Here is a 72,089-nt window from a genome sequence, read left to right as displayed (position 1 = left end):
TTTTTTCTCAAAATAAAACATTTTTTTTTTTTAAGTTTTTTTATTTATAATAAACACGTACATAATCGTGCTCTTCGTATTCTGCAGTACCTGGATCCCGAAAGATCCCTCCAGGATGCCAAACAAATATTTCAAATTTTCAAATAACCAATTCAGTTGTTCGTTCATTAATTTATTTATTCATTCAATACTAACTCATTCGAATAAATTAATGCATTCGGACGTACATTCGAATGAATTTAGGAATCGAGCGCATTTGATTATTTTTATTCGAATTATATTACATAATTACATCTCTGGAAAAAAAAACCTCCGTTTTATTTCCAGTATCTGCTGTGTCAGCTACCATTTTTAATATCTTTAAAAAAAAGTTTTAAAAGTTTCATTTTTTAGATTTGGTAGTTAGATACACTCAAATCTATGGAATAATTAGTAACCTCTTCAACTGGCCCAGTAAAACTCAAAATTATATTTTCTCTTTCTCAATACGGCCAACAATTTGCACCCTTTTGATGGATAGAAATATTTGCTGAACAACATCCAGGGGTGTAAAAGTTACTTTCCATCAATTGGTTTTATTGATTTTCATCATCACCATCATCATTTTCCGTTTCGCACCTAATTTATTTATTTATAAAGGAAATCATAGTCTTTTTATAAAACAAGGTACAAAAGAACAATTTAAAAAAGTAAGACCAATTTCAGATTTCACACTTATTAATTATGAATGCAGGAGGAGAGGGGAAAAATAATTGAATTCTAAAAAAGTTAAAATATTAATATTAAATAAAAAGTACATAAAAGGGAGAAGACATTGTCTAGTTCCAACTCTACTTTCCTCCCCCTCTCTCCTTCCATGAACATTTATATTTCTTTGTTAAAATTCACAACCAACAATAATTTATTAGATGCAGGTAGTAGATGTACATATGAATAAGTACAAATTAAGAGTTAAAATCAAAAGTTACAATTAAAATCAAAAGTAAAAGTTAAAATTAAAATCATAATTAAAATTAAAGTTAAAAGTTTAAATTATAAGTTCAAATTATAAGTTGAAATGAAGAATTAAAAGTCAAGCAGGAGATAAATTTAAAATGTCTTTAACAGATCTGATAAAATTATGGTATTTACAATGTTATATGTCGATGTCACTAAAACTGTCATAATGGGTAATCTGTATTCTTCGAAGAGTGCTATTTTTCAAATAATTAGTCATTGAGTTAGGAATATCGAAGAGTACAGATTGACGAGTTCTACAGACAGGGACTCGATATGAAATGAATGGTGCATAAGGCACTGCATTAGTACACCAATCACAGTGTATCTTGATCATTTTTGTAACATGAAGGTAAGATGATCAGTCTTACGCTTCAGGTACCAGTCCAGGGACTATGAAATATTATAGTATTAAAACACCCTTTTATTAAATATTTTATTCACAGGCAAACGCACTGACCATTACACCACAAAGCCGACGTTATGGGTAATTGGCCTCGAGAGGGGAGACTACACTTAAGGAGAAATGGAGTCAATGTTTAAAATCTCAAGTCTACAAAAACGTATAAATTACATTGACTCCATATTTATGTTTTTTTTTTTTTTAATTAAAAAATTTATTTATAAACCCTTACGGATTATTACATTCATTTAACTAAAATAATATAAACATTTTTCATTCATACTCTGTTGTTCAAAATAATATTTTTCACATCTTTTGAAAAGTTTGTCTGAGTCTTTTGTTTAGTTTTGTCTGGTAGTTTATTGTATAATTTCAGTCCCTGGTTCATTAGTCTTGATTGTCTTGTTTTTGAAAGTTGTATATGGTATTTGTCTGATATTGTCATATTATGTCCATGTTGACTACAATTTTTTACAAGTTTTAGTTCTTCGTCTACAATTACATTAGTGGCTAATTTATGGATAAATCTCAATGATCCTAGTTGAAAGAGTTCAGTTATGTTTAATTGCTTAGTTTCTTTAAAAAGTTCTCTAGTTGTAGTTAGATAGGAAAGGTCATATACTAACTTTAATATTCTATTTTATTGTTTTTGTAGTCTGTTTATGTCATTTTGATATCCTGTATAATTTACTGTATGGCTTAATTAATGTACCATCGTTACTGGAACAAGTGGCATTCAATGTTCCAATCCGCCGGTTGCGAAATAATAATGTGCTGTTCCTCGATCAACACAACACAAACTATGGCTTGCATGCACCAATGTGCCGACTGTGTTGTATTGTAAACTCGAGACAAGATCTAGAGTTTTTTGGTGTAAGTCTTTATAAATTTAAAAAATCACTCAGATAGACCTGATCTTGTCTTGAGGTAGTAATTTTTTTTTGTCCTAGCTTTAATTTTATTCACTTGTATTTTATTTTATTGGTGTCTGTATTAAGTATAGAATTGTGTATTTACCATCGTTAGAATGGACTGCATAAGCCCATCAAATAAATAAATATATTGTATGTAAATGGACCATTATTTTATTTCCCTCGTTTATCTTTGCTTCATAGTTTTATGTTCTTTCTGTTCAGTTCAGGTACCAGTCCTTTTTTGAAAAGAGAAAACGGAAGTGTCAGAATTTAAAGATTTTATGACCTATAGTCAACTGGTCAAAGTGGCCATTCGCCATTCTGCCTATTTATTTATATACTTACAGGAAGTTAACTATACATTTTTTTACTCTATGGGACTAAAAGTCCTGTGTTTCAGCATCTACATTTTCACATGGTTCAGCCAAATAAATCACACCCCCACGATAAGGACTTCAGCTCTTTAACCTCACAAAAATCAACAGATAAAAGAATTGTGGAAATGTGGATGTTTAAACATTGGGAGAAAGGTGAATGTTACACAGTGAGAAAAATGGCCAAATAAACCCGCCAATGACAGACCACAAGCCCCGTAAATGCTTAGGCTTCTATAATTCCTTCTCAAAAATGTTATTCATCTACGTTGCAACAGATTATGATCTGAAAAACTTTTTGGGGAAAATCTAGCCTGCCTACAAATATTTGGACATACTCAAAACATTGCTGACTAATAGTTCTTCAAATATTAATACTGGGTTGATTTTTTCTGCATTCCTCTATCGTTTAGTTATCGTTTTGGTTTTTAGAAAGATAAAAAGGTATGATTAGATTATTTTTTTAATAATTATTATTAAAAATAAAATAATATTCAAATATTTGTAGTTTATGCTATGATTATGCAAGAAAGGAAACAACAATCAAAACAAATGAAAATGTATACTTTTTTTAAAAAGTTTTAATATTTAATTTAGTACCGACGCCGAACTGGTGAGTTAGTATTTATTATTTAAAATATCATTATTTATATCAAGAGATTATTATTTGTTTTCTAAACGAATTCAAACTGTATTTATTAAATACATTTACAATTTAGTTTGAAAATATATAGGATATGTATTTAACAAACATGTTAGATTTTTCTTAGAATTTTGACACGGAACCTAACTTTAAGTTATCTTCCATTATCTTTGTGTTTATTTTACGCAATTTTTTTTTACGCCGTCGTCTTTTGGAAAGGAACCCCGGCGCAAAACGACGTTAACCTGTACTGTAATATATGTGTTAAGTGTAATTCCATACTAAATATAAAGTTTTTTATCCAGCCAACGAAGTATACGAAAAATAAGTATTCCTTTATGGCTTATTGCATACTTAATATTTTTTCATTTAGTATTTACATTTTTTTGATTATTTTTTCTTTTTGTACTTACCGAGGGGAAAAAATTGGTTTAATTTCGAAGAATTGTAAAACAAAATATTTCACAAAGAACAACTAACATAGGGAGGTACTAAAAGAATACTTTTCTGAACTTTACAACATTTTAACTGTTTTTAATTTTCTCTGAACAATTTTTATGTTTCTTCCAATTGAATATAATTTCAGATATTACTTTTTCAGCAACGGGAGATTTTATTAATAACTATTATACTGAATTTTATTCCATAAAAACTACACAGCAACAATTCAACGGAATTATGTGAGAGTTTTCTTGGTATAAAACTGTTTTTTCAAAGTAAATTTGTACCCATTGGAAAATTTATAATATTTTGTGTTTAATTAAATGTAAAAACTTTGTTACTATACGCACGTAAGCATTATTCTCTACCATCCGTTACAAATACAAGAGTTACTAGATACTCCACCCTGATGCTGCAAAAAAATAAATACAATCTTCGGTCAAAGAGGATTGGCCTACTACTCGGTCAAAGTGTACAATCAACTTCCATTATCCATAAGGACAATAAGTCAGTTTATACAATATAAAATTATTATTAAAAAATGGATAGTGGAAGTGGGTTGCGCACGGATCGATGAGTGCATCAAGTCAATAAGGTAAAATGTATACACTGTTTATGATTTTTTTTAAATTGGTCTATATAAATTGGTTATGTTTTTAATGAATATTTTTGTTTTTTATTGTTTATCATGTTAATTATAATTAGGTTTTTTGGATTAATTACGTTTTACGAGTGGATCAAGTCAAAGAGGTAAAATGTGCATACTGTTTATGAAATTTGTTCTATTGGTCTATATAAATTGGTTATTTTTTTTATGATTATTTTAGTTTTTTATTGTTTATTATGTTTATGATAATTAGGTTAATTACGTTTTTTTTTGTTATTATTATGTTGACTTTGTTGAATAGCTAATCTTAGGCATGTTTCACATTTTCTAAAATGTTTTCCTCGACACGGGACACCCCAGTGAAAGAACATTATTCTGTATTAAAAAAAGAATACATACAATGTAAAAGTATAAATAAATAAATAAAAATAAATTGTAAATAGTTTTAATTTTGCGAGTAATTTTATATTCATAAATGATTCATAATTTTAAAATATGTTTAGTAATAATACTGGAATGTTTAATGAAATAGTGTTTTCATAGTTTATTATATTTACGTAATTTTTTGTACAAAATATTAAATGTCTTGCCCAAAGCTTTTATGACTCATTAGTTTTAGAGTTCCAGGAGCGTAGAGCCGAGACAAATATTTATTTAAAATTTCTAAATGTTGTACTTCTTATCACTTCACTAGAAAAATTAAGACCATTATTTACAAAACTCTCCTCAGACCGGTCATTGCATATGGTGCCAAATACTGGGTTATGACCAAAAGAGATGAAAATATGCTATTAGTATTCGAAAGAAAAATATTAAGGAATATATTTGGTGCTGCCAACCAAAACGGAGAGTAGAGAAGACGGTTCAATCATGAATTAGAGGCACTGTATAGCGAACCTAACATTGCACAATTCATCAATATGAGAAGATTACAATGGTTGGGCCATGTGCACATAATGAATGATAATCGTACCTCAAAAAATATTATTTATACCACTCCGGAAGGCAGACGAAGCAGAGGCAGACCAAAATTAAGATGGCTGGATAATGTGGAAAGTGACATTAGAGCGATTGGCCTGACGAATTGGAAAAGAGCCACGGGGAGCAAGAACGAATGAAGACGAATTGTGGAGGAGGCCGGAGCCCACAACGGGCTGTAGCGCCACTGATGATGATAATTTACTTCTTATCAAAACTATTTTGTAATTAAAACTTGCAGTATGTGTAATCGTCATTTTAATTTGAGTGCATAAGACACCTAGTTATCCGTTACATTAATATAATGTGTAATTGTGCCACCAACATTAGTGTTCTGTATTTAAGTGTACATTTATTTTCAAATTATTATTTACAAAATTAAGTTGTGTCATTACTTATTTTCAGTAGTTTATCAGGATGTAAGGTGCGTTCAAATGTTTAATATTAATGTGTTGGTGCCTCTCAGTTAACCAATTAACCACATAAATTTCGTTTATGTTTGTAGACACACTAGAATATTTTTAATTAATATAAAGTAACTAAACATTTAAATGCAATATGGATATTAAAAAACCGCAATGACGGAATTTTTGTTATATAAACCATTTTCTCAGAATAAAGGAAATTCGGTGGTTTTTTCGATATTATTTATTTGTTAGTAGACTATCAAACTGAATTTTTTTTTTTTAAATATGTGTCAAATAAACATAGCTATGAATTTTCAAAAGTTTTGAAATTTTGAAAATACTCTGCCCATAACGTCATGGGTTGTCGGTAAGTTGTGCTGACATTTGAAAGTCCCCGTAGCTGTCAAAATACACTAAACGTTGAATAAGATGCCTTCCCGAAAATTGGAAATTTATCACAACACGTAACAACGCTATAATTGATTGGTTGATTCACAGAACACTGTGAAATTTAGTTCTTTTTAAAATTAAGTTTTTTTCTTTATATTTAAAGCATTAACTTTTGATAAATCCACCTGGTCCATGTAAAAGTATAGAAATTGAAAAAATAAAATTTTCAAGCGTTGCCAAGTATGTAGGTGAAATAATTCAATTAGATGAACCTCACCTGCATTAACAAAGGTTTCAGCTATTTAACGTCACAAACATCAACAGATGAAAGAATTGAAGGAATATAGATGTTTGACAATGGGCAGAATAGTGAATGTTGCACAGTGTGTAAAGTGGCCAATGACAGGTCATAAACCCTGTTGAAGCCAAGACTTCTATATTATCTTCTCTTAAATGTTCTTCATCTCTATTTTAATATGTTAATGTTAACAGCTCCCCAGGGAGTTGAATCCAGTCCTTGTCTACAAATATTTGGACAAACTTAAAATATTGTTGATTAATCCACCTGGTCCATGTAGAAGTATAGAAATTGAAAATAATAAAATTTACAAGCGTTGCCTAGTATGTAGGTGAAATAATTCAATTAGATGAACCTCACCTGCATTAACAAAGGTTTCAGCTATTTAACGTCACAAACATCAACAGATGAAAGAATTGAAGGAATATAGATGTTTGAAAATGGGCAGAATAGTGATTGTTACACAGTGCGTAAAGTGGCCACTTAAACCAGCCAATGACAGGTCATAAGCCCTGTAGATGCCTAGACTTCTATATTATCTTCTCTTAAATGTTCTTCATTTCTGCTGTAATATGTTAACATTAACTTTTAGTCAAACATTTAAACTAATGTTTGTAAATATTAGTATATAACCACTTACCGACTTTTCTAGTCTACCGGTTTCGAGACGTACCCGTCTCTTCGTCAAGACACCACTACACCAACATGAAAATACTAAAATACATCTCCACTTTCATCATCACCGTAGTATATAATATACAGTATTTCCAAAAATACATAAATACATTAAAGAAACACACGAGATGTTTAAATAATTATAAATTTTCAAAGTTTGCTAATCATCTTATAACTTCAAATCGCGATTTTGATAAGAAAAAGGAGTAAAAATTTTACATTTAAGTAATAAGAAAAGACTTTAATGAAATAATATGAAAATTTTTCACAATAAAACAGCCTTCAAAAATATCATTCCCTTAGTAAATAATCAAATACGTTTTCAGTATAGCCCTCTTTTTGAATTAAAAATGAACTAATCGAGTAACCCCACCTCTGCCCCGTCATCTCAACTCCCTTCCAATTCTTCAATAATTTTTTTTTTTGACTAAGCTTAGTGTATGTTTAGACATGGTGCTGTTCACATCATGTGATTTATGTATTTTTGGAAATACCATATATATACTACGGTGATCGTGAAAAAGTAGGTGTATTTTAGTATTTGCATGTTGGTGTAGTGAGTGTCCCGATGAAGAGACGGGTTCGTCTCGAAACTGGTAGACTAAAAAAAGTCGGTAAGAGGTTATATACAAATATTTACTAACATTAGTTCATTTTCATTAAAACCGTTTTTATTAATTTTTAAATACATTTTAGAGAAACTTCGCCTTAATACAAAATGTTTTATTTATTACTGCGCGTACGTAAACATTTTTTATTTCAAATTTCCCGTAACACTGAACAATCTCATTGTAATCTGTGACGTATGAGCTGACGCTGATGGATATCGTACCTCAATTTTACGGTTATATTATTATTAACAAAGTTTTTAATGTCTTTTACCAAGTTTTTAAAAAAAAAAAATATATATATTTTCCGTGTTTTTTAACATGTTACCTTTTTCTAAAAATCTTGTTTTTTGTATTGATAATTGTTTTTACATTTTGACTCACTTCAAATGCGGTAAATAACCCTTAATAGTTTAGTCAAAGTAAATTTGTGTAAATGTATAGTAAAATGTATATTGTCGGACTCGTGGTGTAATGGTCAGCGCATTCGCCTACAATGAAAGAGGTTTCAGGTTCGATTCCCGACATAGTGGATTTGAAATATTTATTTAAAAGGCTGTTTTCACACTTGAATATTTCTAAGTAATATAAGTCCCTGGACTGGTACCTGAAGCATAAGACTGATCATCTTACCTTAATGAAAAAAAATATACACATATTAAGATACGCTCTATATAGAAAGGGAATGATAAAAAAAATAAAAAAAATATAGTAAATTTTAAAGTGTCCTCGGCACGAGTAGGAGGTAGTGGGGTCACATTGTTTTTATAATTAATTTTTTTTTATAAAGTGAAAAAAAATAAAAATATATTATAATAAATAATACGATGTTCATAAAATTAACGAATTTATATAACGCTGACTGTGATAAAAGTGCTTGTTGGTTTTTATCGCAATAAGCATGATTTATCGATATATTTTTTCCGAATTTTAAAATGCCATTTCGTTGTTTTGCCTAATATCCATAAATTGACCATTTGGTGTATAAATCACGAAAAATAATTTGAATTGACAATCGTACGTAGCGTATAAGCGATAATTTTTATAATGGAATTAATTGCAAGAGAGGAAAAACATTTTTGAGAAGGGGATATGGAGATCTGGGCATTAACAGGGATTAAGACCTGTCTTTGGCTGGTTTAAGTGGCCACTTTAAACACCGTGTAACATTCAACATTCTGCCTGTTTATTTATACTTTTACATTGTTTGGATTATTTTTTTCATGCAGAATAATGTTCCCACTAGGGTGTTCCGTGTCGAAGAAAACATTTTACAAAATGTAAAACATGCCTAAGATTATTAACTCTAGTTTTAAAAGAACGTGATGTTTTTCCTACATAAAATGACTTGCAGTCATGGCACATCAACTTGTAAATGCCTGATCGATCTAATTTATCAGTTCTTTGTTTAGTGTTTTTTAGTATACTTCCTATATTATTGGTTGTGTAAAATGCTGGTTTTATGTCATCCGGTAAATCTTTTAATTTTTTTTTTTAATAATTGTTAATGTATAAAGAAACTAGTTGGTTGTCAAATTATAAAAAATATAAGCGGTTCATGAAAACAGAGTGATTTTATTTTATTTTAAAATACAAAAGATTTAACTTAAAATGTTCAAATTCAATGCTAGAATACATTTAAATAGAGTATTTTCAAAGATATGTCATGTTTATTTCTTTAAAAATCGCGTATTTACACTTATTTACAACTTGTGCCCTTTTCCCTTCATTATTTTCTCTCCATACTACAATCGATTTGGCACGAAGTGCACTTAGGCTTAAATTTACAAATACATTTTAGCTTTGCTATTGCTCAAATTAAAGTTAAATTTACACGAAAAACTATTTTTTTCTATATTTCTACATATCCTTTCTTTCTCAAGCTCACCTTCAACTATGTTGGAGGCTCGAAGGACATTGGTACTGTCTCCTAAGGGTTCTGGCCTTTGTTGTCTTACTGATATTACTACTACTACTACTACTACTACTACTACTACTACTAAACCCGTCATCGCTCTAATTTTTTTGCCTCCTCTTTCACAGTAGTAGCCGCTCGATTGTGGAATAATCTACCCACTAATGTTAGAGACGCCCCTTCTTTATTTACATTTAAGTCAAGATTGAAATGTCACTATCTAAATATTTAAATTGTTCCTTTATCCTTCTTCTTTCCTTCCCATCCCCTCTCCTCTCTTCATAGTAAAGTGTTATTTTTTTTTTTTATAGATTTATTTTTGTTAATCTTTGCTTTTAATTTTTGTATAAAATTGTAAGATTCAATATGTCCATATATTTATAATTTTCTCAAACTGAACGGTTTGGGTAGGTAGGAAGAAATTGCCTTAAGGCAATATGCCCGCCCTTATATGTATATTTATTGTATATGTATATAAAGTGTCAATAAATAAATAAATACTACTATCACGCCATTTCCCGTAAGTGTAGGCAGAGAGAATGAACCGCCACACTCGTCTATCCTGGCATACATTTCTAGCTTCTTCTTCATTCATACACCTTGTCATACACGCCCTTCGGTTCTGCCTGCTTTTGACATGACCAAACTTAAGATTTTGGTTTATCTGATCATGCCACGTCTTTTTTGGTCATCTTCGTCCCACGTCACCATTTGTTCTCACTATATATATACCTGTTTTACCACTTTTTTCTCATCCAATCGTTCTACCATGACCAAACGGCCTCAGACACCCTTTCTTAATTTTATCAATTATACCTGACTTAGATTTACAATCTCGCATAATCTATAATTTGTAACCCTGTCATACATTGATTTCCCACACATTCGTCTAAGAGATCGCATTTCAACCACGTTCACTCGGCTTTCATCCTTCCTCTGCTAATCCTGATATACTACGGTTTGACTACGACATCGACCAGAGATAAAATTAGTGCCCTTTTACAATATCATAGATTAATATCATTTCATATCACTACGGGAGCAAGTTGACTTGTGCCCATATATCATGTTACAAATTTGATCGAAATACTTTTAAGAAGGCACGACTCGAGTCAGGTCTATTTACTTTGATACTATTTTACAAATATCGACTTAAGCCTAAAAGCAAAATCGCTATTTTATCGTTATAATGAGGATTTTTTTTACTTTTCTTTATTTTACTTGAGTCTGTAAATGGAGTATCAAAAAATTATATTAATAACTCAATTCGACAAAAAACCCGACTTATGCCCCTTTTTCGTGTCAGCACAGATTTGTCGTGTGTTTTGAACTGCTGGTAATAAAAATTACATTTATTATTTGTTTAATATAATTTAAAAAAACTAAACTTAGAACTTAAAGGTACAATAAATCGAAGTCCTATTTATACGTACCGGCATTTATTATAAATAGTACATTGAGTTAAAACTAATGTTTTTACGATTTTATGTTTTTTTCGTAAGTGCTACATTTTACTTGTAGTGTACTATTACAGGAATATCTCACAAAAGAAATACTTTAAAAAATATATATTTTTATTTTTATAAAAAGAAAATCAACAGGCTTATGGAAGCCCTAACAGATTGGCATTAACTCTTAAAAGACTATGGTAAATAATCCCTTTGCGCGCGGTGATGTAACATCGTGTTACCACTAGTGAAAGACGGAATATTCTGAAGTTCAGACATTTGAAAAAAATGAAAAACATGGAAACATACTGTTTAATAATTCATTTTCCATAACTTATGCGAATAAACATATAATTAAGCCCCGTTATAGCAAATAAATTAAAAATCACAAAAACGCCGCTCATGTTACGCGCGTGCGCCCCCTATCATTGTCATTAACCAACTGAAGGCTAAATCTGTTTTAAACGACACCCGCCGCACAACAGCGTCTTTGTCTTTCCTGTTATGACTTATATCTTCGTGCTCTCTCTTGTATAAGGTATATGTATAGATGTGTTGCTAAATTAGCGGACATTCATTCTTCGCGTAGCAAGGATAAATATTTTTTGAATTAAATTTAGCATAGTTATAGAAATTTTACTTTCCAAGTCGGGTGTGAAAATGTCCATTTGAAGATTACAAAAAATACGAATTCATCACTCAAAAAAATAAGAGAGATATATCAAGTCTTGTGTCCTATGTCGACTTGTGTGACATCACAGTTCAATTCACGTTACACAAATTCAATCCGCGTTATATGAATATTATAATTAGGAGACCATATTAGATAATTAAACTCAAACAAGCTTCGAACAAACGATTTAAACAAAGTAATTGAAATTTTTGGGCTTTCGAATGGCTTAGATATTCGCAAAATCATAATAGTTCATTATGAAAGTATTTGTTCCAACTCTAAATATTTACGATTTTAAAAATTTATGTTGCACCAATTCAATCCTTGTTATATTATAATTAAGAGACCATATTAGAGAATTAAATTCAAACAAGTTACGAACAAATAATTTATGTAAAGTAATTGCAATTTTTGGGCTTCTAAATGGCTTAGATATTCGCAAAATATATCCACAGGTTTTGGACGCTTTCTTGGAAATGCGATCGATGTGATGGCATAATTTAAGTTTGTTGTCCAAAAGTATTCTAAGATCTCGAATTGTCTCGACGTTCATTGAAATTGTGTTGTCGATTGAATAATTGAAAACGGTTTCATTTATTTTTCTTGTAAATTACATCCATTTATTTAAATTTAAAAATTACTCGTTTTTATGGCACTTATTGTATAAAAGTTAAAGAAGAATCTCAATGTATTGTTGTTTTATTATGTTAATATAATTAGATTTTTGTTATTTATTATAAATACTTCAGTATTAAAATCTCATTTCAAGCACAAGAGCCTGTTTTTTCAATGAAGAGGCACAACATTCAAAAAATGTACTGATATAATTGAATAGAAATAAATGTACTAACATGTGTAATAATCTATATTTTTTTTATGAATTTTTTTTTTCACATAAGCATTCTTCTAAACATTTTTTTTAATTCCCGCCAAACTGCAAAAGCAGTTTTTTTGCAGGGATTTATCTCTTGAAACATTTTGTTAACACAATATATGAAGTTTACATAAAAATAAATAAAAAATCTTAAATATATCATAAAAATAAAAGTTTAATAAACAATAAACAAACACTTTTTTTAAACTGTTTTAAATTGTTTGGTTTCCCCATTTTTTTTTACACACTAAACTTAGAATGTAAGAAAAAGATTTTTAAATCCAATTTTACTTTGTTTTTATTTATATAACTCTTATTTATTTCGTACGGGAGTCTCTTTACTATTGCGAGGGAGTATATACGCCCTTAAAATTACTATTTTATTAAATGAATAAAAGCATTATTGATGTGGGTGAGATTTATCTAGCTGAATTATTTCACCTAATTAGCAACGCCTGAAAATATATTAATTTGTGTTGTGGCGGGCAACACCAACAGCAGTGAGTTTGGCAAGTCCGAACTCTACTTTGGCCCGCAACGCGTAGTCCGCTGCAACATCAGACCGGACGAGGCTACTAAACACCGTACATCGAAAGTACTCGACACATTTCACCTTGAGAGTTCGTGTTGCCTTGCCACTCGCTTTTGTAAATTCTTCCTGTACGAAAAAGAAGGATATAGCCCGGAAGGATATAACTACTTAATGAATAATTTTAATTGTAATCCATATTTCTCATTTAACCTCAAATCAACCCACGTGCACTCATCTTATACAAAATATAACTTACTTAAAGTAAATTATAATATATTTATTTTAAATAACCTTAGTGACGGCAACGTGTCGTTGTTGAAACAAGTCGGTTGTGTAAACAGTAGTTTACAATATTTTTTATTTTCAAAAATATTGTATAAATATTTGATAAACATTTTCTTTTCAATAAATCTTACAATTTACAAAATAAAAACTACTCTTATAAATACTCAGCACTTAACATTCGTTGTTCTGCCTAGTTGTGCACGTAATCTCACCAAATTCATTTTTAATGGCGTACTTTTAAAAATAATACGATACGCCAAGAATGATTCTATTGCCGAGTTTCTCCGGTGCCTACTCGGCCGCCATTTTAAATAAATAATTATGTTTGTCAACAGTCGCAAGATGGCGGAGTTGGCGTCGGCGTCGTTTGTCTTGATTTGCTAGTAACGGGTGGTTGTTCATTTATATCAGTTTATAGCCAATGTTTTTCCTATCTATCAAAAACAGTAAGCATGCTAAGATTAGCGTATTTACGCCATTTGCGGTTCTGTTTGTACGCCATGAAATAAAAAAAATAGATTCAATCGTTTTAGATAAATACGTTTTAAATAGCGCGCAAATGAAATGCAATGATGTATAATAAATTCAATTGATTACAATATTATAATAAAATTCACTAAATCTAGCGGCTGACATGACAACCCTTTATTAATTATGTAAAAATGAGAGCTTTTTTCTTACATTACATGTATTAGGTATCTATATTAATATATATATACATATATTTTGTGTACATATATATACAGGGTGTGCTTTAAACCCTGTCTCATCCGAAACCATGATGATCAGTATGGGCAAAAAGACATATTAGCATATTAAAAAATATATTCAGAACAAAGAAAAATTTTAAAACTACAATATTAAAAAAAACAAATAATTGCTTACTTCTGGGAGATGTGAGGGGACCGCAGCGCAGTGTCAGACTGCTCCCATCCCCCTCTTCGTTTCATCCCTGCAGAAGTAAGCAACCATTTGCTTTTTTTTACATTCATTTTTTTAAAATTTTATTCGTTCTAAAAAAATATTTTAATTCAAATTATTTATTCACAAAGTAACATAACAAATAACAAAGGATTTAAGACGTTAAATTGGAACTTTATATCAAACCAAGAACCCTTGAGCAATGGTTCGACATTATTGAGGTATAATACTCTCTAATAGCAAGAGTATTTGCCTCTTAAACATAGTTTCACTAATGTGAAAGATGTCGATCTCCAAAGTGATAATGTTCAGCTGTTTGACTGCTCTTCCAATCAGCACGACCAGAAGAAGGTTGGTTTTGGGAACCGGGAGGTAAGACAGTCTGTGCTGACGCTGTTAAAGATAGCCATCAGGAACATAAAAATTGATACTCTCTAAAATGGCCGAGTTATCGATGAAACCCCTTAACAGTCTGAAAAAATAGGTCAGTGTAGATCCATCCCTTCTAGGTTGTAAACTATTGGTCCCAAGCATGCCCAAGAGGAACCCAGTGGGATAGAGCCACAGATAACTACCATACTCCCTCATGTAGAGATAACTCAGAATTTTTTCTGAACCCTCTCCAACATGAGGGAGTATCTCGCTTCGCGCGGACTCCATATCACCGATGCACTCTCAAGCTTCGAGCGAACCAACGAGTTGTACAAAATTCTGAGTGTACGGGGATTCTCAAAAACCCTTCCAATTTGGAGAATAAAACCCAATATCTTTAGTGCAAGGTCACATGTTCTCTCGATGTGAGCATGAAAAGTCAATCTGCTTTCATAGATTACCCCAAGATCCTTAATTGTTGAAACACGGATGAGTTGGTGGCCACCCATTGCGTATCTGTGATATACAGTGCGCAATGCTCTAGTGAAAGATACAATTACGCATTTTGAAATATTAAAATACATTTGATTGATATTACTCCAATCTAGGATATTGTTTATATCGGACTGAAGGCGCAAACAGTCGATCGGGTTTTTTATCTCAAGGAATAATTTCAAGTCATCTGCAAATGTGCCAATATGTCTTCTTGTTCATACTGATCATCGTGAGTTCGGATGTGACAGGGTTTAAAGAACACCCTGTATATATATTTATATATAGGTTGTTCGTTAATTATAGTTGAAATTAATTAAAATAATTCTTCAAAATAATGCTTATGTAAAAAAAATTAAAAAAAACGACAAAATGTAATTATGGTGGTTTAGGCTCTGCTCTGCACGGCAGTGAACACCCACTAGCTACGCCGTACTTGAAGTATGAATAAGCAGTATTCTTTTGTCACTCACTCTTTCTTCGCATAACCTTTTCCTTATTTGTTTTGACCGAGAGTTTTATGGGTGAAAATTCTAGAATTCCTACCTGCCTAAACGCGGCAGACTCGTTAAATATTACATGAGTTCTGAAATAATCAAATACTCATCTCAAGTAGTAAAATTGCTGTGGGTAATGGCGGATCCATTCACAAAATGAAGAAGAATGAATTATGAATTATTGAAGCGTTCGGGAATTAACATTTCAAAAGGGTTTTATTTCTCGTTCTAGCAAATACAGAGTCGTGACGAGTAGAAGTTGTATCCTGAATATACCCTTAACAGCCGAATTGCTAAATGTTTATTCATATTTATTTGACGTATTTCAATAGAGATGGAGAACATTATTGATAAAGGTATTTATTAACAGAGTCCTACGGGGTGAAATCGAGTGCCTTTTTTTATGTTTGTAACTTAGAAGATGAAATATGGGAGTGTACGTTTTGCCGTTTTGAACTTAAAAATGCAGAAATTATCGCTATAAGCTTTTTTATACACATTTTTTTTTAACAAAAAAATTAATATAATCGTTCTTACGATTGAGGGCGTTGGAAGCAAAGATAGCAATCTTCAAAAAAAAAATTTTTGGTTATGATGTCATTCTGTAATTTATCCATTTTATTTTTATAAAAATCATGAGTTGAATTGTAAATGTGGTTTAAAATCATACTTCTGATGGTTTGAAAAAAGTGTTCGGAAGCAAAAATAGCAATATACATCAGCCATTTTATTCGACCAATGACAGGCTTGAGATTTAATCATTCAAAATGGCCGTGCCATACAAATATAAATTTTTTTTTTTGAATTGGTGTTTTTATTAAAGCTAATTTATTGGTATCTTAAAGTTTAAGTTCAGTGAAATTAACATTTCTAACATACTCTCTTTGGCATTAGTGTAGCAGTTTTTGTTCTTTTTCTCGAAAATACCAAAACAGGAATTTGCTATACTTGCTTCTAATGCCCTCAATTTACCTAAATATTTCAATTTTGGTGAACATTTTCAACCAGTTGTAAATAACTCACGATTGGAAAATGAAAATTAAGTTCGAACCTCGAACCTCTCGGAGGAACTGACCTAGAAGAAGCGGATGAACTTGAAACGTCACACGTGGAGTAAATTCGAAAATCCGAAACTTTAAAAAACATAGCACTAATAATACGGTGTATAAAATTAATTTGGCAGGGGTTACTCCAGTGATGTCACATTATCACAATCATTGTTTATAATGGATTTTTTTTAAAGTGAAATGAATTACAGCACAAAACACCTTGCCAAAAATCAAGTTTAATTTACAACAGGATACTCTGGAACGTGCCTATGACCCAGTGGAATGGTTACACCTACACCTAAAAAATATAGGTTTATAATATGTTCGTTTTGTAAGCTTTGCACATATATTTTTAAGTTGAATTGCTTAATGAAGTTAGATTTTAAAAATATTTAAGCATTTTCATCATTTCTTTATCCACGCCTAATAGAGCATATAAAACTGCATTACTACCTACATCAGCGTAAATCAATATTTTTAAACATATTAATTTTATTTTTATTTTTATTCTTTTTTTTTCTTTTTTTTTCTTTTTTTTATATTTGTTATTTTTTTTTATTTTTGTTTTTAAATTTTTTATTATATTTTATTTAATTTAATTTAATTTAATTTAATTTAATTTAATTTAATTTAATTTTATTTTATTTTATTTTATTTTATTTTATTTTATTTTATTTTATTTTATTTTATTTTATTTAATTTTATTTAATTTTATTTTATTTTATTTTATTTTATTTTATTTTATTTTATTTTATTTTATTTTATTTTATTTTATTTTATTTTATTTTATTTTATTTTATTTTATTTTATTATATTTTATTTTATTTTATTTTATTTTATTTTATTTTATTTTATTTTATTTTATTTTATTTTATTTTATTTTATTTTATTTTATTTTATTTTATTTTATTTTATTTTATTTTATTTTATTTTATTTTATTTTATTTTATTTTATTTTATTTTATTTTATTTTATTTTATTTGGCGTATGTATAGCCTGTGAGCTCGCCAATACATGACAGATGACATTAACATAACCATAGAAAAACATAGCAGTTGAGCTCTCAGAAGTAAAGCAACGTGAATGCAGCAATGCTTGAACTACATGTCAATAATATTCTAATAATAAATAATATTATTTGGCCATACAGAACTTTAAAGCACACCTTGGTTTAATTACTAATAGTATTTTATCGGTTAGGTAGGTGTATTTAAAAAAAATTTTGCGTACCTGAAAAAAGCACAAATAATTATGTTTTTGTAAATGATGTCAGTAGCGACACTCAGAGAGTGGCTTTGTGACGTTTTGACATTGTTTATAAGAAATTCATGGCGTAGCCGAAATACTGTTATAAAAACGAGGATGTTTTTGTTGATTGACGTTAGCAGGCGCTACCCAGGGACGACTTTGTGACGTGAGAAATTATTTTAAAAAAGAGATTCATGGCGTAGCCGAAATATTGTAATTAAAACGAGGATGTTTTTGTTGATTGACGTTAGCAGGCGCTACCCAGGGGCGACTTTGTGACGTGAGAAATTATTTAAAAAAAGAGATTTATGGCGTAGCCGAAATATTGTAATTAAAACGAGGATGTTTTTGTTGATTGACGTTAGCAGGCGCTACCCAGGGGCGACTTTGTGACGTGAGAAATTATTTAAAAAAAGAGATTTATGGCGTAGCCGAAATATTGTAATTAAAACGAGGATGTTTTTGTTGATTAACGTTAGCAGGCGCTACCCAGGGGCGACTTCATGACGTGATGAAATTATTAATTTAAATATTTTTTTTCATTTTACATAGCGTAGCCGAGATAAGAAATTGCGTGGTGTTTCGAAATTTAACCGTGTAGGTAGCCGCCTAGTTACAATATTATTTTTGTATTTGTATAACTCCTGTTTTATAATGTTTATGTATTTATCGCTATAAGAATTAAACTAAAGATAGTTTTTACTTTTAATCGCTATCCGTTTTTTAAATTATGTTTGTAACACTCAGTAATATTTATTTTTCAAGTATTTAATGTTATTTTTGCATTTTAATTAATATTGTTAACTAAATTGTTAAGTGTCCTCGGCACGGGAAACCCCAGTGAGGTCACATTATTTTTATTATTAATTTATAGTTTGTAAGCGAAAAATATGAATAAATAAATAAATAAAGCGTATTTTTATTTATTCGAATTTACTAGATTGTTTTTATTACAAAAAATAAAAATGCATATTTCTCTATGTATTTTTCTGTTATAAACAATCTATTAAAATAATACACATCAAATTTCCATTGTCTGTTGATTTTATTTGCAATCTTCTTTTTTTTCGATGGTTAAAACTCTAGGAAATTCAAAGACAATAAAATTTTTACTGTCATATATTGGCGAGCTCACACGCTATACATAGCCCTTTTATTTTATTTTATTTTATTTTATTTTATTGTATTTAATTTTTTTATTTTTTTATTTTATTTTATTTCATTGTACGATAAATACATATCATAAAGTCTAATTAGAGGCTTCCACATAATATTGTTATTGTAAATGATGTCACATAATAATTAAACATAACATAAAACGACAAGTCATACAAAACTTATAATATTACTAGAAATGTAAATGTAACGCATATTATTAAAAATATATCTACTTTTGAATATTGGTCACACAGTTGCGCATTATAATAAATAATACAACTATAGTTGACCAAACAGTGTAAATTTATTATGTGCCTACATACAGATATTACAACAGAGATGAATAACATTTTAGAGAAGATAATAATATAAGTCTCAACATTTGCAGAGCTTATGACCTGTCATTGGCTGGTTTAAGTGGCCACTTTACACACTGTGTAATATTCACCATTATGCCCATATTTGAATATATACATTCCTTCAATTCTTTCATCTGTTGATGTCTGTGAAGTTAAAGATCTTTGTTGTTCTTCATCTCTGTTGTAATATGTTAATATTAACAGCTCTCCAAGGAGTTGAATTCAGTCATTGTTCACAAAAAATTTGGCAAACTCAAAATATAATAACTGTCCATTATTTAATATAGGAGCAAAAATTCATTAACATTTTCTTGTATACCCACGAACAGGCCATGCCTGTGTGGGATTTTTTGTTTACTATTTTTACTATTAATATCTGTTTCATTGCTATGTAATTATGCATTATTTTTTTAATACTCTGTTTCATCACAAATGTTTATTGTAAAAAACAAAAAAATAATAAATAAATACAAAATTGACAGTATTTTTTTGTAATAATAATAATAATAATATATTTTGTCATAATAATAATTGTAATAAAATGAACATTTGGTTTATATTATATTTTACTCAAACGAATGAAAATGTTTCGGATTGGTCCTTTGAGGTTTTGTTACGGTATCAAAGGACTTTCATCTCCTGAGGCCTATTTTAATTCCCCTAAGCCTCTAGAGCACTAATTCCCAACTAGTGGGGCGTAGAATGACCCATCGAGGGGGGTGCGATAACTCCAAAAATTAACTGTGTATTAAAAATTATGCTGTTTATCTTTGTATTAGAACACATAGAGACAATCAGTGGTAATGCATTGAAGATGTTAGGATTCGTTCTGCGTACTGCCAGGGTTTTCGAAAATACCCGCGTGCTGAGAACTCTATACATCTCCTTGGTGCAAAGTAGACTCGAGAGTGGCTCGATGATTTTGAGGCCACATGAACTGAACGTAGTTATGTAGAAAGCAGCCCGTCCACAATTTTGAAAAAAATGACATATTGATGTTATCGGGTGCAGTCGGGTGTATTGCAATTCTATGTTTTGCTAAAAGCAGCCAGACCGCTTTCATACAAAAATCTGTATTATTCGAAAAATTCAAAAATTTTAGTTGATCTCAAAAACGGCATTTCTCAATTTTCAACACCCACAGCACTAGAAAAATCTTACAGTACTTTAAAAGTCATTTAAACTGGTCAAATACAAAATGTAATTATTGTATATAATGTTTAAAAAAAACTAGTGTATTTATTGTTTATTAATTTTTAAAATTTTATTTATTTATTTAATTTTACAATACGCCCAAGGGGCATTTACAAAAAATATACAGGTAAGTACAAACATAGGCGTAAAAATTTAAAAGATAAATAATGCTTTTTGTATACATGTAGAAACAATAAGAAGCATACTGCCATGCAAAATAAAAAGTAAAACTTTACATAGTAAAAAAGGACAAAAAATTTAATGGATATAAGAAAAGTAATTGAATTAAAAAGCAAACTGTAAATAACTCGTAAAGAATTCAAACAAAAAAATAAATACATTTTTATATCCTTATAAGTATAAAAAAAATGGTATCAACAAATTATCGTTAAAAACAAATAATGAAAATTAGTTAACAGTAAGTATATATGTAAAAATAATATAATATACGGTACACAAAAATATTTGATAAATTAATATCAGAAAGAGATAAGATAATAATAATACACATCAAAAACAGAGAATGAATTGTATGAAAAAGAAAGTTTAATTACGACATTAATAATTAGTTTCAAACAGTGCATTTAAGAACGTTTTAAAATGGATAATTGTCGTATTAAAAATGTCCATTTCACAAGTAAATTTGTTGGCTAAGGAATGTAAACGCGGAATCGGAGAGTGTCGTGCATAGTTAGTGGCTACGTATGTACTCGTAATTGCAAACAACTCCGTACTTCTAGTGACTCGATTAGGTATTTTGAAGTTAATGAGATTCAGGAGTTCACAACAATCGAGATCCGAATTTAAAATTTAAAATAAAAAAAGAAGGTCATTTATTTTTCTACGATCTTCTAATAAAATTAAATTTAAAGTGTCTAATAAATACGTGTAATTTATGTTATCTAAGGGAATATTTAATTTAAATTTTACGAATCTCAAATATTTTTTTTGAATTTATCATTTGTTAAAGTCAAAAATGTTCCAACTGTTGTGGAAATGCGATTATTCACCCTTTTCACAAAAGTGCCATTATCTCAATTTCATTTTTCCATTGCTGGCTGTTTTCTGCATAACTACGTTCAACTGAAGAACTCTCTTATGTTAGAGAAAATCCAAAAGAATTTCCTGAGATATCTCTACATGAGAGAGTGCGGGTATTATTCTTGTCTCTACCCGGCCGAGTTTCTCCAGGGTATGCTTGGCTACAAATATTTCGAGACTAGAAGGAATGTGTATTTGACAACTCATTTTTATCGATTGTTGATTTCGTGTGATCGACAATTTTGAGTTTATGATGAGCATTGGTTTGTATGTTCCTGATAATTACCTTAGACAGCGTCAGCACAGATTGTTTCATATTCCGATATAAAAGATTGACCTGCCGACGGTTATGCCTGTTGGAAGGGCTACCGCTATGCTGAACAACATCGCTCGGGATGTTGATCTGTTCCATGTATCTGAAAGGGTTTTCCGGAGCAGTATTCTCCTACTACTTTGACATGAGTCTCTTCCATGTATTTTTTCTTTTTTATAATATGTACGTATTGAATATATGTTTGTTATGCATATGTTATATTTAAATTGATAATTTAAATATAATTGAATTATTGTCGATGAAGTTCTATGTATCCGGCGCACCCACTCGGCAGTTGATGTCTCTCAAAATATTCGTGTCACGGTTCGTACTCAAACATGTAGTTTTTGTCTAGATATGGACAGCGAAAGACGCATTGTTCTTTTGTTTTTAAGAATACGTCTTTCGTGGCCCATATCTAGACAAGAACTGCAAGTTTGAGTTCGAACCATAAATTTAATTTTTTATTTTATTGAAATAAACGGCACTTAGTGCCTTTTACATATACGTGGATTTTAATAAATTACATACATGTAAGTGAAATAAGTTAAAAATAGTATTTCAAAGAAATTATTACTAAACAGTTATTTACTAATTCAAGAGTTTAAAAAAAAGATACACGTTTTAAAAATAATATTATTAGTTATAAAAATACTCGAAAAATTAAAAATTTGGTGATAGAAATATTTTGAACCTGTAACAAAAAAGAGAAAAAAAAAGTAAGAAAGCAACACATATTAAAAAAATAATAATAATAATTTTGAATAACACTAAACGAAGATTTTTATTTTTTAAATTACATGTTTTATTATTTAAATCTACTACTTAGGTTACTTATATAAATATACACATAAATACACACTATTAAAAAAAAAGTACTTTGAGAGAAAAATATTTTGTACTTTTAAATAAAATCAAGAAAAGAAAAAAAAAAAAGAAAAAAATATTAATAATTTTTTTTTTAACAATTTTGAAGAATACTCATTGATCTAGGATTATTAGGTACTAGCTTCTCCTACACATGAAATACAGGTGAAAGGCCGTCCTATATAAACTAATCTTAACATGCTATGAGTCACCAACGTTTAGCTACGTATTGCTCAGAGCGTGAAGTCTATTGATGACTGCATTTTTACCATATGAAGTCGAAGTATTGTTGCCACAGTATTGGTAGGTTGGCCGAGTCGCTCTTTTTGGTACATTGAAATTAATAAGTGATAAAATATCAGGGGTATCAAACGAAGAATGAATTATTTTATATAAATTTAGTAAGTCAGATATAATTCTTCTATCGCTTAATCTTAATAAGTTCAAAATATACGATATACAAATGTAATACGAATATTTTGGGAAAGTATCAACTGCAAAGCGGGTGAAGTGTGAAGAGTGCTCCGCGCCGTGTTTCCAGACCCTTTGGAATAAAGACAAAACAAAGCAATATACAAGTTTGTAATGATCTCCGCTGTGCACTGACTACGATGAAGCCAAGGATTCACCAATTGGTTAATAAAGTGCAGCCCCAGGGGTCTTGCTAATTATAATGATAAACTTTTGTAAGTTGATTATTTAACTGTCACTTGATTAAAAATAAAAATAGTTTATTTAACTTACTCAAAATTGAGAATGACGACGGAAGGGAGGAGGGAGCGTAGTGATTTAAAGAGAAAGTTGGGGGAGGCGCGCATGGTAAAAATTTGGGAGCCACTGCTCCAGAGCTTTAAAAGCTTTCAAATAAAAGGTGTTGAAACAGGACAGATTTATATACCTGGTTAAAATGACCGCTGTTTTAAGTTAGAATGAAATACAAAACTGTGCATCTTTTTAAAAAAATAAATTATGCATTCATATTCAATTCATTAACAGTACATCATTTTTTACTATTTTTTCATCTCTCCTGTCTTTTCTTGTCCTATCCTATGTCATGTCCTCTCATATTCTGTCCTGTCTTGTCCTATCGTGTCCTGTCCTATCCTGTCCAATCTACTTCAGTCCTATCAGGTCCTGCACTGTTCTGTGCTGTCATGCCTTGTCCCTTCCCTTCCCATCTAGCCTTGTCCCGTCTAGTTCTATCCCGTCCTGTCCATCTTGTCCTGTTTTGTCATAGCCTGTCATGCCTTGATGGTTTTATTTGAAGTTGTTTCAATGAAAACACCAGTAGATCAATAACATAAACTATTTCCCAATAATGCATTAAACGTAGAGAGTGGACTTCTAAATTTTAGAAAATTATAAATATTTCAGTGCCTGAAATATGTTTACTTAAATAGGGAATTATTTAGTAATAATCTAAATCGCATTAGCAATAGATCCGATAGAATACTATCAGTTCCAGGATGCAGAACTAAGTTCGCACAGAGGCACTCCTTACATGTTGGTCTAAGATCCTTCAATCTTCTACCTAAACAATTACAAAACATTTTCTTCTATCTTTTGTTCTATCAGCATACGTTAATCTTGTTTTTTTTTTCTTTCTTCATGCTTATGTCAAACCATATTTATATGCTATAAACTTTTAAATCATTAAAAAAGGAATGGACCACACTAGGACGCTAAAGTCTTTGTGGGCACTTTTTCCAAATTATGTTATAGCTTAATTTTAAGATTTATTTTTGTAATAAAAATTCTATTTCAATATATGTTTAAAAAATAAACAAATTAAAATTAAAATTTCAAAAAATATTACCAAAATAGTCAATAATAGCTGACCCGAAGATTCTGAGAACAGAAGAGTAAAAACAGTAATTTATCGATTTATGTGATAATGTGATTACAATTTACGCCTCAGGTACCAGTATAGGGACTATGAAATATTGTAGTGTAAAAACACACTTTTTAAATAATATTTTATATCAACCATGCCGGGAATCGAGCCCTAGACCTCTTGCACAGTGGGCGAATGCGCTGACCATTACACCACGACGCCGACAAATCCGTTGCATGTGATAACAAAATAAATTGTTTCACTTAAATTAGAAATTTTAAGTTTCAATTAAATTTATTTGTTTATAGAATCACTTTGTTAAGCGCCCGTGAGGTATTATTATATTACGAAAATAGCGCTTTATAAGTTATCCAAAATAACAATAATAATAATACGTTATAGTTGAGTTATAATTGCATTTTTTTTATTTAATTTTTTTACACAAATGTCATGTTTTGTTAAATATTATTATGCAAGTATTTGTCATTTATTTACCATCAATCTTTACCTTTCAAAATCCTTTTTTTTAAATAATTCTTAATATTGAGTTCTGTAATTTTTTTGGTTAGACGAAAAATTAAAAATACGCACGTAATTAAGAAATCTTTGCGTTTTCAAAGATTTTGATGTTTTTCTACATTCCGACCGCAGGCTGAGTTTTTAAAATCTTTTTTCTAATGCTGTAAAGTTAGATTGGAAATTCTTAAGCTATCCTCCCTATAAAGAATTACGTTTTCTAACTTATTTAATTAAATCTACAGCAATATATCACCCTAAGTTAGATTTAGCACGGGTGAAATAAAGGCTTTTAAATTTAAACCGAATGAGAGTTAAACGTTCTACTTATCGCAAAATTGAAAACACAGTACTAATAGTGAAAAAAAATAATTGAAAGATCGTGTCTTAAATTATAAGTCGATAAGTCAAAATAGGTACAAAAATAAAAAGGAACTATTTCCTAATTACCAGATACTTCAGTTTTTTTTATTTACATTTGAAATAGTTTAATTTATAAAAAAGTAAATAAACACAACTTTGTTTCTAACCACTTATGTTTTAAAGCTATTTTATAAAGGTATACTTAACTATTTTTTTACATTTTTCTCTTTCCAATTGTTCAATCCAAGATTCTCTTACTATTTAAACAAATTATTCCCTGGATATTATGAATACTTTTGTGTTATTTACATCAATTTTTACTTAACATATTACAACAGAGATGAAGAACATTTAATAGAAGGTGATATAGAAGTCCAGGCATCTACAGGGCTTATGACCTGTCAATGGCTGGTTTAAGTGGCCACTTTATGTAGGTACTACAACATTCCCCATTACGCTTATTTTTAGCGAATATCCACACCAGGTAACATTTTTGGTTTTTGTATATATGCTACGAATCAAGAACCCATCTACAAGCGAGTTGGAAGCGCCATCTATGTATTGATATTGAAGTTAAGTATTTAATTAGCAGATTACTTTATTTTATGTAGTTAAGACTCATCAGCCGAGTTAAATTAACACTGTGTAACATTCACCATTCTGCCTATATTTGAACATCTATATTCCTTCAATTCTTTCATCTGTTGATGCTTGTGAAGTTAAAGAGCTGAAACTTTTATTTATGCAGGTGAGATTCAACGAATTGAATTATTTCACCTACATACTAGGCAACGCCTGAAAATATTATTTTTTTCAATTTCTATACTTCTTCATGGACCAGGTAATTTATCAACAATATTTTGAGACTGTCCAAATTTTTGTAGACAAGGACTGGATTCAATTCCCTGGGGAGCTGTTTATATTAACATATTACAACAGAGATGAAGAACATTTAAGAGAAGGTAATATAGAAGTCCGGGCATCTACAGGGCTTATGACTTATGGCTTGTCTACAAAAATTTGGACAAACTCAAAATCTAATTTTACGTTATTATTTTCATTATTTCCATATGTTTGAATAAAGATATTCCATTTTGTAATGTACATATTTATGAATAAATAAAATTGATTATTATGAAAATAAAACTTTATCATCAGTGTTACACAATTTTATTATTTTACAAGAACACAACTATAGTTTTGGGAGAGCACTCCTCCTATCGATGGGTGATAAAAAACGAATATAATAAACACAGAATATTGCTCACAAAGTCATAGAATCTAAACAAAAAATAAACTAATTAATCAGTGAAACTTAGAGCAGGGGGTTTTTTTCCCTTATCTAAGGTGTTAGCATATCAATGGATGGTTATCTAAAGTACAGATATGAAAACATGATCAATGAGAGACAGGACAGTAAGTCGAATTTATTTCTTACCCCTCGCCTTTATTGACTATGTTCCCTTTGCGACTACCCTCACCCCACTCACCCTCTTAGACCCGCGTCTGTTAACACTCTCCTAGCCGAGCGATGTCTTCCCACACATTAAATCTTAGACTTAATTATTGCAACTTCCACTTATGTGCTAAATTTTAAGAAATAAATTCGACTTAGTCTCCTGTCCCTCATTGATCATGTTTTCATATATATACTTTAGATAACCATTAATTCATATGCTAACACCTTAGATAAGGGAAAAAAACCCCCCTGCTCTAAGTTTCACTGTTCAATTTGTTTATTTTTTGCTTAGATTCTATGACTTTGTGAACAATATTCTGTGTTTATTATATTCGTTTTATATCACCCGTCGATGGGAGGAGTGCTCCCCCGAAACTATAGTTGTGTTCTTATAAAATAATACAATTGTGTAACACTGATAGCAAAGTTTTATTTTCATAATAATGTATAATGAAGTGTTACGAAGTGAATGCCGATTCAATTAAAAATAAAATTGAAATTGAAATTGAAAAATTGCAATTTAACTGCTAAACTGTCGATATGTTCAGAAAAATAGGTCCATATTATCCGCGAATTCAATAAGCGAATTGTCGTATTGATGGATGAATTTTGACTTGTATTCGTACGGCATCTAGGTGCGTAAAAGAGTGCATGAGATCTCGCTGTAGTAAAGTTATTGGGAACATACAAACTGACTAAGTATTAACCATTGAGTAAATAAAAATATTTAAATTATCACCATTAGTATGTATTTTTAATAATTGTATCTCAAAGGGTGTATTTCCTGATAAGTTTTAAATTTCGATTATAGTACCGATTCACAAATCAGGTCCTACTTGTAAAACTGATAATTATAAACCAATATCATTGATTTCACAATTAGAAAAAATCCTAGAAATATTTATTAAAAAAAGAATTATGAATTTTATGGAAACTAATTATATTTTGTCAAAAAAAAAATATAAAAAAATAACCAGTTTGGATTTAGACCTAATTGGAGTACAAATGATGCAATATTTAAATATTAAAAAAAAGAAAGAAATATTAGCGTTCTTATAATTAACCCTAATATTTCAATTTTGGTGGCCATTTTCAACAAGTTGTAAATAACTCACTATAAGAAAATGGAAATCAAGTTGGGGTAGAGTGGAGTTTGAGCCTCGGACCTCCGGCCCGTGAGTTTGCAACACTAGCCACGGGACCACAACCCAAATTAGGGGATGGATCTTTGATAATAATAGAAGAAATTATGAAAAGCCTAAAATACAAAGCTCTATTGGAGAAGCATTTGAGTACAGAACAAAGTGAATGTTGTCCTAATGATGAGGCTGTATTTCAACAGGACTCAGCTTCTTGCCACGTATCGAAGTTTATGCTCAATATATAGTTGGATATATATAGTTGGATAATTTATATAGCGCCATTTTTGTGAAAATCACCTCAAGGGCGCTGTACAATTAATAAATATCCCAGTACGTCTTGCAGCTACAGAGCGCATGGACGGTTGGGATTCTAGTTCCTCGTTTTCAATTAAGATCAATAAAAAATTATAACAGATAGGAGCTAGATTACAGGACGTCTTGCAGCTACAGAGCGCATAGACAGTTAGAAATTTAGCCCCCATTTACACATTTTAAAAATTGACAAATAAATTTAGTGTATTAATGATACTAAAAAAAAATAAAAATAGTATGAATAATAAAAAGGAGTAAGATTACAACACGTCTTGCAGCTACTAAGCGCATAGACGATTGGAATTCTAGACTCCATTTATAAAATTTAGGTATTTTTAAGTTGGTATATGAAAGCTAGATAGCCAATCATCGTGCAGCTACAAAGCGCATGAACGAGTGAAATTCTAGCAAAGTTAGAATGATATCAATAAATTTATAAAAAATAGAGCATAGTAGTAAGTTTGTCAAGTGTTCATGCCAAGAACTAAGCAATAAAAAACTAAATAAATAAAGCACTGTATCAACTCCATGGTTAACAAAGGGAGATAGATGTCCGAAGAGAATCTTTTGTAGACAGTAGGTAGATATCGTCACCATGTGGTCCACTAGGCTGCTGGAGAATTTCTGGAAACGCACGTGTGTAGACGTCTCAAGTATTTCAATGATAAAAAAATAACTCTTTTAGACTGGCCTGGAAATTCATCTGATGAGGTCAGAAACCTTATAGAAAATTTGTGAATCTAGGATACAACAATTGGACTGCACTACCAAGATAAAGATGGTGGAAGCTGTTATGCATATGTGGTTTCGAGATGACAGAATAAAATAAAATTGCCGAAGCTCAATTGGTTCAATGTCAAAACGTGTTCAGGCGGTTATAAAAGCAAAAGAGGGACGTACATCCTGTTAAATAAAAAATAAAAATTATGATTGTACGTTAGAGTGGGCCGATAATGTATGAGGTTTTTTATTTTTTTAGGCATCAAAGTGAAAGGAGTCTTAAAAGTTGCATTTTAAATCACATTGAACGTAAAAATTATTAAAAAAAATATTCCATACTACTTTTGTCCCTCAACCGAGGTTTGAAGTTTGTCACTGTCTGAACATTTTGTTTATTATCTATATTGATAAAATTATTTTTTTGTCAGTAAATAAATAACCTAATTACATTACAAATTCAAACACGCTTTAAAACTATCGAAATGCAAAAAGTTTACACCCCGCGGAACTGATTCCGTTGAGCGCCTGACTAATATTGACGAAAACAATGGCCCATTAAAACAATGCTACCATTTATTACGAAACAGAGTGCAATTCACACCCTTAGATGCTTATTTAATAAGATTTAATGCACATTATAAAATTTAATTGGACTGATTTACTAAAGCTAGGGTTTCCTAGGACAGCGGTGCCCGTATTTTAACGGCCGTAGTGAACGGTGATGCAGTGGACAGCCGTCGTAACGGTGACTAGAGTGTGGTTTTCTAGGAAAACGGTGTTATCAACACCATTTAACACCGTTTTCCTAGGAAACTACTCTCTAGTTGACGTTACGACGACTGTCTACTGCATCACCGTTCACTACGGCCGTTAAAATACGGGCACCGCTGTCCTAGGAAACCCTAGCTTTACTCAAATTCGAAATGACAGCTGGCTCAGAGCAAAAAATCGACTTTTACGAAAACTTCAAGCTCTGGTTAAAGGCCAAAAGTAGTATCGCATTCTGAGTAATCCAAAAATAATGTTTTTAGACCGCTTTCATTTCTAAATTCGGAAAAAAAAATATCGGCCCACGTCTTCTGTAACTCAAAATATTAATAAAAAACGTATTTTATGATTCCAAAGAATTTTATTCCATTAATTCCGACAGCGCTGTATCTTCAACTACGACGTTTTTAACTCCCTATTATAATTGCGGCTCGGATGTTTAATAAATACACACGTTATACTTCTAAGGGTAAAATACCCCCAAAGAAATAAGGTTTATTTTCTTTCCCTTAAAATTTGTTATTGTTTATGAGCCCGCTTTTGCCGTGTACTAAGTGAGTGCTGATATTTTATTATCCATTATGTTTCAATTGTTGCGCTTAATATTACCTTAAGTTTTCATATAAAAGCTTTTAAGAGCTCCAAGTGTATTTTTAAAAGGTAGGTAAGCTCTCGCGAGATATGAAAAAACATTCTTGCCGAATTTAAAGAATAAAACAAAAGCTCACTTTTCTACTGTCAAATAAGTTTTTATTACCTTTTATGAGAAAATATATAAAGCCATCTATTCAAATATAAAAACAAAAAACAGATGCATTATATTTTTTATGGATGATTTATAAACTCTTGTTCAGGTAATATTGTAAATACAACTCACGATTCTGTAGTATATCAAAAACAGAGGAAATTTTGTATTTCTTGACTTAAGAAAAGTAAAAGAGATGAAAAACTTTAATTTTTAATTTTATTACTTCTTATTTATGTTTAAAGCATTAATTTTGTCGTCTAACATTTTAACTTATTTAGTAAATATTGGTTTATAACCACTTACCGACTTTTTGAGTCGAGACGTACCCGTCTCTTTGTCAGGACACTCAGAGTTTTCGGAATTTGCTAATCATCTTATATTAACATATTACAACAGAGATGAGGAACGTTTAAGAAAAGGTAATATGGAAATCTGGGCATCTACAGGGCTCATGACCTGTCAATTGCTAGTTTAAGTGGCCACTTTACACACTGCGTAACATTCACCATTCCGCCCATATTTGAACATCTTTATTCCTTCAATCCTTTCATCTGTTGATGTTTGTGAAGTTAAAGAGCTGAAACCTTTATTTATGCGGGTGAGATTTATCTAATTGAATTATTTCACCTACATACTAGGCAACGCCTGAAAATGTTATTTTTTCAATTTCCATCTCCCCAGGGAGTTGAATCCAGTTCTTGTCTACAAAAATTTGGACAAATTCAAAATATTGTTTGATCAGCTTATAATTTAAAATCACAATTTTGATAAGGACAAAGGAGTAAAAAAATTACATTCAAATAATAAAAAAGGACTTAAATAAAACAATACGGATATTTTTCACATTAAAAAAGCCTTAAATTTTTTTTTTGGTAGAATGGTGAATTTTACACAGTCTAGGGGTCACTTAATCCAGCCGATCTCAGGTAGTTAGCCCTACAAATACCTAGACTTCAATATTCCCTTTTCTAAAATGATCTTCATCTCTGTTTCGATTCATTTGACTTCTTCTTCTTCTTCGAGCTGCATAATTCATAATGTAAATGAATTTTGCATTTTATTCACAATTTTAATAAAATTGCAGAACATAGCAGTAGTTAAAATTACTGGCCTTCTAAACTAACATACAAACGAGCATTTTCTCTTTGAGTTGTATCAAAATGTTTTATTACGAGTATGGAGAAGGCGCTTTGTGGCATTCAGAAAGCGACAAGGCAGATCCAAAATCAGAGCAGAATTATATCATAATTAATTAATTTACTAAACAAACAATGCACCAAAAACGGATGCTGCAAATGCAAACTAAATTTTACTATACATGGTAGAGGATACCAGTAAGTATACCGCATTAAAAATTATAAACATTAAATGTAAGAAAATAGTAAAACAAGGTGTGTGTGAAAGAAAAAAAATACTGAAAAAAAGTGAGGGAATAAAAATGACCAAAAATTTCCAAGCAAATATTAAAATATTCTGGAAGGCAGTTAAAAATTCCCAAAAAAGTAAGGATAGCGGATGTATGACAGCAGAAATAGGAAACGATGGAAAAATGGTGACGAATGATAGTGGAATTAAAACGAGATGGAAGGAATACTTTGAGGAGGTGTACGAAATGCAAACAGGAAATATATCCAGCGTACCACCTCCTCAAGTAAACATAAATGCAGATTACGATGCGAAAGAGATAAGTATGGAAGAAATTAAAAATGCTGCTAAGTATATGAAGAATGGGAAAGCGCAAGGTTATGATAACATTGCCACAGAGTTTATAAAGGCGGGTGGAGAATTAATTTTTGTATGGCTACAAAAGCTCTTTAACCTATGGTTAGAGGAGGAATACACTCCCCCTGATTGGAGGAGAGCTGTTGTTATGCCTCTTTACAAGGGAAAAGGCTCTAGGGTGGACTGCGGAAACTATAGAGCTATCAGTTTTTTGAGCGCTGTTGGAAAAATTTATGGCAGAATACTGATTGAGAGAGTAAGAAAAGTGACTTAAGATAGAATTTGGGATATACAAAGTGGATTTATGAATGGCAGAGGATGTATGGATCAAATATTTGCTCTGCGCATTTGTTGATCTGCTAAAGACATTTGTTAAAGTTGACAGAGATAAATTGTGGAAGGTTTTATCGGAGTATGGAGTGAATGGTAACCTGACAAGGGCTATTGCGTCACTGTATAAGGACAGCACAGCATGTGTGAAGGTAAATTGGTCATTTATATCGTGGTTTGATATTCCTAAAGGAGTCAAACAAGGATGTGTAATGTCACCATGGATGTTCAACATATACATTGATAACTGTAGGAAAGAATTAAAAATTTTAAGGATGGGAGCAAAAATGAGTGGTATAACTGTTAACTGTCTTCTGTATGCGGATGATGCCGTGCTTCTTGCTAGCAGCAAAAAGACCTGCAATTCTTGGTAACATCAACGATGTATAAAAAGTAGACGATGTATACAAGAAAAACGGTTTGCTTATGAATGTTGATTAATTAAAAGTGATGGTTTTTGAAAGGAGTGAAAATATAACTAAATGTGAGATCAGTGTGAACGGAGATATTCTGAATCAGGTAGAAGAATTTGTGTACCTGGGAAGTATGTTTACTAGGGACGGTAAGGCCTAGAAAGATATTAAAAGGAGGGTGAGTGCCGGGAACAGGATGAACGGTGCACTGAAATCTACTTTGTCAAACAAATGTTTATCGCAGGAGGCTAAACTAGCAGTTCACAAAGGAGTTCAAGTGCCAACTCTAATGTATGGGAGCGAAGTATAGAATTGAAAAATGATGATGAAAGTAGGTTGAATGCTGTTGAAATGCGACCCCTCAGGCGAATGTGTGGTAAAACGATGTATGATAGGTGCACAAATGTCGGGATCCGTGAAGTGTGTAAGGCTGAGACATGCATTATCGACAGAATCAAGAAAGGGGTGCTGGGTTGGTTTGGACATGTAGAGCGAATGGACAGCGAAAGAACGGCTAAAATATTGATGGATGCAGAAAACGAGGAAGGCCGAGAAAGACATGGCACGATCAAGTCCATCAAACACTTGAAGATGGACATTTCAAAAGTAGGAATAATCGGCGGGCGTGCATGAGAAGATTTATGAATGTAGAGGAAGCGAGGTCTGTATGCCAAGATAGAGTGTTATGGCGTTCTATCCTCTCTGCCTATCCCTACGAAGAAACGGCGTGATGGTTTGTTTTTGTTTGTTTGTTTATAATACTAGTAGGAAATAATTAGGTAAACGTAGGTAAAACGTAGTTAACGTAGGTAAAACACTATTTGAAAAGGAATTATTTGTTATTATTTAAACCTAAATGTTTGTACTTTATTACGATATCAGATGAGACCGGAATTGTTTATCTAACAGGTTTGTTTTGATAAGCAAATATACAATATGGAATGGATAACTATGATATTTTATTTTTATTTATAATTTTACAATTTTGTATTACTTTTTTTATACAGAATAATGTTCCCTTCCCTCACTGGGGTGTCTCTTGCCGAGGGAAACATTTTACAATAAGTAAAATGAAACATAGTCAACATAATGAGAAAAGAAAAACGTAATTAATCTAATTATAACCTAATTATTATCATAAACATAACAAGCAATATAAACTAAAATATTTTTAAAAAAACATAACAAATTCATATCGACTTGTAGACCAAATTTCATAAACAAGACACAAATGTTTACCTATACGGCTTGATCTACTCATCGATCCGTGCGCAACCCACTTCCACTATCTATTTCATAATAGCATTATCCTAAAGATGGCTTTTGCAATGGTAGCTAAAATATCTGATCAAATCCGACGCTCACAGTATCACCCAAAAAAGAAGCATATTCATAACAGCGACCGTGAAAATTTGTGCACCTATTTAACAGGTCGTAAGCCTTACAAGTGCTTAGACTTCCATATGTCTTTCTCTTAAATGTTCTCAATATCTGTTGTGATTTGTTGGTTCCCTGGGGGTTGCATTCCGATCCTGTTTAAAAACGTTTGGACAAACTCAAAATATTGCAATCTGAATTATTTGTTTTCCTACAGTGACGGAGGTCTCGGGTTGTATTTCAATTATAGCTTAGGGGTTTTTTAGTGCAATACTAAAGCGTATGACAGATCGTCTCCTTTGTGCAAAATAATAAACAAACATTTTTGTTTTTTAGTAGTCTCAAAAATACCATTCATCATTTTACAAACTTGTATGAATGAATTTTTCAATATTTTTATGACAGTTACCTAAACGTATATTTTATTATTTATTTCATTTCCTGTGAGTGTTACATCAAAGAACTGTTTGAAAGAAAATCAATATAGCCTTTTTTCTCCCAGGACATGAAGGCATTAATAACAATATTTCGTAGGGGTCTTCTTGAGTAAGTAATTCCAGGGAAATACTAGCGACATTGACAGGTATAATAAAATTTAGGCTTCTTCTTGAAAATACATTTAAAAATAAAAATAAAATTGACAGTGTGGAATGTGATACCGTAGAACGAGGTGAATCACAACTTAGGGGTGATAAGAAACCATTTTTGTTAAATCTTTTGATTTTGACTTTGGCAACTCACGTTGAAACTATTGTGTAATTTCTTGTCAGTACGTGAAAGCGTATATTACATATAATGTTTTTTGCGGACGCCAACATTAAAACAACACTTCTAAAGGAACTTATTTATCATTTCACTATCATTATACACCTTAAGAAGTCAGAAGTTTGACGTTGGTGAAAAAACTTTTAATAATTCAAGGTAATGATTTTTTTAAAAACTTTTATTAAAAAGTAATAAAAAACAAACGCAGCAGACTCCGGTGACAACTGTCACTAAACGGAGACGATACGGCTTGGCCATATACATCGGAAGCCTCCTAAAAGCCTTTGCAAACATAGCTGAGGCGTTTGCAGGTCATTTTAAAACCGTTTGTCTCATTAAATAAGCTGTATGAGATCGGTTTCTCAGATGGTATGTTAAAATTAATGGCGAGCTATCCCCAAAACAGAAACCAATACGTCTCCTACGGTCTATTTGCATCAGAGTGTTTCCATACTTTCTTGGGTGTCCCGCAAGGCTCTAACCTGGGTCCATTGTTGTTCTCAATTTTCATTAATAATATTAAACATGTAATTTTAAACTCACGTTTTCTGTTGTTTGCGGATGACTCAAAATTATTCTTAAAGGTGACAACTTCTGACGATTTTTGTCTTCTTTAAGCGAATATATCTAATATATCTGAATAAGGAAGGCAAAATAAACTTTGGTTTAATGTTTTCAAGTGTTCGGCCCAAAAAACTCTTTTTTTCGCTACAAAATGAAAGACCAAAATCTGATACGAACATCGAATGTTCAGAATCTGACACATAGAGACAATCAGTGGTAATAAATTGAAGATCTTAGGATTTGATCTGCGTACTGCTAGGGTTTTCGAAAATACCCGCGTACTGAGAACTTTTCGCAGTTCCTTGGTGCAAAGTAGACTCGAGAGTAGCTCGATGATTTGGGGGTCACATGAACTGAAGTACTCTCTTATGATAGAGAAAAATCAAAAAAGTTTCCGAGATGAGAATTCTACATGAGAAAGTTCCGGTATTATCCTTTGCTCTACCCGACCGAGTTTCTCCAGGGTATGCTTGGCTACAACAGTTTAGAGACTAGAAGGAATGTGTATTTGACTACACATTTTTATCGATTGTTGGGCGGTATGATCGATAATTCTGAGATTATGATGAGCATTGGTTTGTATGTTTCTGATAATTACCTAAGACAGCGTCAGCATAGATTGTTTCATATTCCGATATTCAGGACCAACCTGCCTATGGTTATGCCTGTTGGAAGGGCTACCGCCATGCTGAAAAACGTCGCTCTGAATATTGATCTGTTCCATGTATCCGAAGGGGTTTTCCGGAGCAGGATTCTCCTACTACTTTGACATGAGTCTCTTTCGTGTATTTTTTAATTTTTTTATAATATGTACGTATTGAATTTATATTTGTAATGTATTTGTTATATTTTAAATAAATAAATTAAATTGAATTGAATTAACCACGCTTGCCTACTTTACAAGGCATCAGGTTATCGACGTCCTAGACGTCCGCTGCTAATTGTTCGTCGGCAGTTTATGTCAGAACTATGGGACGCGAACCTGATTCGAGAGGTTTTTTTCGCTCTAATCCAAAAGAGATTTTTCAAAACCTTTAATAAAATACCAAGATTTTTAAAATCAATATTCTGTACATTAAAAATATTTTTGTGTAAGTTTTGTGAAAGCGCCAGCACAGGAAAATCAACTTATACATGATTTGATGAATTAAAAATATATATTTATAAACCAGTTTTTTTAATCTATAGGTTAAAACATATATATCGAACTCATATTATTATATTTTTACTATTACGAATCGCTGCAAAATTCAGACAAACTTAGAAGCATCCTGTGTATATTTTATTACCATATCATTAGCAAATAACAAAGCAATACATGTCTATGTCACGCTCATAAGCGCGTCTGAGCGCGAGAGAGACAGAGATTATTTTCATAAATCGTATGCCGTGCGATGTCATACCATAAGCTTATTCACAGGTACTACACAATGCGTTTTTGTAAGTATTGCGAACGCGTCAGCTTTATAAAATCCACCAGTACGCGTGTTTTCATACATTCCTTGTTTATTGCTGATAATACATCGTATTAACTGCATTTTGTTGTTACCTACCGGATTATATGGAATTCGTTGCACATTATTCATTCAGTGTATACCAATTTTAATTCAATGTTTTATTCAAAACAAGATTTTAAAACATATCATACTTTTTTCAAATACAATCAAAGCATTATAACAAAACTTAAGGAAAATATTTTTCAAAATGTTTCTAAAGTGGGTATAAACTATTTTTTTAATAGTCAAACCTCTTACCAAGTTCTCTCTTATACCCTTTTCAATATAAATACTCCTTTTAAATTACTTTGTTTAAACTTACGCAGCCACACACACGCACCCTCACACATCCATTCACACACGCACATACGCACACATGAATACAAACGTCGCGTCGCACGCATACAATTTTGTAAACTATTTTCTTATATAATATGTTTTAGATAAACAACATATTTTTTCAGTTGGCTCTAGTATTGTTAATAAATTTCTACTTATGTTTTATGTAATGGATGTAAAAATCCCAAATGAAATAATATAAAATAAATATGTCTTTGTTTTTTTTTTTTTTTAATTTCATTTATTTTAATCGTACAATTATACATTTTTACAATTTAAAAAAAATTAAGTTGTTATTTTTACTAAAATTAAAATCCCACCAAGCCACTTTCTGTAGCTTGTTGGTGAAGATTATATTTATACTAACTTAATAATATTATTTACATTTATAAAAACAGTGAATAACAGATAAAAATTAACAGCCGGAAAGATCAGAATAAACATGTTTATACAAATAATAATGTATCTATTTTTTTTTAAATATAAGAAAATATATAAAAAATTAAAATATTTACACCTAAGCTACTATTCATATATAAACTCGTTGAATTACTTTATTAAATAAAATAAATAACTAATTCAATCAAGGATCTCAAAAATGTTTTCCCTCTCGATATTAGATCTAAATTACTCCCTAGGGAGGAAATTCAGCTAGTCTGTTAATATTTAGACATACTCAAAGCATTGTTGAATTAACTCACTAGTAAAATAAGAAGTATTAAAATTATAAAATTGTTTTCAGGCGTTGCCTACTAGGTGAATTGATTCAACCGGATGAATCTCACCCACATGATAAAGGTTTTAGCTCTCTCACTTTACAAAAGCCAACAGATGGAAGAGTTGAAGAAATGTGGATATTAAAACATAGGCCGAATAGTATATGTTACACAGTGTGTAAAGTGGCCATTTAAACCTTTTTTATATATTATGTACTAGAACATGATATTAAAATAATGTAAATGAATGCCTCGACACGGGTTATGCTCAGTAAGGTGTTCATATAGAAAAGAAAAAATATAACGTTTAATTTAAAATAAATAAAACCATCCAATGACAGATCATAAGCCTTGTAAATGCCTAGACTTCTAAATTCTCCTCTCAAAAATGTTTTCCCTCTCTGTTGCAACAAATTTGGATCTAAATAACTAATCCCTAAAATAATGTTTAGTGATGAATTTCAGCTCTACGGGAAATTAGATACAATAATGATTTCCTGCGCGCGTTAAAAATAAGAGCTTTAAATTGTAATGTGAAATATTCTAAAAATGTGCGATAAATATAATAATAAATATTTTAATAAAAACGCATTACTCTGAATGACGTCGCTGGTTCATATGAACCATCCAATGATATGAGAGCTTTGAAGGATATCCGGTTTGGTCACCATACTCGAACCAATCGGAAGAACTGTCATAGAACAACCTCTGACGTCACACGCGGAGTTATTTTAGAAATATAAAACTTTAAAAAATCATAGCGCTGATAATACGATATATAAAAAAATAATTTAAAAAAGACACTAAACTTTCTCATTTTCAATTATTCGAAAGAATGTTCGATCGATTGAGATAAATATCAAAGTTATTTCCATCATCTTTGTTAAGATAAACATTGGTCGGTATTTTTTTATTATTTGTTTTTTTTTTAATTTTTTTTACAATAAACATAATGATAAAATAGAGTATTAAAAAAATAAAGCATAATTACATTTTAACGAAATACACATTAATAGAAAAATAGTAAACAAAAAATCCCACAAAGGCATGGCCTGTTCGTGGGTATACAAGAAAATGTTAATGAATTTTTACTCCTATAATAAACAATGGACAGTTATAAAATTTTTGTACAACATAAGAAAGAAAAAATAAAATATTCTGTAAAGGATAAAATGGTATTTTTTTTTATAGTAATTAAAAAAGGAAAAAAAAATATTTTTAAAAACACTATTAAGTAGGCCTCTTGATCGATTATAGAAACCGAAGCGTATAAGTACAGTCAACAACTTCTGATCTGTGATGTAGGAACATTAATTAACTATTTGAAATCAATGGATTAGAAATAATACTCCAGATAAATTTTATTATTTTCAGGTATCCGATTGAGAAAAATTTATTTCGCTGGAATAATATAACTCGTTTAAACGGTAATTGTCAAAATAATATTATGTTGAAGAATATTTTGTGTACTGGCGTATAATAGACACGTTATTTTTGTACTAGCTTCATCTCAGATCTTGATAAAAAAAATTGTTACAAGAAGATAAGATGATCAGTCGCACGCTTCAGGTACCAGTCCAGGGACTATGAAATATTCTGGTGTGAAAACACCCTTTTAAATAAATATTTCGTTTTAATCATGTCGGGAATCGAACTCGAGACCTTTTGTTTGGTAGGCAAACGCGCTGACCATAACACCACGAGGTTGAGTACGTGCTCTTACGTAGAAAAAGCCCTCGGGTACTTTTGTGGATCAGCTACATCTACGTCGAAAAGAAAAGTTATTATACCTCTACACAAACAGCGCACCAAATTCGGCGAACGTGCATTTGCGGTCGCAGGCCCTACGGCATGGAATGCTCTCCCAGCAGAAGTCCGAAACTGTGAGATTGAAGTGATGTTTTGGAAGAAACTTAAAACCCACTTGTTCTCTAAATCATTTGAATAAATTCTTAGCATGTGGTGACAAAGTACATTATTTTTCTTAAATTAAAAAGTTGAAATGAAATTTATATCTTCATATAATCACTTTGTAAAGCGCCCTTGATGTATTATATTACGAAAAGGGCGTTATATAAGTTTTCTATAATTATTAATATTATTTGGCCCGAAAACGAATTCCCACGCGGGTGCGGGGCGAGAAATAGCGGGGGCGAAGCCCCAGGGCTTCTACGATATAGTGGACTGTATTTTAAAAAAAATAAAATATATATAGTTAATATCTTTGATATGCGGTATGCAATGTCAATCAGTCACAACTCCAACAGATGAAATGGATCAGGAATGGAAGCTACTAACCTGGTTCGTTTTTGGTGGAATTGCAGTCCAACTGGTCAATTGCGAGCGGCACCAACGCTAGGATAGGCCTCCGATCTGGAGCTGAACACTGGTGGTTGGTGGAAAAAATAGTGATGCGGCGCACGTTTGGCGAAAAAATATACAACACGAGGTCTTTCTGTGGCGGGTTATCAGGGGATACTGGAGGTGGGGAGTGAACAGTTGTTTTAAGTAAAGGATATTGAAGTGTAACAATAATCAACAAATGCATACCCACATAATGAAGGAGATCTAAAGAGACTCCAAATAATACAAAACAAAGCGATGAGGATAATATTAAGATGTGGGAGACGAACAAAAGTTAAGATGATGATTCAACTTCTAGATATCATGACAATTGATCAAATAATCAAATTCAATGTTGCCAATGAAATAAACAAAATTATTAAAGGAATAGTTCCGATATATTTTAAAAATAAACTAAAAAATAATGATTTCTTTCATAGAAACTATGCAACGAGAGGATCTAAAAATATAAGACTGGAAAAGAAATCAAAAGCAATGTCCCAGAACTGCCTTATGTACAGGGGAATACAATTATTTTAAGAAATGCCAGAAAGCACAAAAAATGAAATGAATGTAAATATATTTAAAATTAAATATAAAAAGTATATATGTGAAAAATATTAGGAAATAGATAGTGAGTATTATTAATGAAAATGTACATATGAAACAGTGAATATTATAAGTTAGGATATTAAGTGTATAATAACGATCACAATACTAGAGAAAAGAACAAAATTAGACTTCCATTTAGGAAAAAGGCAAAGTCACAAAAATCGATTTTATTTAAAGCAATTAAAAAGTATTACGAAATGTAAAAAAATATTTATGAAGAAAAAAACATATCAAAATTTAAAATAATGGTCAAGACAAACAATTTATAAATTAAATATATTTGCAATGTTATTATTAGAACACACATAACAATATGTATATGTGTGCCCTTCTTTAAGATTTAAATAAAAAAATAGTGATAAATAATGTTAGAATAAGTAAAGATGTAAATATTGTGTTGTAAATATATATTAGACTATGTTAATCATAGAACTAAATAAAATAAATAATAATAATTCTCAACCATTATTATTATCATATCGCGGGGATAGAAGAAAATAAATTTGAGGATTTTTATTTTTTGCATGCGAATACACTTTTTATATATGGCCACATATTAATCAAACGTCATATGATGTTTAAAACCTTTTAAAAAAACGGAGAAAAAAAAACTAATACGGTTGGGCCAGTTTAATCTGATTTTTGGGTTTGGTTTAGATTTCTGAATTTAGGGTCAAATATTGACTATATTTAAAGCATTAACTTTGTGGTCAAAGATTTTACTTAATGTTTGTTCATAACCACTAACCGACTTTTCTATGTCTACCGGTTTCGAGACGTACCCGTCTCTTCACCAGGACACCAATTAAATCAACATGCAAAATCTAAAATACATTTTCACCATAGTTGTCGCACAAAAATATATAACCCATATGCCATGCATTTTAGTAAGCAAACTTTACACGCACTGATGATATTTTATATTGTGGGAGAAAAAGTTGAAAAAAGGAGAGGATGAAGGGAGGGGCGTAATTTTAATATGTATGAGGTGACCACTACAATGGAACATCGTATAATGAGCTATATCGAAAGATTGTTTTATGATTAATCAAATGAACATTATTTTTTAAGTTTTCCTAATGTGAAATATTCTTGTCGGCCTCGTGGTATAATGGTCAGCGCGTTTGCCTACCATACGAAAGGTCTCGGGTTCGATTTCCAACATGGTTGAATATATTTATTAAAAAGGGTGTTTCACACTAGAATATTTCATAGTCCCTGGACTGGTACCTGAAGCGTAAGACCGATCACCTTACCTTCATGTAACAAAATTGATTGATATATGCTGCAATTGGTGTACCGATCCAGTGTTTTATGCACTATTAGGTGCGAAAAGGGGAATGATGATGATGATGAATGTGAATTATTTCCATTTTATTTACTTTTAATCCTTTATTATTTGTATGTAAGATTTTAACTCCTGTATCCTTGTTAAAGTCATGATTAAAATTGATAAGGAAATTTGTTAATTCGCACCCTTTACCTATTAAACTCACGCCTCTCCCTTCATACCTCATAAAATATTTTCATTACCTAATCAGTGCATGTAAGGGTTGCTTATTAAAATGCATGTTATCATCAGCCTCACCAGCCTATGTTTGGTTGTTTGGACAGTATTGCTTATGGCAATAATTCTGTAAATAAACATATATTTTTACAAGAAGCCTTAAATAAATAAATGAAATTCAGTTACTTTCGACAAACAAATTTTTGAAATAAATCTATTTTTGTTAAATTTTAATTTCATTTAATTTGATTGTTAAATCTTCTTTGATATTTTAACATAACTACATTTATAATTTATGTATTTATTTGTAGAAATACAACCACTATATAAACAAGATACAACAAACTTTCGGACACAGGTACTCAAATATTGTCCAATAATATATACAATAACTTAAAGTTGATTTGAAATTTAACCTTTGATTCATTTCAAACTCGAGATAAATGTATTTTATAATGGATCAAATAATAATTGTTACAATATCATATTTCATCCCTGGCAACAAGCCAATTCCTTCCTAAAGAAAATTCAAAACGAAACCCTTGAAGTTATCTGAGAGTATTTCCCTTATTTTATGTAATCGGTATTAAACATTGATTTTAATGTTGTTTGAATAGCAAAATGTTACAATTCTAAACTGAAAGCGTTATTTCAATGTTTCTACAATTATTATTATCATATTTCAGCAAGACAAGAATTGTAAAATGGGGTGAAAAGTAATAGAATAAAAGCCTTTAAGACTTTATCTCGCTCTTCTCTTTTCTCTTGTGAAAAATCTGATGCTCTCCATTGCATTGTACCTATGTAGGTATGTTAATTTTTTATTTATTTATTTGCACGTTTTACGTGAAAAAAAAAATAAGCAAAAACATATTTACGTTCTTTTGATTTACCTATATTTTTCCATTTTTGGACAATTTTCAACGATTTGTAAATAACTCACCATTAGAAAATGGGAATACAGTTGGCGTAGAGTGGGTTTCGAGCCTCGGACCTCTGATCCGCGAGTCCGCATCACTAGCCAAGAGACCACAACCCGATTGAAATATGTTTATCTTTATATATATATAATTCTTCTGTACGTGTGATGTCACTGAACTCTTTCTAAACGGCTTAAACGATTTACTTGCGGTTTTTAGCAAAATGTAGATCTTTGCGCCGCGCGTGTTCGTAAATACTAAAATTTACAATCGAATTTGTAAAAAAAAAAATTGAAGCATAAATCTTTTTTCATCGACCTACCAGGATTGCATTCGACGAGAATGCATGTACAAAAAAAAGAAGGATGTTGTTTTTTTTGTGTTTAAAAAAAGTTTGTTTTTGAGTGTTTACAAACAACAATGTTTTGAGTATGTCCAAATGTTTGCAGGCTGTTTACAAACAATATTCGCTTTTTATGTGTCCAAATCAGATTTTTTCTTTACATTCCTTGTAATTTCTTCCCATTTTTTTTTTTACTGTATGTTTGGTAAAACTTAATAAAAGTAATATTGATCGACATTTAGTAAATTTTTGAAAATCGCTTTTGTGTTGTTGGTGAGAAGAGCCGAGTTGGACATATGCTAGAAGAATTCTTCATTTGAAAATTAATTATTTAATGTTTTGGAATTCAACGTTAAACAAGTACCTAGGTACCTACTTAAATTCAATGTTTGAATATTAATAATTTTTAGTTTTGGAATTCAGTCTTAACTAAGTACTTACTTATCAATGAAAAGTATTTTTCCAAAGTAATAGCAGGCAAGCCAACGTTCGGGCAGGACAACGTCTGTCGGGTCCGCTTGTATCAAATATATCGGTACCTTGGAGGATAAGGCACGAGAGTCCACTGTTTGCCCTTTTGAAGTTAAACACGCAGAAATGATTTTTAGCAAAAAGCTATTTTATACGTGAATAAAATACCGAAGTCTACTTCCATCATAAAGTTACTCTTTAAAGTTAAACTGAAAATCTGTATATGTTCCTTTTTTTGGGTGATACCGTGTGTGCTGGATTTGTTCCGACGTTTCGGCTACCAATGCATGAGCCATCTTCAGGGTAAACTGAGTGTTTTGTAGAAAAGAGTGTGTGTTTAAGTACTAGTTATTTGTAGCGTGTAGTAATTTATTAAGCCCAAAAGATAAGATTCCCCTGGAAACGGAAGCTGTTTATAAACTAAGTTGCCAAGGATGTGATAAAGTGTACATAGGACAAACAGGGCGCACAGCATACATACAGAGGGAACGAGGTCTGTATGCAAATACATAGAGATATGGCGTTCTATCCTCTCTGCCTACCCCTACGGGGAAACGGCGTGATGGTTTATTGTTGTTGTTGTTGTTGTATAAATACCACACTGGGTATAACTCGTATTGATGCATTTATTTACATTATTTAAATTACGCTTATAGTGTATAAGTCTAAATATGTAAATATACATGCACAATTGGCAACCTCCGTGGTTTAGAGGTTAAGATGCTTGACTAAACCACGAAAAGTTCCGGGTTCGATTCCCGATGAGAACACAAAACAAAGGTTTTTTCTCAAGCCTGTATGTTCTGTGCCGTAATTTACCACTGTAATTGGACCGGGTTTCCTGGCCTGCGGCAGTGCCAATAAAAAAATTAATACTTAAATCCATACACAGCTTGCCCACCAGATACTGCACACCGCATCTGAGGACATAAGTCTCCTTGGCGATGCCCACATACATAGAAAAGTTGCTCGATGGCAAACGAGAAAAGCTGTCTGACGGAGCTCTCTGTAATCTGGTAATCCTGAAGAACATAATATGCACTTCATTGGATTGAGAATAAAAGGAAGTAATTTCTTTACTGACTGGGATTAAATTAATTGGACAAGATCAATCCGCCGAAACGATTGCAAAACTTTTTGTAAGCCTTGAAATTCACAGGCCAGATAACCCGGCCCAATTACAGTGGTGAATTACAGCACAGAACATACAGGCTTGAGAAAAAACATTGAGGGAAGATCCTTAAGCCTACCATCCACCCGCAGCTGTTATAGAGTCCTAGGGAACTCTCTGTCAGCTGCGCATAGAGGAAAGTTATTATAAATATTCTTAAGGAATACAAACTCTATGCAGATTAAGGAGGGGGAGGAGGATGTATGGACAGAGGCCGAAACGTTGTCCCCACCCCTCCGTTCCCAGTGCCTCTGTTTTTTTTATTAAAAAAATATGTATTTACACAAACAATTTACATAAATAAACATATCCAAATATACAAAAACAATTTCTTAAAAGTATAGTAACACAACAAACATAACTTACACAACAAATATAAGTAAAACCACGAATATTTACAATGAGAGAACGGCTTTAAATAAATAAGGATTTCCTGAGTGGTCAGAGGCAGAGGATCCAAATACCACCCCCGTAAGGAAAGGAAAAAAGAAAAGAACGTGTGCGTTCCGCTCGGTAAAAACTGCGTATTCCATTGATCAGGACATAACCCAAGAAGATTTTAAGCGCTAACGGATTGAAGTAAAAAAAAAGGTTACCTTCCCTGAAGAAGAAGATTCCCATCGATTAAATCGATTGAAGATCATATTTAAGCTTTGTCATTTTAGAGCGTAGATATGTATACCGTGACGTATGCTTCCCCTTGTTTCATATAGATGTACCTACAAAACTTGAAGGTGGGGGGTCGGTAGTGTATCTTCGTAATCGCCAGAGAGAATTTATCTTCAACTATACCGTCAAGGTGAAGGTATGACGTCTTTATCTTCGCATCATAATTGAGGCTCTGAGTTGAGTTGGGATTAAACATAATGTAAAGTTGAAGCATGCATATTGTTAAAGAATACTAAAAAATTTACTATAACTTTCTGCTTTTTTTTCACACACAGAACCGTATTTTTTATCAGCCTCGACACGAAATTGACTACAATAGTTCTAATATGATTAAATCCATCTCGGTTAACTCCCTGGGGGGTAAATCCAATACTTTTTAACGAAGATTTAGACATTCTTAAAATATTGTCTTGTAATTGAAATTGCGAATTTTCCATGTACGAATCAAAATGAATGTCAGAGTGGGCGTTTAAGGCTTTAAATGAGATTTTCCTCATAAAAATCATCCCTCGTTCCATCCCTTAAGTATCGGGTACCATCTGTTTCAATACTGATTATTTAATTATTAAATTAAGCTCTTAAGCAAAAGTACATTGTTAGAGCCTTAGAAATCCAGTTCTAATTTTCAACTTACAAATGACAACAAAAATGGAGAACATTTTAGAAAAGGAAATATGGTAGTCTAGGTATTTACAGGGCTTATAACCTGTCATTGGCTGGTTAAAGTAGCAACATTACACTCAGTGTAACATTCACCATTTTGCCTGTGTTTGAACATCCATATATTTTTTAATTCTTCCGTCTGTTGATTTTATTGAAGATAAAGAGCTGAAACCTTTAGTGTTGTAAAGAGTTTTATCTGATTATTTCACATCATAGGCAGCGCCTGAAAACTATATTCCATTTTGCAAACTTCTTCTTAGGCCTGTTGGTTTTATTACAATATTTTGAGTTTGTTCAAATGTTTGTAGACAAAAGTCTTGATTTTAGCCCCCAGGGAGTCAAGTAATATCTTAATGTTTAAATTCTCACAAAAGTAAATTACATTACATTTACTAAAAATAAATTCCTTACAAATTAATATTGTATAAACTGTAGGTAGTAATGTATTGTCTGTTTTTGCATAAAAATGTCTGCCTTAAAACAGGTTGTACCTAGTTAGGCAGACTATACATGATCCAGAGAAATCTATTACCCAAGTGTTTATGTAGTAGATAAAGTTATTGTTATTTTTGTTAATAAAATTTGATTAATATTATTATTATTATTACTATATAAATACTATAAATGCCTTTAATATATATTTTTTGTATGATTGGTTTTATTTTCGCTTAAATGTTTCATAGCTTAAATCAACTTGTAAAAATCCTTTGTGATCAAGAAAAAGCATCGAGAAAGGAAAATAAATTGGTGTCGGTCGAAAATAAAAAGCGTTATTGAAATAAAATAACAGTTAAATTCGAGCGTTTCGCGTTTAAATGGTGTTGCCATGGCAACGTTTATTAAGATTAACGGGCGTCGCTATTAGCGCGCGTTGCGGCCTGTGTCACGTCAGTACTTCTAGACTGCTTCTAACGTCATTAGCGCGAAAGTGTTCGAAATTTAAATCTAAGACCCATCGAGAAAGAACGGCGTTAGAATATTTAAAAACAAATCGTCGGTACTCTCCGCACAATATTATCATCATCTTCATTATAACCCTTTCCGCACCCAGTGGTGCATAGGGAAGTGAATCGGGCTCTTATATCTTTAATATACTGGACACTAAGCTAAGATAGAAGCGTCGCGTCAGTCAGTTGCAATATATTTATTATTATTATTATTTTAACATAAACGGCAAATCTGCCTTTTACAAAAATTTATAATGCTAACATATTTGGCTTAATATGTTTTTTTTTTTTTTAAACATAAATTTCCTTATACCCAAGATTTAAAAAAATAATTAAACCTAAAAAATATACAAGATTAAAATTTAAAAAATTAACCTAAAAATTATACAGCATATTCAGTAGAAAGTTTAAACAATTCAAGAATAAAGGTAAAAAACAAATTAAATTATAAAATATTTTTCAGTAATATAACAAGAAAATCATAGGTACTGTTTTATACAGCTGGAAAAAGTGAACAAAAAACTGGATACAGGATGTTCACTAAACCCTGTCATATCCGAAACCACGATGATCAGTATGAGCAAGAAGACAAATTGACACATTAAAATAATTTTTAAGAAAAAATAAAATTTAAAAAAATTATATGTTAAAAAAAGCAAATGGTTGCTTACTTCTGCAAGGCAGAAACGAGGAGGGGGAGGAGGGAGTCTGATACTGCGCCGCGCTCCCCTCACTTCTCTTCTGCAGAAGTAAGCGACCATTTGTTTTTTTTTAATATTTTATTTTTAGAAGATTTTTTTATCCTAAATATTTTTTTAAATATGCTTATATGTCTTCTTGCCCACACTGATCGTTGTGGTTTCAGATGTGACAGGGTTTAAAAAACACCCTGTATATTATGAAATACATGAATAAATAAATATAACTACCATTCACCATCTTTGAAAAAGATCAAAAGGTTTGTTCTATAGGAACAATACCCTCCACTAAATATATCAGATACGTGGAAATAACTATTGCCGTGTTAAAGAAGTCTGTTTAATACAGCATTACAAGTATACACTGTCCTTGAATTGTTACTACAAAACGGTGACACCTGTCATTCTTCCAGGCACCCTGAAGTTGATAAGAGATAATAGTTCAGGGCATTCCCATGTTGAATTTACAATTTCAAATAAATTTAAAAGGTCTATAATTTTTCTTTAACAAATTTGATGTTTTTAGTAAAAAATCGTAATTTAAAAATTCATGTCTGATCCTAAGTTTAAAATTTATATACGGGAAGAATTTTTTTTGGACTCTTTCAAGAGAATTTTGGTGACAGTTGTAGTAAGGAGTCCATATTGTAGAGTTATACTCTAACTGGATTCTCACTAATGAAGTATACATCAACTTCAAAGTGCCTATGTTTATGAATTCCTTAGTCACACGTAACATGAAGCCTAACATTTTTAGAGTTTATGGTTAAACTAGTCAATATATTGGTCTAATAAATATGTGTCTTATAAACAGATATTTTTAAAAAGTATCGAATGACATTATGCTTTATAGATATATAAAGTAAGTAAAAAGGTTCACAATTAAATGTTTTTTAAAAATTACAACAGTTTTAGGCAAAAGAATTAAGTAAACAATAGGTTTTATTTAAGCGTAAGTAAGTCAAATATAAAAAGTCAGTGTTTTTAACAGCATTGGAATAATGTTAGTTATTTTGATTTTATCGCCGTAAGAATTTGTAATCCTTCAATGCCCATTTTTTCTAATTCTAACTAAAAACATTTTTTGATGTCGGTTTTTTTTATGCAAATACTGGGAAAAACAATGAAAAAAAAATTGTGTTTTTTTTTTTTAGTTTTAATTTCATATTTTAGTTTATGTGGACAATATGCTATATCGGGCATTAAAAGGTTTAAAAGTGCTTGAATGTAAGGAAAACTAGAAATAACGATTTTTAAAAAGAAAAACTTTTATTCCCATAAAAAAAATTAAAAGAATAAAAGAAAATAAAATAAATAAAAAATAGACATAGCTTCCTCTACAATCATACATCTTCTCATGCACGCACGCCGGTTATTCCTACTCTTCACATATCTTCAAGTATTTGATGGACTTGATCGTGTCATGTCTTTCTCGGTCTTATTCGTTTTCTGCCTCTACCAACGTTATCCATTCTTTCGCTGTCCATTCGCTCTACACATTACATAGTTCACATTTGTTCACCTATCATTCAACGTTTTACCACACATTTGCCTGAGAGATCGTATGCTGCTTTATCAAAAATATAACCACCACTTTGCCATCTGAGATATTGTTCCAATTCATGAAGGTACTGGACATTAGACATTTTTTTAAAAAGAGTCATTGACACATTTCTGGTCATGCGGTTACAAGAGGAGATCCCAGCAAAATGCTCGTACGAGGTTTTCCTATAATTTGAATTGTTAAATTCCAAAAACACGTATGACTTTAGCTCAGAGGAATTTCTCTTTTGTGGGCCCAAGAGTGTTCAATGTCCTAGATGAACATATTAAGTTCTCCAAAACGAAAGCCATTTTTAGGAGGAGTGTACAAGTCTGGATTTTGTCTGAGGTAAGAGACCATTACAGGAGACTGCTGCTAGATATTGCATAGATTTATATACTACTAAGCGTGTTGTCTAGGTGCCCTTTGAAATATATGTTTGAATATCGTTTTGGTAACATTGAAAATGATTACGGCGCATCTTTGATCAATTTTAATATAGAATCACTACAAAAAAGGCGCCTTAGATATGATTTAATTTTTCTTTTCAAAATTCTCAATAACATAGTTGATTCGCCGTATCTTTTACAAAATATTGGTTTCCGTTGTCCTCTTCGCTATACTAGATTAAATTCCCTTTTTTATGTACCAACTTGTAAAAACAATTATACCTCGAATTCATTCATTAGACGTACCTGTAGAAATTATAACGGACTCAGTATTGATGTAGACATTTTTAACTGCACGTTGCATTTGTACAGAAAATTTCTTCATGGGGTCGATTATTTGGGATAGTTGCTGAATGTACATCTTGAGTGGTTTATGCTATGTATATGTGCCGCATGTAATGTATATGTTTGTGTATGTTTTATATGTGCGTTCATGTGTGTGCGTGGATGGCTCGAAGTGTACATTCGGTATTTTTATTTATTTTAATTTATTACCTCCATGGAAAACGCAAATGTCAACAATTATCCTTTTTTCACTTAAAATTCTTATTTATTTTTTGTCACATTTAATGTTTATATCTTTTTAATTTATGAAAACTTAATTGGTCTTTTTATGTTAAAAAATTGTTGTTTTTAATACTGATTTTGTATGACTGTATGTTTTCTAAATAAAATAAAATAAAAATAAATAAAATATGTGTGATTATGTAATAATATTTAATGTTTATTTTTGCTATTATTTATTTATGTACGTGCTTTCACTTTCCATCATGTTGTATCCCAACTCAACACAGGGTCTTTGGCCTAGAGTTTGGAATACGTTATTATTGTATTTTTTTGTAATATTTTTGTATTTGTGCGAATAAATAAATAAATAAAAATAAATAAACCTTCGAGTATTTGATGGACTTTATCATGCAGTGGTAAATAGTGATTTTATTTACAGTTAAGCTATAAAAAAATACCATCTATTCGTACTTCATAGGAGGTACATAATATAATGTTAGTAATATATACTACAAATTGATATTTTTCTGTGGTTCTGTGTGATACAACAACTCTTATCCATAAAATCAACTCAAACTATGTAAATCGTGATATATTATATTATAAAAATATATTATCCATAACTTTAATATATAATTCATTAAAAAATAAATAAAAAATAGCCCTTTGAATTCAGTCGATTTAAGGTATTCAATTAAAATGTCAACTGGCCGTATTATTTTAGTAATTAATAGTGCTAAAAATGGCCGCGTGGAGCGCTGTATGTCCTGCAATATGACGCATGAAAGTAATTATGGTCTTATGTCAAAAGTACCATCTCAAAGAAAAATAGCCCTTAAAACAATGTTTGAAATACTGTTTTCCAAATCAAGAACCTTCAAATAATTTGTGTAATCTGCAAGTTTAATCTAGGAGAAACAACCCGCACTGGGATACATTCAAAATATAGTATACTTATTTGTGTGAAAAAATAAGCTGGAATAATCGGCTAGTTTTTTGGCTCACCGCAGGCGCTGGGCGCGCTTTATTTTTTATTTTTTTTATTAATAACAAATAAAAATACAATATTACAACTAAATACAATTTTTCACATTGATCAAATATATATATTTACATTGACGTTTCCCATTACGTAAAAGAAATAAACAATTCTTATGTACATAATGGGAAGTGACGTCTTACAATAAATTATTTTATTTTTATCAATAATATTTTTAGAATAACATAAATAAATAACAAAAAAGATTTAAACGATGTTTTCAATCAGTGTTACATAAAGAAGAATTAAAAATGTAATTTTTTACTTCTTTCTTAATATATTGTATTCCTGACTGTACTTTTTATTATCTTTGTTCATTTCATTAAATAAAAATATTCCTCTGTAAGTATAATGATGTTGTGCAGTAGTTGTTTTTAATTTAGGAATTAAGATATTACCACCTGTTCTAGGTCGCTTACTTATTATTCAAATGTATATTTATATTAGGATAGAAATACAAACGGTGGAAATGATTTAAAATAAATGTTAATTATTTATTTGTTTTTCTGTAAATAAAGTTACCATAAAACATTATTATGGTTAGTTAAATACAATGGTAAGCTGCGCATAATCGCTTCTTTACACGGTTCGCCCCTGTTATCGAGGCATGTGTTTCTCTGTCTTATTTGTTTTCTGCATCTACCAATATTCGCATCGTGGATCCTTTTAGCCGTTCTTTCGCTGTTCATTTGCTCTGCTTGTCCAAACCAGCGCAGCACCCCTTTCTTAATTATGTCAATAATGCATGTCTCCGACATCCGATCTCGGCATTTGTTCACCTATCATTCATCGTTTTACCACACATCCACATGAAGGATGCTGCTGTGTCAAAGCGTTTTATTGGCATTTTTTTTATTGAACAAAGGGCAAATGATTTTCGGTCAGCGCAACTTTTCTCTCTCAAAGGTTTTTTCATCCCCTGCCAAGTGTTTCATACTGAATATTATACAGCGTGGTGTACAATGTACAAGTATCATAATATATAGTAGTGAATACAAATATAGTGCACCTTTAGTAGAAGTAGGCATATCACTTCATCTTGTTGACCCATATTCTGTTTATAGAGTGGTTCCATACAAACACACTACTGCAATGTACAGACACTGTATAAATATCAAACTTGCGATGTTCAAGTGTGAGGTAAGGTCATTTTTTCGATTCTGTTCAGCTCATAAAAACGCCCTTTTAAAAAAAAAATGTTTCAAAAAAAATGTATTTGAGATGTTAACAGTAATACAGCAAATATACATGTACAAACGAAAAAATATCAAATAAAACCAACAAGAGAAATTCACAAAAATACATAATACAAGTAGCTGTAGAATATCAACAATATTTTGAGTTTGTCCAAATTTTTGTAGACAGGGACTGGATTCAACTCCATGGGGAGCTGTTAATATTAAAATATTACAACAGAGATGAAGAACATTTTAGAGAAGGTAATATGGAATTCAAGACATTTTATTTTTTATTTTTTTTCTTTTATTTAGGAAACATACAGTACAGTTACAAAGTTTTATATTTTACACAGTTAGACTTAAATCTAATGGACCAGCGAAATTTTCATATCAACAAGTAATTATATGTAAGGTTATTAATTAAAGTACAAAAAAGAGTAGGAAAAAAAACATACATAGAAGTTGTTTAAAAATTTAAATTAAAGTAAAAAAATTGAGAAAATTTGTAAAAGTAATTAAAAGTTAAGAATTAAAATAAAGACTAAAAAACATGCTCAAATGTAAAAAAAATTAAAAATAATAACATTTTTTAAAACGGAAAAACATAAATATACACATACATATTTTAAGAGATTCAAAGAAACGATGAGACGAATCTTTTTTGGAATCTTTAAATAAGAAGATAAATTATTTACATCTATAAGGCTTATGACCTGTCATTGGCGGGTTTATTTATTTATTTAACACTTTATATACATATACAATATATAAACATATAAGGGCGGGCATATTGCCTTAAGGCAGTTTCTTTCTACCTACCCAAACCGTTTATTTTAAGAATCTTACAAATACATGGACATATTGAATCTTACAATTTTATACAAAAATTAAAAACAAAGATTTACAAAATAAAAATATAAAAAAAAATAAAACTAAACTATGAAGAGAGAAGAGGGGATGAGACGGAAAGAAGAAGGATAAAGGAAAAATTCAAATATCTGGTTTAAGTGGCCATTTTAAACACTACGTAACATTCACCATTCTGCCCGTATTTGAACATCTCTATTCCTTCAATTCCTCCGTCTGTTTATTTATAATAATAAAAATACGTATTTAATTTTATTCCAATTTTATTTATAAACCTTTTGCGTGGTAGGCAAACGCGCTAAATACGACACCACGAGGTCAACTACATATTGCGGCCTCCGCGGTGTAGTGGTCAAGTCGCTTGACTCGCGCATGGAAGGTTCCGGGTTCGATTCCCGGTGAGAACACAAAAATTAAGATGTGGTTTTCCTCAAGCCTGGTTGTTCTGTAATGTAATTCACCGCTGTAATTAGGCCTCCTGGCCTGTTGTGGTGCATAAAAAAAAAATAGTAATTAATTAAAAAATATCGAGCCATAATCGGCAGAACAACGTAAGCGACACTTTTGGCGAATTGCGTTTTTTTAAGGAAAAATGTTTCTTATTGCCCCCTGCACAAGTGTTAAAAACATCTCTATAAAAATCACCTGCCACATTTGAAGATATTTTTTTTTTTTTTTTTTATTTATGAAAAGAAAACAACAGCAAGTATTACAAATTAAAAAAACAATATTTACAAATAAACCAAAATTTTAGGCCAATTATAGTTTTCTATGTATTACTCCGCATCATTCCACTCTTAAAAAAATATGTTGACACATTTTTTTTTTAAATTTATTTATTTACAATTTTAAAAAACCCGTTAGGGTTACATTAGAAATTTAATATTGTCTAGTCATTTTACGTCTCATCTAGTCTAGTTAGTTCAGTCATCATGTGCTTTTTCAGATTGATTTTAAATTTGTCTCCAGTAAAAGTTTTCAAGTAGTAAGGTAGGTCGTTGTAGTGTTTAAGTCCATTATGTAGTATTTTTGACTGTCCTGTGTTTGTCTTTGCTTTTTCAATATGATAGTGTTTTTGTTTTTTTATTATTGTTAAGCTAAGCAAAACAACTTAACCGACGACAATGTAGGCAGTTACGCTAGCTCGCATCACTGTCAGAGTTATAGACAAAACAGCGTTACCGCCACTACCTTAATAGTGGAACGAATTAAAATAATTTGGCAGTAACCAACTTTTATAAATCCCACTAACAAAAATATTAAAAAATATATATGGTACAAATAAAATTTAAAAACCATCTCCTGCACAATTCACTATTGTCGCTTTCGTTGTTATGTTGATTATGGCTCGTTGATATATATATATATATATATATACCAGTGACAAATGGTGATTTTATTTATAGGTAAGCTATAAAAAAATATTATATACTTGTATCTACATAGGAGGTACATAATAAAATTTAAGTGATTTATATTATAAATTTATATTTTTCTTTGGTTCTGTGTGATACAACAACTCTCATCCATGAAATCAACTCACACGATGTATCTTCGTGACATATTTTAATATATTATAAAGTATCTATATCGTGACATATTATAATATAGTATCCATTACTTTAATACATAATTCATTAAAAAATACCACTATGATTTCAGTCGATATTAGATATTCAATTGAAATTTCAACTGGCCGAATTGTTCTAGTAATTAATAGCGCTTAAAACGGCCGCGTGGAGCGCTGTTTGTCCTGCAATATGACGCATGAAAGTAATTATAATCTTTTGACAAAGGTACCATCTCAAAGAAAAATAGTTCTTAAGAAACAATGTTCGAAATACTGTTTTCGAAATCAAGAATCTTCAAATAATTTGTGTAATTTGCAAGTTAAATCTAGGGAAAAAAAACCCGTACTGGAGTTAATACATTAAAACTATAGTATACTTATTTGCACAAAAATAGGCTGGAATAATCGGCTAGTTTCTTGGCTTACCGCAGGCGCTGGGCGTGCTTTATTAAAATGTATATTTATATTAGGATAAAAGCACAAACGGTGGAAATGATTTAAAATAAATGATAATTATTTATTTGTTTTTCTGTAAATAAAGTTACAATAAAACATTATTATGGTTGGTTCAATATAATGATAAGCTGCGCATAATCGCTTCTATACACGGTTCGCCCCTGATATAAACATAATGAATTAAGAAAACAAAATGAAATTTCCATAAAGCCGTTTGAAAAACTGGTCCCTCAAGATGGGTTGACTCCAAATGCATCGCGCGCGGAAAACTCAGTGAAAAGTTAGTACAATAATGCATTCGCAAACATACGTAATATTCATACTTCGGTGCAGCATTCTATTCTACTCACTTCTTCACCTGCACCCACACTTCCGTGAAGTCTACAGTAGACTTGCGACACCTCCGCTTTACTGGGGCATAAGCATATCTACCCCTTATCCCGAGAACCCCCCATTTAGGAGGGGAGCGAAACTTTGAAATTCTCGTGAAATTTTAACTCGATTAGAGCATTTAACCCTTTCCTGGGAAGATACAATTAACTCCAAAAAGTAACCAAATGAAAAAAACCGTTTATTCAATTTTTAACTATCATAAACCCCAAAATATAAAATAATGTGCAGAAGAGAGATTTTTTCGTTTTCACAAACGGTACGTTCCAGAGTATTGTTAACGGCATGTTATTGTCCAAAAAACATTTTTTTCGCTACAAAATGAATGACCAGAATCTGATACGAAAATTGAATGTTAAGGATCTGGGCGTTAGATTTGTGAGCACCCTGACATTTCATGAACACATAGAGACAATCAGTGGCAAGGCATTGAAGATGTTAGGATTCGTTCTGCGTACTGCCAGGGTTTTCGAAAATACCCGCATACTGAGAACTCTTTACAACTATTTGGAGCGAAGTAGACTCGAAAGTGGCTCGATGATTTGGGGGCCACATGAACTGAAATACAATCTAAAAGAAGTTTCTGAGATATCTCTACATGAGAGAGTGCGGGTATTGTCCTTTCTCTCTACCCGGCCGAGATTCTCCAGGGTATGCTTGGCTAAAACAGTATAGAGACTAGAAGAAATGTGTATTTGACTACACATTTGTATCGATTGTTGCGCGGTTTAATCGATAATTCTGAGTTTATGATGAGCGTTGGTTTGTATGTTCCTGATAATTACCTAAGACAGCGTCAGGAAAGATTGTTTCATATTCCGATATACAGGACCAACGGAATGTTGATCTGTTTCATGTATCCGAAGAGGTTTTCCGGAGCAGGATTCTCCTACTATTTTGACAAGAGTCTTTTATGCATTTTTGTATTTTTATAATATGTACGTCTTAAATTTTAAGTTTGCTTTGTGTGTATTATTTCAAATAAATGTATTGAATTGAATTGTAAAACTTGTGAAGAATTGAAATTATAATAGCCTTTTATGAGTATCCTAGGGGTTGAGGATAGTTAAGATGAATGATGATACTTTTGCCAAATACTTTTGGCATATCGGATAAACGGAAATGATTGAATAACTTAAAAAGTATTGCATTTTTGGCATTTAATATTTTTCAGAAAGTAAGGGAATTTTTCAGACAATCGTTGGATTTTAGGATAGTTTAGAATTGAATAGACGAAAAAATTCTATCGACATCTGCCTATTTTGAGCCAACTGCATCTAACTACTTGCTGTAACCTGTATTATATCATCAGACATCCGTGCCTGAGGCTTGCTGACACTTCATCTGTCCGATGAGGGTTGCTATTTCAGGACTTTTTGGACACATCTAGAATCTGTGGTTCTGGCTATATGATCGGCCCATCTCCATCTCTGGTTGGCAATCTATGGACCACATCAGTGATCTTTTATCTCGCTTTTATCCATGTTTTCTCTACATATCTCTCTTCCTTAATTTTTTCCTCTTTATTTCGTTTTTCCCATTGAATTTTCACTTCCGAGACACGGGAGTCCTCGATTACTATCGATGTACTTTTATCAAAACTTAAAGATAATGGGACGATAGTGTATCTTCGTAATCGATCGGGAGAATTTGAATTCATCTCTACCGTCATAGTAAAGAAATGACTTCCGTATCTTTACAAATACGATTGAAATCGTCCGCCCGATACTTCAACAATGTTGAAGAAACTAGTAAAAAAATTATGTGTCCGGGCAGATCAAGAATATAGTTCTGTATTTGAAATAGAACCAAAATCGTTGAAGAGTACTTTCGAATCGATAACTGCTCTCCGGTAAAAATCCTGAATGTGGAAATCGAGTGGAAATTAGTCCGCTTCGTAGTGCAGTGGCTGGCGTGATCGCCTACCATGCTTGTGTCCCGGGCTCGATCCTTGGGAAGGTTGACATAAAATATTATTTAAAAGGGTGGCTTTATACGGCAATATTTAAAATTCTTGGAGTGGCACCTGAAGCGTAAGGCTGATCGGCTGATCACAGATGATATACACTGAATACATTGTATTTTGTTTACCAATGCAGTGCCTAGTGCACCATTGTGTGCAGAAAAGGAAACTATGGTAATACTAGTTAAATGGGGTAATTATTTAATACCACCTGGCGTGCACTCTAGGGTTAACTGTAAATAAATAAACTGAAATATATAAGCTTAAATAAATAAATAATCTTATTTAATATTGAATGTTTTTCTCTTTATTGTGTGACATGTTCTATCATTATATTTGAGAAAAACTTTTAGTGGATGTGTGCATTATTTTTAATGTTTTATTATTTTTTTAAATTACATAACATCTACAATATTTTGAGTTTGTCCAAATTTTTGTAGACAAAGACTGGATTCAACTTCCAGGGGAGCTGTTTATATTAACATATTACAACATAGATGAAGAACATTTAAGAGAAGGTATGTAGTATGTAAGTGAAATAATTCAATTAGATGAATCTCACCCACATAAATAAATGCTTCAGCTCTTTAACTTCACAAACATCAACAGATGAAAGAATTGAAGGAATATAGATGTCCAAATATAGGCAGAATGGTGAATGTTACACAGTGTGTAAAGTGGCCACTTAAACCAGCCATTGACAGGTCATAAGCCTTGTAGATGCCTAGACTTCCATATTACCTTCTCTTAAATGTTCTTCATCTCTATTGTAATATTTTAACATAACATTTGTTGTTTTTCCTAACAAAACTAAAATAAAATGGTTCAATTATTTATCATAGAAAATGAGAAAGTTAGTACTTCAAACAATAATTGCAATAATTTATTTATTTTACTTACTCTAAAATATATACATTTTCCCCACATCAAATACTGTATAAACTTCAATTTAACATTTTAAAGAATTGTATAATATTGTTTACGAATAAATTGACGTTTCTTATGAATATTTTTCATTAAACTTTATACATATCTGTTTTTTAAATGTCACTTAAATCATTTGTTGGGTTCACCTGGAAATCAATTTCTACTGTCATATGACCTACTATTGTGTAAAAGACAGTGCAGAAATTTAATCATACATTTCCGGTGCATAAATATTTGACTATCAAAACAGTCGAATAACTAATGAAAAAGTGCTGACACGAGCGGATATCACAATCGCTGACAGCTACCAAAATAGCACACGAACTTAAGTTCCTACTAGTAAGTAAAATGAACCCTGGGCAACATATGTTATGTAAGTAGTAGCACCCTGAGTTTCACTGTCAGTTCGATCAGCCTTAGTCTGACAGTCAGTTATAGGATGTAGTCCAGTCCAAGTCACTTACTCAAGTAAAACGTCCACGGAGTTACTCTTACGTTTAAATTGTTTGTTTACTATATAATAAACACACTTAAAAGTACATCATCGTTTACATACATCATGGACAGGTAAAATGGACAAAACACATAGATGAACTCACCAAAATTATGGTGCCATTTTATAGCTTTTTCTACAATATTAAAGATCTCATATCAAAACCGGAAAAAAATTATCTAAAAAGTTTTTGTTAAAAGCAAATTAAGCTCAATCATTGCCTCCTGAGGAAACAGTTACAAGACGGAAATAACAAAGATACAAAGACAACGAAATAAATCAAATAAACTAACATGCATCTTACTCTACCTGACCCCTACGACTGAATTGGATGAAACACAGCCCAGTGGGTTATAAAATAGTTAGCGAAAATTGAGACGCTAAAAAGTGTACAAAAAATTGCAATGGGAAATATGACATAACATAAACCAAAAATGCAGACATTCACAAATGTACTACCAGACAACAACAACATTACTACATTAAAAAGCAAAAAAAACGCAGGACAGGCAAAAATACCATACAATAGACTTAAACACTACAATGACTTACCTTACAAAACATATGATAACTACACTAACTAGCCGATATATAACATGACTAGACAAATATAATAAATAAAATAAAAACCTCCAACTGGGTAGGAGCTCCCATGCTTTCCACAAGCATCAAATCCTACAAATTCGTTTAATAGTGCCATGTGTACTAGGGTGGGCCTATATTTTTTTTTCTGAATTTTTAAATGAAAGGGGTCTCATAAGTTGCCTTTTGGATTACTCAAAATGCTAAAAATATTCGATACTACTTATTCAGCCCTCAACCAGAGCTTGAAATTTTTGAAAATATCAATTTTTTGCGCTAAGCCGGCTGTCATTTTATACTTAAGTAAGAAAATCGGTCAATTGAATTTTATAATGTGCATTAAGCCTTATTAAATAAGCATCTAAGGACGTAAGTCGCACTTTGTTGTAATAATTGGGTATAATTGTTTTAATGAGCCATTGTTTTCGTCAATATTAGCCAAGCGCTCAACGAAATCAGTTCCGTGGAGTGTAAACTTTTTGCTTTTCGGTAGTTTTAAAACGTGTTCGAATTTGTCACGTGATAAAGTAATTTCTTTTATAATCAAAAAAAAATTTTATCCACATAGATAAGTATAAAAATTGGAAAATTGTTTCCAGGCGTTGCCTAGTAGGTGATTTGGTTCAGCCGGATGAATCTCACCCACGTGATAAAGGTTTCAGCTCTTTCACTTCACAAAAGTCAACAGATGGAAGAGTTGAGGAAATGTGGATGTTCAAACATGGGCAGAATGGTGAATGTTACACAGTGTGTAAAGTGGCCACTTAAACCAGCCAATGACAGGTCATAAGCCCTGTAAATGCCTAGACTTCCAAATTTCTCCTCGAAAACCTTTTCCCCCTCTGTTAAAATAAATTTTAAAATTAACAAAATATTCAGACAGTTATAAAATACTAAAATGTAGAAACTTCAAACCTCGGCTGAAGGCCAAAAGTAGTATGAACTATTTTTTTAAATAATTTTTACGTTCAATGTTATCCAAAATGTACCTTTTTAGACCCCTTTCACTTTGATGTCTAAAAAAATAAGAAAAACTTTATACATTATCGGCCCAATCTGATGTGCACCGTGGAGTGCAAAAAAATAAATTATGATGATGATACTAGTTAAAGGGTGTAGATAAAATATATCAACTCTCGTGCAGGTTAGGGGTTGACTATAAATAAAGTTTTCCTTAATTTAGTTAGTAGTCTGAATTTTTGGAAAATTAATGATTGATCAGTTTGATTACCTTTCACAGAATCAATAAATCATATTTAAACTTGAATTTGTTTCCAGTTCTAACATATAATGTAATTCTCATACGAGTACTATTTATCAATATAAATTGATCATACATTGATCAAACAAATGATAATTGCAAAAAAAGCTTTAATAAAAAATATTTTATGAGTCCCAATCAGAACTAACTCCCTCGGTATATTTGTAAATCTTAATGTAACATCTGTGAACAACTTTATGTAATAGTTCTGTTACTGTACGCTCACAAAAATTATTATCTACCTTCCACAACTCCTTCCACAAATACCATAGTTACTAGATACTCCACCCTGATGCTGCAAAAACAATTAAAAATTAATACAACTTTCGGTCAAAGAGGATTGGCCTACTACTCCGTCCAAGTGTACAATCTACTTCCATTATTCATAAGGACAATAAATTAGTACTCACAATATAAAATTGCTATTAAGAAATGAGTGGATCAAGCAAGCAAGTCTGCTATTAGCTTGGAAAAATACTTTTCATTGATAAGTAGATACCTAGGTACTTGTTTGTGATTAAATTCCAAAACTAAAAATTGTTAATATTCAAGAATTGAACTTAAGTACCTAGGTACCTGTTTATGGTTGAATTCCAAAACATAAAATAAATATTTTTTTCAAATATGGCATTCTTTTTGAAAACGTCAAATTCCGGTATTTTCACCAACAGGGGGGTGTACTTACGTTGGAATACGATTTTTTAAATTGTATTAAGTTTAATATTATTTAAGTTTTACTAAAAATCCAATCAAAATAAAGAAATGGGTAGTAATTATAAAGAATTTAAGGAAAGAATCTGATTGGGATCCACAAAAAACACATGCTGTTTGTAAACATTCAAAAACAAATTTTTTTCACAAAAATACAACATCTTTCCATTTTTTTGTAAATGCATTCTCCTTGTATGCAACCCTAGTAGATCAATGAATAAAACATTAATGCTCCTTACTTATTTTTTTACATAATGGATTGAAGATTTTAATATCTACGAACAAGCACAGCGCAAAGATCTATATTTCTCTGAAAACCGCACGTAAATCGGTTAAGCCGTTTAGGAGGAGTTCGGGGACATCACACGTACAGAGGAATTATATATATAAATATGAAAAAATGTAGCATATGTAAACAAAAAAATGTAAATAAATATGCGTTCATTAGCAAAGATTTGCTTTCGACCAGTTCAGATGAAATCAAGTGTGGGTTGTCACTTAAGCAAATTACAGGGGACTGCAGATTAAATAAAGCCTTCCTTAAACTTCTATACAAAGGTTCTTCAGTGTAGATAAGGAAACATCATATTTACATTACATGTGGGGATCCAGTTGAGGTAGAGCGGGGTGCGAACTTTGGACCTCTTTTATGTGAGTTCGCGACACTGGCCACGGGACCACAGCCCGGTTCGAATGTTGTCTTTATATTTTTCAAAAGCGGTCTGTTCCCTGTTTTACGAATGTGTACTATGGTACTATTTTTATCAAAATAAATTACTTTTCCCATAAATCACTTGAAAAAAGTGGCAATTTGCGTTTTTCAGCGACTTACCGCACTCGGTAATAAAAGCAGATTTTCTTAATAACCCGAAGTAAATTTGTCTAGTATGATTTATGTGGTTCGCCACGTCGAAATCGTCCCTGGTTTAAGCCATTAAATAAATAAAATAAAGACGAAGAACTGTTCAAAAAATCATCATAACTTTCCTATTCGCCACCTGTGGTGCATAGGATACTGCTTTTGGTCACTAAGTGCAGCGTATACTGATTGTTACGTACTATATTGCAATTTGTTTATACTAGCAACTCATATAAGATTGTGATTGGCGGCCTCTGTGGCGTAATGGCTAAGATGTTTTTTGACTCACGCACGGAAGGTTCCTAGTTCGATTCCCGGTGAGAACAAAAAAATGAAAACGTTTTTTTTCTCAAGGCTGGGTATTTTGTGCTGTAATTTTGCTCTGTCAATTGGACTTCCTTACCTGTTCTGGTGCAAAATAAAAAAGAAAGAAAGAAAAAGGAGATTAAAAAAGAGAAAAACAAAAAATTACAAACAATTTTTTATTTTTTTAAGTTAAATAATTATCCCGATCCTACCTAGACTCTAGTTTACGTAAGAATGTCTCATTTTTGATGAAATCATGTTTTTACTGCGCATACTCAACTTTTGCATTTCATCAGCCAATTATCGCCCAGTTTATGTGAATTACTTTATTGGTTAGACGGCAATATCATATTTTTGATCTTATAATATTGTGTAATATTTAACTACATTGTACCCATTGAGATATAATTTATTGAAATAATACTCCATACAAATCCGAACTAAAAAGTCGTCCCCAAAAGAAAGAAATGACTAGCGGAAGGAGCAAACATCGTCACGTCATATCACGTCGACTTTGACAAGCAAAACAAGTAGTACAGTAAAAAGCACGGGCTGTTTATATCGGTCTACCGTAAGTTCTATTCAGTATGTCGCTCCCTTCCGCATACGCGTCACCCTTGTTTATCGTTTCACTATACGCCCGACTAACTGAGCAGGACGGAGACAGGAGATAGCGGGTAACATACCAATGAACAAAATGACTCGCCTACAATCTGTATTGAATGCCGCAGCGAGACTTATTTTTCGGAATCTCAAAGTTCAGTCATATCACTCCACTAGTTTGGGAACTGGCTACGTTTTCCACAGAGGGTCGAATACAAACTCTGTTGGCTTATGTATTAGTCACTGTACAACTCTGCTCCGGAATATCTAAGGGAACTATACATTCCAGATGAACTAGCTGACAGGCGTCTCACGCTTAGATCCGCTACGTCTACGGCGAGAGGAAAAGTTATTATACGTCTACGCAAACAGCGCACTAAATTTAGTGAACGCGCATTTGCGGTCGCAGGCCCCATGGCATGGAATGCTCTCCCAGCAGAGGTGCGAGGCTGTGAAAGTGAAGTGATGTTTCGGAAAAAACTTAAAACCCACTTGTTCTCTAAATCTTTTGAATAAATCCGTAGCATGTGACAACAAAATAAATTGTTTTAATTAAATTACAAATTTAAAAGCTTCAATTAAATTAATTTGACAATAGAATCACTATGTAAAGCGCCCTTGAGGTATTTTATTACGAAAATGGCGCTATATAAGTTATCCGTAATTAGAATAATAATATAATTAAAACGTTTTCAAACATTAAAATAGCTATTGATTGATTTGGTGTTTATTTTGTAAAACTCCATATTTAAACTTATAATTAGAAATCAAACACCGATTTGAGTCTACTGAACACTTTATTTTATTTTTACAAATATAAACATATAAAAATAAAAACTTCGCGACAATTGTTTTGCCTTATTAGGGCATTTTCAAACGAATGTAAAGATTATTTGGATTGAATGTCCTTATATAGTTATATAATTCAAGGTACTCGAGTAGAAAATAAAAATAATCTTATGAACCATAGCATGTACATTAATCATAATTGAGGGAAAAACCAATGGTTAAGGGTGAGGCTAAGTGTTTAATAGGTAATGGGGAATTTAGGTATTTATATTTGGATTTCGGGGAAAATATAACAAAGTAAGTATTTATTGACATACAAGTATGTATTGTGAGATAATTAATGAAGCTTTATAGTTTTGTAAATTTAGATAATTGTTGTCGAAAAAATATCAATAATATTATGAAAGGTTGCTGTTCATTTTAATTTTAAAACATGATTGAAATATTATGAGGAAATTTATATAAACATAAATGTATTATTATAGAATATTTCTATTTTTAAGAATTTCTTATCAAAATATATAAATGCAATTGTAACATGATTCATCTTTTAATTACGCGTCATATAAGCGTGTGCAAAAAGAAGCAAAGTGAAGAATAACAGTCTCACTTAAGTACCTTGAATCATATAACTATATAAGGACATATTTAAATTTATTTCAACAGAGGGAAAAAAATTTGAGAAGGGAATATGGAAGTCTAGGCATTTACAGGGCTTATGACCTGTCATTGGCTGGTTTAAGTGGCCACTTTCAGCCGGATATGTATCAAAAAATCTAAGAGCAGGGTTGGAAACGGAAAAAAGAGGAAACAGAAGAGATTAAGGAAGAGAAAGGAGATGTTTCTTCAGACTTGATTTAAACCGAGGTAATGTAGTAACATCTCTGATGGTGGGTGGGAGACGATTTTACAGTCGAGCCGCATGGACACTATATGAGTTAGAGAAGAAATAAGAATTATGGATGGGTATAAGGAGGGTGCTTCGAGAATTAGAACGAAGAGGTAAACCATGAACTGATAAGCGTAAATTAACTCCCGGCTACTGTAAATAATGTAAGTTTAATCATGTCATACCGTTATTAAATGTAAATCGTTATGCCAGAATCATGTACATTTTTAGCAAATGTAATTTTTTAAATTCTTTTTTTATTTATTTTAAAGAAACAAACAGTTGACAATGATAAAATTACATTTTTTTAAATACGGTTTAAAGACAGACCATCGAAGTTTCTAATAAAAATCATACATATTATTAAATTGTGTTACAACAAAAGGATGTGCTTATGTGTATTTGTATGCGAGTAAGTGTAGATGTGTGATTATGTGTATTAGTGTGGGAGTAAGTGTTCAGGTATGTGCATCATTAAATAGTGAGTGTGATCGTATCGCAGCCAGAAATAATAAGTCTCAATTTATTTTTTTAATAAATTAAGGGGCATGTAAAATATTTCAATCGATGAAAAAAAACATTATAGTTAGAGCAAGAACGATAGAGGAAAGAGTGTTATGCATAGTTAGTGCTACAGACTGGCAGATGGAATAAATACTTATTTCTTGTCACGCAAAAGGGGACGATGAGATTAATTTTGGAGAGTAGGTTAAAAGAGTCTACTTTATTATTTAATAATTTTTGTGAATAGCATAATTTAGATACAGTACGTCTATTTTCAGGGGTAAAATCCATTTTGTTTCGCAGATTGGCTGTAAGTACAAAGCGTTTAATTTTTTTATAATCTAGGTATTTTGAAATTTTTCGTTGAACATTTTCAATATTTTATATGTTTGTTATGTATTGTGGGCTCCACACGAGGGATGCAAACTCGAAATTACTGCGTACAAAAGTTTTGTGTAAAGTTTTTAATGTATTTGGTTTTTTAAAAGGTTTGGAAATTTTTAAAATGAATCCCAGCATTTGGTTAGCTTTTTCAACAATAGAATTTATATGAGACCCGAAATGCAATCTATTATTAAGAATAACTCTTAAGTCTCTAATCTCGCTACACCGTGATATATAATTATCTTTGATAGAATAATTATGCGTAAAAAAATTTAAAATATATTCTGTACAGCTCTAGTTTTTTCGAGTTAAGACTCTATTTTATTTCATTTCATTTATTTATTCAGATATTTAGAACATTTCAGAAAAAAGACCTAATTCATTCTAAATACAATAAAAGATCACAAATTACAGTAGAAAGTTATGTTATTAAAATAATATAATAAAATGTAAAAAGAAAAATTAAAAGTTAGAAAGTGCTTTCCTAAGGGAAGGCCCACTGTTTTGAAATATGTCAAAATCCGAGGCGATGCGATTAAGTAGCAAGATTGTTCTACCAACCGGCATAACCATTAGCAGGTTGGTTCTGCATCGTGGTAGGTAAAAAATCGATGCTGTCTTTGTCGAAGATAGTTATCAGGTACGAACAGACCTACATCCATCAGAATTTCTGAGTTATGTATGCGACCACCGATCACTTGGAAAAAGTGAACACCCAAATGAACGTCCCTCCTCCTCCATAATGACTGATAGCCTAGCACCCCCAGTAAAAAGTCGGTTGGGAAGAACCAAGGATAATATCCACACTCTTTTAGGTACAGATAACGCAGAATTTTTTTCTGCACTCTCTCCATCATCAAAGAGTATCGAGCCTCATGTGGCGACCAAATAATGTAACTAAACTCCAAACGACTTCTTACCAAGAAATTATAAAATGTCACTATAATCTGAGTGTTAGAAAAGATCTGTTTTATTATTATCTATTTATCAGATTTGCGATATGTACAAAATTCGTAGAATTTTGTACACCTTTTTTGTTCAAATATTTGTCTTATCACCGCGATTTTCAAGAGGAAACTCGGTATTATAGTATTATTTACAGCTTTGTTATTTAATTCGAATACCTCGCATTATAAGCATTGTTTGAGAATCATGATTTTCAACTTCCGTCTGATGTAACAAGCAAACTTTCTCGCGTATGACGGAGTGTCAGAGTCAACACAAGATTGGACGCCAGACGTCAGATGCCTCATTAGTGGAACATTTGCACAAAACATGTGGAAGACACGTGCGGAACATCGCGGAGCACAAAGGATTATTAGAAATAACTTACCTGTGTAAATATTTATTTCGTTCCTTGGGTTTTTGTAATAATTCAAAGAACATAATTCGGAAATATACAGATTTAAGAATATAACTTGTTTTAATTGCAAGAAAATTGGATACATAAAAAAGAATTGTAGAGTACAGAATATTTATTGTTTGGACCTTTTATGAGCAGATTTTTGAAAATATTTTATTTTTCTATTTGGCCTACTAGAGTATTCTGATTGTGTTTTATCTAACATTTTCATGTACTTGTATTTAAGTTTTGAAACTTTAAAGATGTACTTTTGCCTTTTCATAATTTTTGGACTATTGTGTTATGAATAAGAAACAATGTATATTGTGTTTGTAACATTATAAGAGCAGGTAAAACAGGGCGCTTTAGAAAAATATATTTGGGTATGACTTTATTTCTTTGAACAAGCAATTCGTATGTAAAGTTCTTAAATTTTTAGATTTGCTGCGTAATATTTCAAATAAAGAAAATATAACTTTGTCATGTTTGGAATTACGCAGTTTTGTTTTAGACGAATTTATTATTTACTATGACGTCTTCTCGCCGGCCATTTGTTTATAATAAAAACTAATTGTTCCCCTTTATAAGAGGGGAACGCGGGCAGATTGAGGCAGACTGTAGTCAGAATTAAGAGAGTGTGGTACATTTTTAGTTTGTTCAGTGGAGTGTGTACTAACGCCGTTCCCCCGCGGGGGTAGGCGGAGAGGATAGAACCCTGTATTACTTTGTCTTTGTATACGGACCTCGCTTCTTCTATTTTTATACGCCTTTTCTTCGCAAGTTGACATCTACGCCCTGTTTTGATAGTGTTGTACTTCTAAATAAGTGGAAAATAAAGAAAATTCAAATCAAAAATGTTTTTCTACTCTTTGATTTACGAGATTGCCATGTTCCAGTACCATTAAGACGATACATTTATGTAATTAATTAACAAGTTCAGGAAGTATCTAATATTGAAACCTCGTTTTTCTTTCATGTAAAAATTGGAAATAATAAATAAATATTATTATTAGACAATATTTGTCCAAATATTCGTAGGCAAAAGACTGGATTTCACCCCCTCGGGAGTCATTAAGGTTAACAAATTACATCAGGGATGTAGAATACCTTAAATAAGGGAATATGGAAGTCTAGGCATTTACAGGACTTATGACCTGTCAATGACATGTTGTAATTTGTTAATCATTATTAGACCTCAAAATTACAGTAAGTTTAATGAACGTCAAGACAATTCGAGATCTTGGTATACTTTTCGATTACCAACTAAAATTCAACCATCACATTGATCACATTTCCAAGAAAGCGTCAAAAATCTGTGGATTTAAAATCCCGAGCATTGCAATTACATTGTATAAATAATTTGTTCGTAGCTTGCTTAAATTTAATTCTATAATATGGTCTCCTAATTTTAATATTCATATAACGCGGATTAAACCGGTGCAATATGAATTTTTAAAATCGTAATATTTAGAATTGGATCAAATACTTTCTCAATCAACTATTATTATTGTCTAGAGTACTTTTGTATCTTCAGTTTAGAATTCAGAAGGATTTTGGCTAGTTTGATATTCCTGCACAAATTAATATCTAACATGATATTCTTATTCAGATTAACCTTAATGTTCACCACCTTAACTAGCGTAGCAATGCTGTCTTTGCTGTAGGATATTATAAAACTAACATCGGATACTTTTTTTCTCTGCCAAGGGTCCTCAAAACAGTGGACAAAATCTCATTAAATGGTACATTGGTCCTACAATTAAATTCTTTAATTTTTACCACGTATAAGAAAACATTTTTTCATCCAATTTAAAATTTAACAAACTAAATTAGGTTTGCAAATATACATTATTTCTACAAATTTACATTAAAAATTAAAGCTCAAAGAAATGAGACAATAAAAGCACTGAGAAGGATTTTAAGAACGCTTCCATATAATGTGTCATTATATTAAACACAAAAGAAAGAAAAATAAATATTTCTCTTCATTTAATATTTTTCCCGTTTTTGTATTCATCATTTTTTGATACGGGATTTAGCAGCGCAGCGGTCTTGATAAAATTTAATCCTGAGGGAATAAAAGGGATATTCGTATTAAATTGTGGGTAAAGGGAGAGAAACGAGGTCCTGAGAAAGGGAATGATGGATTGAGATTGTCCTTCGTAAGGAAGAAAATGTATGTACGTATTGAATATCACACACTTTCTCATACAAAAGAAGAATTTCACCCCTAGAGATTGTAATAAGGATCGCAAATTAAGTGATGATATTTATTTTACAACTATGAATAAAATTTTACAAATCGTGTTTAAGTAATGGTTATGATAAAAATATCAATAACATTATTTAATTAAGTTATCAAGGGTTTTTCAATTAGCGCGGGTAGATTTTGACGGCCCGTGGCTGCCATTCTGTTTTGATGACATGTGTCAAATATATATATTTTATTTAGTTACTTATGCCAAATCACCATTGCAAGTTACACAAAAGGACAGCACGTTCAAATGATAAAATTTTATTATCAAAATGAGTGTTCGTTAGTTCAAACGTTCAAATGTTACGGTAGACGTGGTGGTCCTTCACAGTCAACTCTTCAACGCTTGGTGGTTAAATTTGAGACAACCGGTTTGATAATCAATCAATCAACACTCGATTGTTCAAGCAACGCAATATTGGCCGAGAAAATCGCCACTGTCCGTGAAAGTGTACAGCAGAACCCGAGACAGTCGATTCCTCGCCGTGCGCAAGAACTCGGCCTTTCACAAACTTCAACTTAGCGAATATTGCGTCGAGATTTAGGCCTACATCCTTACAAGATCCAATTGATCCAGAAGCTCAAAGTTCATAACGAAAAAGATGAAAAAATTAAAAAATGGATATTCTATTTTAATATATAAATTGATTTTGTGTAATCTTATAATTGAAGATATATACTTTCAAATTGTATATTTTCTAGGGTGTATACATGTTGAATTACTTATAAAATAAAATTTAATAAAATAAGAAAACCGGACAATAACAGGTTGTGGCGGGTCGACAACGACGGCACGAGCCGAACATTGCCGAACGCCGACGTAGAGCGTACGAACGGGCCAAACCGGCTGAGAGAAAACTACCGGATTCCGACCTCACCGCACGCGTCTTCGAGGCACAAAATTACCGCCAATTTAGATTTACCAACTTCATTTTATTTTGCCTAATATAGTTATTAGAATCCTTCTTTCAATGTGTTAGCTTCAGTAGTTTAGTTTCGTGAATAAATCTTTGTGTAAAACGTAAGTACCCTGTTTTACTTGCTCTCATTCTGTGCACCCACATAACTTTGTACATCACAAAATTAGGCCACCAACTAGGTGCCTACATAAAGGTGGTAACAACACGACTAAAAGTGGTATACCCCGACGTTTGAACACGAAAACACAACATTAAACAATCAATCACGGTGACCCCATTCAAATTCCATAAAAATTGCGCAAAATTTCAGACAGAAATATCTTCGCTTGACAAAATTGTACAACAATTACTTTTTTTCGGTCGGTACATGAAAAATTTAAAATTTCATTTTTAATTTGATTGC

The sequence above is a fragment of the Micrasema longulum genome, unplaced genomic scaffold, assembly GCF_059751315.1.
Source record: "Micrasema longulum isolate JH-2025_06_02 unplaced genomic scaffold, ASM5975131v1 h1tg001788l, whole genome shotgun sequence".
Taxonomy (NCBI): domain Eukaryota; kingdom Metazoa; phylum Arthropoda; class Insecta; order Trichoptera; family Brachycentridae; genus Micrasema; species Micrasema longulum.
Note: the sequence above shows the minus strand (reverse complement) of the source record.